At 40.2% G+C, this 72,089-nt stretch overlaps 1 protein-coding gene across 1 annotated transcript; it reads right to left on the bottom strand.

Moving 5' to 3' along the window:
* Window positions 1-16,249: 16,249 nt before the first annotated feature.
* Window positions 16,250-55,856, bottom strand: LOC120035737 (low affinity immunoglobulin gamma Fc region receptor II-a-like; the record flags this gene model as incomplete). The annotated part of the gene is made up of 4 exons (XM_038982298.1): window positions 55,618-55,856; window positions 27,043-27,242; window positions 21,074-21,316; window positions 16,250-16,366 (listed from the first exon to the last, which is right to left on the bottom strand). Coding segments are annotated over exons 1-4 (799 nt in total), but the record flags the coding sequence as incomplete, so codon positions are not given.
* Between the last annotated feature and the right edge of the window lie 16,233 nt (window positions 55,857-72,089).

The following is a 72,089-nucleotide window of genomic DNA, read 5'->3' as shown; positions in this document are numbered from 1 at the left end:
AAGATCTATATAATAATATATATATATATAATATCTCTGATATTGAATTATTCCTGAATCATTTGATCAGTATCATGCAGCAACATAAAAGTAGTAGAGGGAACCTGGAATGGAGTATTTAGAAGATACTCAAGGCCCTGGGGGCTGTAGGGGAAACCTGGAATGGAGTATTTAGAAGATACTCAAGGCCCTGGGGGCTGTAGGGGAAACCTGGAATGGAGTATTTAGAAGATACTCAAGAGGGGGAACCTGGAATTGAGTAATTAGAAGATACTCAAGGCCCTGGGGGCTGTAGGTGAAACCTGGAATGGAGTATTTAGAAGATACTCAAGAGGGGGAACCTGGAATGGAGTAATTAGAAGATACTCAAGGCCCTGGGGGCTGTAGGTGAAACCTGGAATGGAGTTTTTAGAAGATACTCAAGGCCCTGGGGGCTGTAGGGGGAACCTGGAATGGAGCATTTAGAAGATACTCAAGGCCCTGGGGGCTGTAGGGGAAACCTGGAATGGAGTATTTAGAAGATACTCAAGGCCCTGGGGGCTGTAGGGGAAACCTGAAATGGAGTATTTAGAAGATACTCAAGGCCCTAGGGGCTGTAGGGGAAACCTGGAATGGAGTATTTAGAAGATACTCAAGGCCCTGGGGGCTGTAGGGGGAACCTGGAATGGAGTATTTAGAAGATACTCAAGGCCCTGGGGGCTGTAGGGGAAACCTGGAATGGAACATTTAGAAGATACTCAAGGCCCTGGGGGCTGTAGGGGAAACCTGGAATGGATCATTTAGAAGATACTCATGGCCCTGGGGGCTGTAGGGGGAACCTGGAATGGAGTATTTAGAAGATACTCAAGGCCCTGGGGGCTGTAGGGGGAACCTGGAATGGAGTATTTAGAAGATACTCAAGGCCCTGGGGGCTGTAGGGGAAACCTGGAATAGAGCATTTAGAAGATACTCAAGGCCCTGGGGGCTGTAGGGGAAACCTGGAATGGAGTATTTAGAATGCCCTGGGGGCTGTAGGGGGAACCTGGAATGGAGTATTTAGAATGCCCTGGGGGCTGTAGGGGGATTACAAACAGAGTGGTTTTGATGTCATTCAGAACTGATTAAAAAACAGGCTACATGCTTGAGGAAAATCATTTATTTCATTCTATATGCTACAAAGACAAGAGCAATATCTTACCAGGATGATTAATTGAAAAATAATGGTTTTGCACAAAACAAACACAATAAAACAATAGGACTACATTAGTTTAATGTTTAAATAAAATCATGATGAACTACTATAGAGACCAAAATGGGAAAATAAAGTAGATAATTACAATAATTGAATTCTCCTCTCCTGTTAGTTTTCTATCTCTGTAACATGTAACGGTATAACATTATACTGAACCTGTAACAATAATGCCTGAACCTCAACACCTATCAGTTGATCTGTATAGACATGAAAAGTGAAGGCATTTACAATGTATCAACCATAATGCTATACAGTATATGACCAGTATATGACTGATGTTAAAGCTGCTGAATGAATAATACAACACCCATTATATTAAAACACATTCCAATCAGAATAATACATGTATCAGTTAATAGATCACATTTGATCAAATGCCACTATTGTTCCAGCAGGTGGAGCTACAATGTAACAACATACAGCATTGTGACTCACAGTTCTATATTAGAATTCCATGTGTTCCATTCTGATGGTTGTTATGGTGATCAGGTGATCTCAGCCTCACTCTCTTCAACACGATCACCTGTTCAACACAGAAGTAGTTCATCAGTGTGGCCATGTATTTACTTATCCAATACTTATCCAAAATGTAAATCATATCAGATGATTTACTCGTCAGTACTGTGCTACTTAGAATCATATCAAATTACTTCCAATGAGGCTCCTGCTTATGTGCAGTTCTCCCTTATCAATACCAGGGCAATTTACTAATTATCAATACCAGGGCTATTTATCATTTATGAATACCAGGGCTACTAACTATTTAGCAATACCAGGGCAATTGACTATTTTTCAATACCTGGGCTAATTACTCCTTATCAATACCAGGGCAATTTACCATTTTTCAATACCTGGGCTAATTACTCCTTATCAATACCAGGGCAATTGACCATTTATCAATACCAGGGCCATTTACTATTTACCAATACCAGGACCATTTACTATTTATCAATACCAGGGCTATTAACTATTTATCAATACCAGGGCTATTTACTATTTATCAATACCAGGGCTATTAACTATTTATCAATACAAAGGAGTAGAGTTATCAACACTTTACAACATGGTTCAATCAGAGCTACAGTTATCAGCACTTTAAAACAAACAAAGTTATCAACACTTTAAAACATGGATCCCTGCACAGGGTTCAATCAGAGCTACAGTTATCAACACTTTAAAACATGTGTGGCGTACAGCCGGTCAGCAACCAGGGGGAGACTCGTCGAGGCCTGGTAACCGATGGAGTATACATCACGAGGCGGTGGCTCCGTCTGCTGGACGTGCCAGGTCTCGACGGGTTCTCCGGACAGGACTAATTGGGGCTGATTGGGAGCTGGTGAGTAATCAAGGGCGGATTGCTCACCAGCTGTGCGAGGCCCATAAAGCTGCCAGAAGGGCAGCACACAGGGAGAGGACTGGGGGAAGTGAGGTGACTTCCATGTAGTTGGAGATGGTTACCAGAGCTAAGACGAGGGAGTTGAGTTTGTGTGCCCGAGAGGATACAGGAAGACCCTGTGCCCAGAAGACGGTCTCCCGGAGAGGGTGTCAGGTTTTGGCCAGGACTATTCAGGTTTTGGTCACTAGATGCTCCCATTGTGCCTTTTTGAACCTTTTGTTTTTCCCTTGTTCTAGTTATTGTTTGCACCTGTGCCTCATTTTCTTGTAGGTATTTAAACCCTGAGTGTTCCTCAGTTCTTTGCTCTGTGTTTGTATGTTAGCACCCAGCCCCAGCCATGCTGTGAACATATATTTCTCTAGTTGGATTTTTCAGAGGTACTCTGGTTTTGTTCTTGTTTATTTTTGATTATTCTTTTGAGGTTTGTTTTTCCCTGCTGTTCTTACCACTTTGTGGATTTTCATTGTATTTTGGAGGTTATCCATTTTTTCTCTTGGCTTTACTTTTGACGTTGTGGATTTATATTTTTTGCCTGAAGATCTTTTACCTTGATTAACTTTTACTGCCTCAGAAACCCGGATCCGGGAGCACCCCCCACCCCCCACACACTGATTAGCATAGCTAGCATAGCTTCAGAAGTAGATAGTAGCATCTAAATATCATTAAATCACAAGTCCAAGACACCAGATGAAAGATACAGATCTTGTGAATAAAGCCACCATTTCAGATTTTTAAAATGTTTTACAGGGAAGACAAAATATGTAAATCTATTAGCTAAACACGTTAGCAAAATACACCACTATTCTAACTCCATCAGTTTCTTACTCCTTCAGGTGCTATCACCAATTCGGCTCAACTAAGATATTGATAGCCAATAACCTATAAAAAAAACCATCAGATGACAGTCTGATAACATATTCATGGTATAGGATAGTTTTTGTTAGAAAAAAGTGCATATTTCAGGTAGAAATCACAGTTTACAATTGCACCGACCATCACAAATCCACTAGAATTACTAGATAGAGCAACGTGTATGACCAATTTACTCATCATAAAACATTTCATAAAAATAGACAAAGCATAGCAATGGAAAGACCCAGTTCTTGTGATTTCAGACCATATTTCAGATTTTCTAAGCGTTTTTCAGCGAAAACACAATAAATCGATAAGTTAGCATACTACATGTTCCAACGTTACCAGAGCATCGATTCCAGCCAAAGAGCGCTATAACGTAACCACCGCCAAAAGATATTAATTTTTTCACTAACCTTCTCAGAATTCTTCCGATGACACTCCTGTAACATCATTTTACAACATACATATACAGTTTGTTCGAAAAGGTGCATATTTAGCCATACAAAACCGTGGTTACACAATGAAAATACTAGGAAATCAAGCCTCAATATGTCTGACGTCATCTATCAGAGTGATCTAGTTTAATTAAAAGCTAATCATATACTTGACTAAAAAATACAGGGTTGACAAGAATCGAAAGACAAATTAGTTCTTAATGCAACCGCTGATTTACATTTTTAAAATTATCCTTACTTTTCAATACAGGGTTGGCCAAGTGAAGCTATACCAAACAAAATGGCGATATATACGTTTAAAATATTTCGACAGAAACACGGTTTATCATATTAAATATTGCTTACTTTGAGCTGATCTTCCATCATATTCTTGGGCAATGTATCCTTTCTATGTTATAAACGTCTTTTGGTCGATAGATGTCCTCTGTCCTTCGAAATGTCCACCACCAACGACCGACACGACCTAAAACGTGTCCAAACTTTCAGAGTGCACGACAAATAAATTCCTCAAAATCGCACTAAACGGATATAAATTGATATAAAACGGTTAAAATTCACTACATTATGATGTTTTTAACAACTATAACGACTGAAAACATGACCGGAGAAATACTGCTGGTTAGAAAACGATTTGGAACGAGGCAGGTCCGATGTCCTTTACGCTTCAGGCGCACGTTGAGAAAGGGTGGTCTCTGTACATTTTCGTCTTTTATAATGGCTGTGAACGTCCCATCGATTCCATTGAAAACGTGATGACGTACAGACACCCAGAGGAAGACGTAGGCAGTGTCGGTTTCTTCATAGCATTCACTGTCGCCTTAAAAACAGACCCCAGATCAGAGGTAAAAATTTCTGAAATCTGAACCCTGTCATGAAAAGTGCTGTAGAAATTGTTCTGTACCACTCAGAGACAAAATTTCAACTCCTATAGAAACTATAGACTGTTTTCTATCCAATAATAACAATAATATGCATATTGTACGATCAAGAATTGAGTACGAGGCAGTTTAATTTGGAAATGTAAAAAAAAAAATAATGCTAACAGCTCCCCCTATTGACAAAAGGTTAAACCACCGTCTCTAGTACTGCTGAGTCTGCCTCATCTTCTGGGTTCTGCCGACTATTAGTGACTGTTTCTCACACCGGGTCCTGACAGAGGGTGGGTGAGAGGGTTTCCTTTTTGTTTGTTATTTAAATAAACACCCTTGAAACCGAGCTAAACCTACTCTGTCCGTGTCGGATCTGTGTAACCGTTTTGACCAAACCCCCTGGTCTGCCACACATGGTTCAATCAGAGCTACAGTTATCAACAATTAAAATCGTGGTTAACTTAGAGCTAGTTATCAACACTTTAAGACATGACTTGGTCAAATCAAATCAAATTTTATTAGTCACATACACATGGTTAGCAGATGTTAATGCGAGTGTAGCGAAATGCTTGTGCTTCTAGTTCCGACAATGCAGTAATAACAAACAACTAATCTAACCTAACAATTCCACAACTACTACCTTATACACACAAGTGTAAAGGGATAAAGAATATGTACATAAAGATGAATGAGTGATGGTACAGAATGGCATAGGCAAGATGCAGTAGATGGTATAGTGTACAGTCTATACATATGAGATGAGTAATGTAGGGTATGTAAACATTATATTAAGTGGCATTGTTTAAAGTGGCTAGTGAATACATTTTTACATAATTTCCATCAATTCCCATTATTAAAGTGGCTGGAGTTGAGTCAGTATGTTATCAGCGGCCACTAAATGTTAGTGGTGGCTTTTTAACAGTCTGATGGCCTTGAGATAGAAGCTGTTTTTCAGTCTCTCGGTCCCTGCTTTGATGCACCTGTACTGACCTCGCCTTCAGGATGATAGCGGGGTGAACAGGCAGTGGCTCGGGTGGTTGTTGTCCTTGATGATCTTTATGGCCTTCCTGTGACATCGGGTGGTGTAGGTGTCCTGGAGGGCAGGTAGTTTGCCCTCGGTGATGCGTTGTGCAGACCTCACTACCCTCTGGAGAGCCTTACGGTTGTGGGGGGAGCAGTTGCCGTACCAGGTGGTGATACAGCCTGACAGGATGCTCTCGATTGTGCATCTGTAGAAGTTTGTGAGTGCTTTTCATGACAAGCCGAATTTCTTCAGCCTCTTGAGTTTGAAGAGGCGCTGCAGCGCCTTCTTCACAACGCTGTCTGTGTGGGTGGACCAATTCAGTTTGTTGTTTCCACCTTCTCCACTACTGTCCCGTCGATGTGGATAGGGGGGTGCTCCCTCTGCTGTTTCCTGAAGTCCACAATCATCTCCTTTGTTTTGTTGACGTTGAGTGTGAGGTTATTTTCCTGACACCACACTCCGAGGGCCCTCACCTCCTCCCTGTAGGCCGTCTCGTCGTTGTTGGTAATCAAGCATACTACTGTAGTGTCGTCCGCAAACTTGATGATTGAGTTGGAGGCGTGCATGGCCACGCAGTCGTGGGTGAACAGGGAGTTCAGGAGAGGGCTCAGAACGCACCCTTGTGGGGCCCCAGTGTTGAGGATCAGCGGGGTGGAGATGTTGTTACCTACCCTCACCACCTGGGGGCGGCCCGTCAGAGCTAGTCAGAGCTAGTTATCAACACTTTAAGACATGACTCGGTCAGAGTTAGTTATCAACACTTTAAAACTTCTTCAGGCTGCAGCCCGAGGCCGCCCACAATATGACAACAGCCAGCTCAAGTGCAGGGCGCGAAATTCAAAATACAGTGGGGAGAACAAGTATTTGATACACTGCCGATTTTGCAGGTTTTCCTACTTACAAAGCATGTAGAGGTCTGTCATTTTTATCATAGGTACACTTCAACTGTGAGAGACGGAATCTAAAACAAAAATCCAGAAAATCACATTGTATGATTTTTAAGTAATTAATTTGCATTTTATTGCATGACATAAGTATTTGATCACCTACCAACCAGTAAGAATTCCGGCTCTCACAGACCTGTTAGTTTTTCTTTAAGAAGCCCTCCTGTTCTCCACTCATTACCTGTATTAACTGCACCTGTTTGAACTCGTTACCTGTATAAAAGACACCTGTCCACACACTCAATCAAACAGACTCCAACCTCTCCACAATGGCCAAGACCAGAGAGCTGTGTAAGGACATCAGGGATAAATTGTAGACCTGTACAAGGCTGGGATGGGCTACAGGACAATAGCCAAGCAGCTTGGTGAGAAGGCAACAACTGTTGGCACAATTATTAGAAAATGGAAGAAGTTCAAGATGACGGTCAATCACCCTCGGTCTGGGGCTCCATGCAAGATCTCACCTCGTGGGGCATCAATGATCATGAGGAATGTGAGGGATCAGCCCAGAACTACACGGCAGGACCTGGTCAATGACCTGAAGAGAGCTGGGACCACAGTCTCAAAGAAAACCATTAGTAACACACTACGCCGTCATGGATTAAAATCCTGCAGCGCACGCAAGGTCCCCCTGCTCAAGCCAGCGCATGTCCAGGCCCGTCTGAAGTTTGCCAATGACCATCTGGATGATCCAGAGGAGGAATGGGAGAAGGTCATGTGGTCTGATGAGACAAAAATAGAGCTTTTTGCTCTAAACTCCACTCGCCGTGTTTGGAGGAATAGAAGGATGAGTACAACCCCAAGAACACCATCCCAACCGTGAAGCATGGAGGTGGAAACATCATTCTTTGGGGATGCTTTTCTGCAAAGGGGACAGGACGACTGCACCGTATTGAGGGGAGGATGGATGGGGCCATGTATCGCGAGATCTTGACCAACAACCTCCTTCCCTCAGTAAGAGCATTGAAGATGGGTCGTGGCTGGGTCTTCCAGCATGACAACGACCCGAAACACACAGCCAGGGCAACTAAGGAGTGGCTCCGTAAGAAGCATCTCAAGGTCCTGGAGTGGCCTAGCCAGATTTTTAATTCAGACCTGAACCCAATAGAAAATCTTTGGAGGGAGCCGAAAGTCCGTATTGCCCAGCGACAGCCCCGAAACCTGAAGGATCTGGAGAAGGTCTGTATGGAGGAGTGGGCCAAAATCCCTGCTGCAGTGTGTGCAAACCTGGTCAAGAACTACAGGAAACGTATGATCTCTGTAATTGCAAACTAAGGTTTCTGTACCAAATATTCAGTTCTGCTTTTCTGATGTATCAAATACTTATGTCATGCAATAAAATGCAAATTAATTACTTAAAAATCATACAATGTGATTTTCTGGATTTTTGTTTTAGATTCCTTCTCTCACAGTTGAAGTGTACCTATGATAAAAATTACAGACCTCTACATGCTTTGTAAGTAGGAAAACCTGCAAAATTGTCAGTGTATCAAATACTTGTTCTCCCCACTGTATATTCTTTTAAAATATTTAACTTTCACACATTAACAAGTCCAATACAGCAAATGAAAGGTACACATCTTGTGAATCCAGCCAACATGTCCGATTTTTTAAATATTTTACAGCGAAAACAGCACGTATATTTATGTTAGCTCACCACCAAATACAAAAAAGGACAGACATTTTTCACAGCACAGGTAGCATGCACAAAACCAACCTAACTAACCAAGAACCAACCAAACTAACCAAGAAACAACTTCATCAGATGACAGTCTTACAACATGTTATACAATAAATCTATGTTTTGTTCGGAAAATGTGCATATTTCAGGTATAAATCATAGTTTACATTGCAGCTACAATCAGAAATTGCACCGAAAGCAGCCATAATAATTACAGACACCAACGTCAAATACTTAATTACTCATCATAAAACATTTCTGAAAAATACATGGTGTACAGCAAATGAAAGACAGGCATCTTGTGATTCCAGCCAATATTTCCGATTTATTAAGTGTTTTACAGCGAAAACACAATATAGCGTTATATTAGCTTACCACAATAGCCAGAAACACATGCCATTTCCCAGTAGCAAAAGGTTAGCGATCGTAACAAACCAGTAAAAGATATATAATTTTTGACTAACCTTGATTTTCTTCATCAGATGACAGTCCTATAACATCAGGTTATACATACACTTATGTTTTGTTCGAAAATGTGCATATTTAGAGCTGAAATCAGTGGTTACACACTGTGCTAACGTAGAATCTTTTTCCCAGAACGTCCGGATATTTTTCGGACACTTTTTCTGACACACATATTCTGACCAAATAGCTATTCATAAACATAACTAAAAAATACATGTTGTATAGGAAATTATAGATCCATTAGTTCTTAATGAAATCGCAGTGTTAGAATTCTAAAAAATAACTTCATTACGACATCCAGCTTCGGTATAGCTAGAGTACCCAAAAGTTGGGCGCCCACGACTAGTTCACATGTACGACAGATATATGAAATAGCATCATAAAATGTTTCTTACTTTTGCTGATCTTTCATCAGAATGTTGGACAAGGGGTCCTTTGTCAAGAACAATCGCTGTTTGGATTTAGAAGGCCACTTTCCCTCTCGATTTAGCAAGCACACTAGCCAAGTGGCACGAATCTCTCCATCAAAGTCAGAGAACGGAACACGGCAAAACTCCCGAAAAAATTTCAATAATCTGATTAAACTATATTGAAAAAACATACTTTACGATGATATGGTCAAATGTATCAAATAAAATCAAAGCCGGAGATAGTAGTCGCCTATAACGGCAGCTAAACAGAAGGCAAATCCAAGTCCCTCTTCGCGCTCTCCAGAAAACCGGAAGTGGGGGACACGTCATACAAAGAGCTTGTATTCCACTTCAGAGCAAGATAATCCACTCATTTCTTCTCTCACTTCCGCTTGACATCCAGGGGAAGGTGTATGACGTGTATGTATATCAACACGTGTCATGCCCATTTATAGGCAGGAAGTAGAACAGAGCCTCGATTTCAGACTTTCCACTTCCTGGTCAGGAAGTTTGTGCCAAATGAGTTCTGTTTGACTCACAGATATAATTCAAACGGTTTTAGAAACTAGAGAGTGTTTTCTATCCAATAGTAATAATAGTATGCATATTGTACGAGCAAGAATTAAGTACGAGGCCGCTTGAAATGTGCACCTTTATCCAGGTTACTCAATACTGCCCCTGCAGCCAGAAGAAGTTAAGACATGACTCGGTCAGAACTAGTTATCAACACTTTAAAACATGACTCGGTCAGAGCTACTGCAGTATTGCCAGTCCTTGTAATATATTTCAGATTTTTAACCCCTCTTTTTAACCCCTCCACCACCCCTCTTCAACTATATATATATAATATAATATAGCATTCTGTTGGTGGCTCGAATTTTATATAATAATTTAAATTGAAAAACTCTAACTGTTGAATCAAGTGTAGTTTTTATGTACTAGTTGATAAACCATGTGCCATGGAATTGGTACATTGAACATTTGTTTGCAACATGTATGGTGTAGCTGTCTACATGTGTGTCCTCAGATGAAACTGGTATATTTTTCTATTTATGCAGTTCTTTTCTGCCAATTTGTATCTTTAATATATGGCAGGCAAACAAGTTCCCTACCTTCTCCCTTTTCCTCCTGCCTCCTCCAGTTTTGTGATGGTGCTGCAATCAGTTGGTTGTGAGTTTGGATTGAGCAGATATTCCCATATATTTTCAATAACTGCATATGTGACATAACTCATAATATCATTAATAAATATAATATACACTGCTCAAAAAAATAAAGGGAACACTTAAACAACACAATGTAACTCCAAGTCAATCACACTTCTGTGAAATCAAACTGTCCACTTAGGAAGCAACACTGATTGACAATACATTTCACATGCTGTTGTGCAAATGGAATAGACAAAAGGTGGAAATTATAGGCAATTAGCAAGACACCCCCAATAAAGGAGTGGTTCTGCAGGTGGTGACCACAGACCACTTCTCAGTTCCTATGCTTTCTGGCTGATGTTTTGGTCACTTTTGAATGCTGGCGGTGCTTTCACTCTAGTGGTAGCATGAGACGGAGTCTACAACCCACACAAGTGGCTCAGGTAGTGCAGCTCATCCAGGATGGCACATCAATGCGAGCTGTGGCAAGAAGGTTTGCTGTGTCTGTCAGCGTAGTGTCCAGAGCATGGAGGCGCTACCAGGAGACAGGCCAGTACATCAGGAGACGTGGAGGAGGCCGTAGGAGGGCAACAACCCAGCAGCAGGACCGCTACCTCTGCCTTTGTGCAAGGAGGAGCACTGCGAGAGCCCTGCAAAATGACCTCGCACCTGCAGAACCACTCCTTTATTGGGGGTGTCTTGCTAATTGCCTATAATTTCCACCTTTTGTCTATTCCATTTGCACAACAGCATGTGAAATTTATTGTCAATCAGTGTTCCTTCCTAAGTGGACAGTTTGATTTCACAGAAGTGTGATTGACTTGGAGTTACATTGTGTTGTTTAAGTGTTCCCTTTATTTTTTTGAGCAGTGTATTTTTCTTCATTTTTTCCATAAAGAATGGTTTTTATTCATCAATATATTTGAGTTTAACCATAACATTTGTTGTAATATTTGTTCTCTCTTTTCTGGAGGATAAAACTGAAATTGTAACCAGCTTTGTATGGCTTGTTTAGGGAGGGAGATTCTTTAAGCAATTAATATTAAATTAGTCGGAAATGAGAGGTTGTAATCTGTATAAACTCATATTTATTATATAAATAGGCACATTTAATTTTGTCTGGCTTAGCATTCCAAAAAAAAAGAAATCTTTTTTTTTCATATGATTTAAAAAACGAGTCATCTGGAGTAGGCAGTGCCATTAGTAAGTAAGTCAACTGTGATAGGACCATTAGTCAGTTAACTGTGATAGGACCATTAGTAAGTCAGTCAACTGTGATAGGACCATTAGTAAGTCAACTGTGATAGGACCATTAGTAAGTCAGTCAACTGTGATAGGACCATTAGTCAGTTAACTTCTTGGAACTATAGGGGGTGCTGTTCCGCATTAGCATATTTGTGTCTCCAAATTAAACTGCCTCGTGCTAAATTCTTGATCGTACAAAATGCATATTATTGTTATTATTTGATAGAAAACACTTTCTAGTTTCTATAGCCGTTGGAATTTTGTCTCTGAGTGGTACAGAACAATATCTACAGCACTTTTCATGACAGGGGTCAGATTTCAGAAATTTTTACCCCTGATCTGGAGTCTGTTTTTAAGGCGACAGTCAATGCTATGAAGAAACCGACACTGCCTACGTCTTCCTCTGGGTGTCTGTACGTCATCACGTTTTGAATGGAGTCGATTGCACAATCCCAGCCACTATAACACCACAAAACGTGGGAGGACCTCTCTCTCTTCTCCGCGCGTCACAAGCAGGATGGACATCGGACCTGCCTCATTCCAAATCGTTGTTTAACTAGTTATATTTGTCTGGTCATGTTTTTACTCGTTATAGTTGTTAAAAACATCATAATGTAGTTAATTTGAACCGTTTTATAGCAATTTATATCCGTTTAGTGCGATTCTGAGGAATTCTTTGTCGTGCACTTTTTAGCTTTGGGAACGTTTCGGGGTCTCGGTCGTTGGTGGTGGACATTTCGAAGGACAGAGGACATCTATCGACCAAAAGACGTTTATAACATAGAAAGGATACATTGCCCAAGAATCTGATGGAAGAACAGCTCAAAGTAAGCAATATTTAATATGATAAATCGTTGTTCTGTCAAAATATTTTAAACGCATATTTCGCCATTTTGTTTGGTATAGCTTCACTTGGCGAACCCTGTATTGAAAAGTAAGGATAATTTAAAAAATGTAAATCAGCGGTTGCATTAAGAACTAATTTGTCTTTCGATTCCTGTCAACCCTGTATTTTTTAGTCAAGTATATGATTAGCTTTCGATTAAACTAGATCACTCTGAAAGCTGACGTTCCTCATTTTGAGGCTTGAGTTGTGACTATTTCCATTGTATAACCACGGTTTTGTATGGCTATATATGCACATTTTCGAACAAACTGTATATGTATGTTGTAAAATGATGTTACAGGAGTGTCATCGGAAGAATTCTGAGAAGGTTAGTGAAAAAATTAATATATTTTGGCGATGATAACGTTATAGCTCCCTTTGCCTTGAATTCATGCTCTACTAACGTTTGCACATGTGGTATGCTAACTTATCGATTTATTGTGTTTTCGCTGAAAAACGCTTAGAAAATCTGAAATATGGTCTGAAATCACAAGAACTGTGTCTTTCCATTGCTATGCTTTGTCTATTTTTATGAAATGTTTTATGATGAGTAAATGGGTCATACACGTTGCTCTATCTAGTAATTCTAGTCATTTGTGATGGTCGGTGCAATTGTAAACTGTGATTTCTACCTGAAATATGCACTTTTTTCTAACAACACCTATCCTATACCATAAATATGTTATCAGACTGTCATCTGATGAGTTTTTTTCTTGGTTTGTGGCTATCAATATCTTAGTTTAGCCGAATTGGTGATAGCTAGTGGTGGAGAGAGAACATGGTGGACAAACAAAGATGGTGTATTTTGATAACGTGGTTAGCTAATAGATTTACATATTGTGTCTTCCCTGTAAAACATTTTAAAAAACAGAAATGATGGGTTTATTCACAAGATCTGTATCTTTCATCTGGTGTCTTGGACTTGTGATTTAATGATATTTAGATGCTACTATCTACTTGTGAAGCTATGCTAGCTATGCTAATCAGTGTGGGGGGGGGGGGGGGGGTGATCCCGGACCCGGGGTAGAGGGCCGTTAGAGGTTAACTGTGATTGGACCATTAGTCAGTCAACTGTGATAGGACCATTAGTAAGTCAGTCAACTGTGATAGGACCAAATAGTTAATCAATGTGGTTTTTCCATAAATAGTAATATTATTTAAGTAGTAAGTATTTACCTCTACATTTCGATACGATTCTGGTTGCAGAATCTTACCTATTTTCGCTAACTATCGATTGAAATGAATTGTGGTAAGTTAATTTATATTTTTTGAGATGTGAATACCAAGTATGTCTGCTTCACCATCTGCCCATTTTATTGGTAAACTACAAGGTAGCCTAAACACTGTATTTTTTTGGGATCCAATACATAATACTTGTCATAATTAGGTTTTAGTCCAGAGAGGCTAGAAAAGTGACCAAGATCTTCAATGTGCAACTAGAGTCATCAACATACATTGACACTGTGCAGGGATCCAGACTAGAGTCATCAACATACATTGACACTGTGCAGGGATCCAGACTAGAGTCATCAACATACATTGAGACTGTGCAGGGATCCAGACTAGAGTCATCAACATACATTGAGACTGTGCAGGGATACAGACTAGAGTCATCAACATACATTGAGACTGTGCAGGGATCCAGACTAGAGTCATTAACATACATTGAGACTGTGCAGGGATCCAGACTAGAGTCATCAACATACATTGAGACTGTGCAGGGATCCAGACTAGAGTCATCAACAGACATTGAGACTGTGCAGGGATCCAGACTAGAGTCATCAACATACATTGAGACTGTGCAGGGATCCAGACTAGAGTCATTAACATACATTGAGACTGTGCAGGGATCCAGACTAGAGTCATCAACATACATTGAGACTGTGCAGGGATCCAGACTAGAGTCATTAACATACATTGAGACTGGGCAGGGATCCAGACTAGAGTCATTAACATACATTGAGACTGTGCAGGGATACAGACTAGAGTCATCAACATACATTGAGACTGTGCAGGGATCCAGACTAGAGTCATCAACATACAATGAGACTGTGCAGGGATCCAGACTAGAGTCATTAACATACATTGAGACTGTGCAGGGATCCAGACTAGAGTCATCAACATACATTGAGACTGTGCAGGGATCCAGACTAGAGTCATCAACATACATTGAGACTGTGCAGGGATCCAGACTAGAGTCATTAACATACATTGAGACTGTGCAGGGATCCAGACTAGAGTCATCAACATACAATGAGACTGTGCAGGGATACAGACTAGAGTCATTAACATACATTGAGACTGTGCAGGGATCCAGACTAGAGTCATCAACATACATTGAGACCGTGCAGGGATACAGACTAGAGTCATTAACATACATTGAGACTGTGCAGGGATCCAGACTAGAGTCATCAACATACATTGAGACTGTGCAGGGATCCAGACTAGAGTCATTAACATACATTGAGACTGTGCAGGGATCCAGACTAGAGTCATCAACATACATTGAGACTGTGCAGGGATCCAGACTAGAGTCATCAACAGACATTGAGACTGTTCAGGGATCCAGACTAGAGTCATCAACATACAATGAGACTGTGCAGGGATCCAGACTAGAGTCATTAACATACATTGAGACTGTGCAGGGATCCAGACTAGAGTCATTAACATACATTGAGACTGTGCAGGGATCCAGACTAGAGTCTTCAACATACATTGAGACTGTGCAGGGATCCAGACTAGAGTCATTAACATACATTGAGACTGTGCAGGGATCCAGACTAGAGTCATCAACATACATTGAGACTGTGCAGGGATCCAGACTAGAGTCATTAACATACATTGAGACTGTGCAGGGATCCAGACTAGAGTCATTAACATACATTGAGACTGTGCAGGGATCCAGACTAGAGTCATTAACATACATTGAGACTGTGCAGGGATCCAGACTAGAGTCATTAACATACATTGAGACTGTGCAGGGATCCAGATTAGAGTCATCAACATTGAGACTGTGCAGGGATCCAGATTAGAGTCATCAACATTGAGACTGTGCAGGGATCCAGATTAGAAACTAGAGTCATTAACATACATTGAGACTGTGCAGGGATCCAGACTAGAGTCATCAACATACATTGAGACTGTGCAGGGATCCAGACTAGAGTCATTAACATACATTGAGACTGTGCAGGGATCCAGACTAGAGTCATCAACATACAATGAGACTGTACAGGGATCCAGACTAGAGTCATTAACATACATTGAGACTGTGCAGGGATCCAGACTAGAGTCATCAACATACATTGAGACTGTGCAGGGATACAGACTAGAGTCATTAACATACATTGAGACTGTGCAGGGATCCAGACTAGAGTCATCAACATACATTGAGACTGTGCAGGGATCCAGACTAGAGTCATCAACATTGAGACTGTGCAGGGATCCAGATTAGAGTCATCAACATTGAGACTGTGCAGGGATCCAGACTAGAGTCATCAACATTGAGACTTTTGTTTTTGTCCTCTGGATTTCTGAACTCCTTGATGTTCTTGTTGGATCTCATTTTAACAGCATTTCAATGGCCATAATAATATAATTCTGATTACAAATGAGGTGATCCTGTATAAACTCAGGTTCTCACCTTGAGCCTTGCTCCGGCAGCATTTCACCAGCAGTATGATGGTCACCAGCAGGTAGGGAGACCCCACCAGTAGACTACACAGCAGCCTGGGTAGAGACATGGACAACACTGGGACTGCTGGATATGGAATGGGAGTTGGAACTACAGTTGAAGGAAGAATGACACCTGGAGAGAGGCATGGAAATGACAAGAAAATATACACACACACACACACACACACACACACACACACACACACACACACACACACACACACACACACACACACACACACACACACACACACACACACACACACACACACACACACACAGATTTAGAATTCTGTTCATAATGTAAATGTTCAGTATATATTCATGGTTAATAATATCCTGTTTGAGATAGGGGGCAGCATTTTCACTTTTGGATGAGTTGGTGACCATAGTGAACGGCCTCCTACTCTGTCTCAGATGCTAATATATGCATATTATTATTACTATTGGATAGAAAACACTGAGTTTCTAAAACTGTTTGAAATATATCTGTGAGTATAACAGAACTCATATGGCAGCAAACTTCCATATAGGAAGTGAAAAATCTGAAAACGAGGCTCTGTGTCAGGGCCTGCCTATTCAACTGGCTTATATTTATCGATATGCATGCACTTCATACGCCTTCCACTAGATGTCAACAGGCAGTGGAAGGTTGAATGGGGTGTCTAGCTTGATGTGAGGCCGAATAAGAGCTTTTGGAGTGGCAGGTCCGGTCTTTTGTCCGGACCATGGTATGTTGTGGTAAAGTTATTTTAAAAAATCTAACACAGCGGTTGCATTAAGAACCAGTGTATCTTTCATTTGCCATACAACAAGTATTTTTATGTAAAGTTTATGATGAGTTCTTTGGTCAGATTAGGTGAGTGTCCAAAATATCTCCGGACATTCTGGCGAATTGTTGCTACGTATTCACAATGTATAACCACGATTTGCAGCTCTAAATATGCACATTTTCGAACAAAACATAAATGTATTGTATAACATGATGTTATAAGACTGTCATCTCCCAGCTCCCAGCTGCCCACTGCACTGAGGCTAGGTAACACGGTCACCACCGATAAATCCGTGATAATCGAAGACTTCAACAAGCATTTCTCAATGGCTGGCCATGCCTTCCTCCTGGCGACTCCAACCTCGGCCAACAGCCCCGCCCCCCCGCTGCTACTCGCCCAAGCCTCCCCAGCTTCTCCTTTACCCAAATCCAGATAGCAGATGTTCTGAAAGAGCTGGAAAACCTGGACCCATACAAATCAGCTGGGCTTGACAATCTGGACCCCCTATTTCTGAAACTGTCCGCCGCCATTGTTGCACCCCCTATTACCAGCCTGTTCAACCTCTCCTTCGTATCATCTGAGATCCCAAAGGATTGGAAAGCTGCCGCGGTCATCCCCCTCTTCAAAGGGGGAGACACCCTGGACCCAAACTGTTACAGACCTATATCCATCCTGCCCTGCCTATCTAAGGTCTTCGAAAGCCAAGTCAACAAACAGATCACTGACCATCTCGAATCCCACCGTACCTTCTCCGCTGTGCAATCTGGTTTCCGAGCCGGTCACGGGTGCACCTCAGCCACGCTCAAGGTACTAAACGACATCATAACCGCCATCGATAAAAGACATTACTGTGCAGCCGTCTTCATCGACCTGGCCAAGGCTTTCGACTCTGTCAATCACCATATTCTTATCGGCAGACTCAGTAGCCTCGGTTTTTCTAATGACTGCCTTGCCTGGTTCACCAACTACTTTGCAGACAGAGTTCAGTGTGTCAAATCGGAGGGCATGTTGTCCGGTCCACTGGCAGTCTCTATGGGGGTACCACAGGGTTCAATTCTCGGGCCGACTCTTTTCTCTGTATACATCAATGATGTTGCTCTTGCTGCGGGCGATTCCCTGATCCACCTCTACGCAGACGACACCATTCTATATACTTCCGGCCCTTCCTTGGACACTGTGCTATCTAACCTCCAAACGAGCTTCAATGCCATACAACACTCCTTCCGTGGCCTCCAACTGCTCTTAAACGCTAGTAAAACCAAATGCATGCTTTTCAACCGTTCGCTGCCTGCACCCGCACGCCCGACTAGCATCACCACCCTGGACGGCTCCGACCTAGAATATGTGGACATCTATAAGTACCTAGGTATCTGGCTAGACTGCAAACTCTCCTTCCAGACTCATATCAAACATCTCCAATCCAAAATCAAATCAAGAATCGGCTTTCTATTCCGCAACAAAGCCTCCTTCACTCACGCCGCCAAACTTACCCTAGTAAAACTGACTATCCTACCGATCCTCGACTTCGGCGATGTCATCTACAAAATAGCTTCCAACACTCTACTCAGCAAACTGGATGCAGTTTATCACAGTGCCATTCGTTTTGTTACTAAAGCACCTTATACGACCCACCACTGCGACCTGTATGCCCTAGTCGGCTGGCCCTCGCTACATGTTCGTCGTCAGACCCACTGGCTCCAGGTCATCTACAAGGTTATGCTAGGTAAAGTGCCGCCTTATCTCAGTTCACTGGTCACGATGGCTACACCCACCCGCAGCACGCGCTCCAGCAGGTGTATCTCACTGATCATCCCTAAAGCTAAAACCTCATTTGGACGCCTTTCCTTCCAGTTCTCTGCTGCCTGCGACTGGAACGAATTGCAAAAATCTCTGAAGTTGGAGACTTTTATCTCCCTCAACAACTTTAAAAATCTGCTATCCGAGCAGCTAACCGATCGCTGCAGCTGTACATAGTCCATCTGTAAACTACCCACCCAATTTACCTACCTCACCCCCCATACTGCTTTTATTTATTTACTTTTCTGCTCTTTTGCACACCAGTATCTCTTCTTGCACATGATCATCTGATGATTTATCACTCCAGTGTTAATCTGCTAAATTGTAATTATTCGATTTATTGCCTACCTCATGCCTTTTGCACACATTGTATATAGATTCTCCTTTTTTCTACCATGTTATTGACTTGTTTATTGTTTACTCCATGTGTAACTCTGTGTTGTCTGTTCACACTGCTATGCTTTATCTTGGCCAGGTCGCAGTTGCAAATAAGAACTTGTTCTCAACTAGCCTACCTGGTTAAATAAAGGTGAAATAAAAATAAAAATCTGATGAAGTTGTCCAAAGGTTAGTGAATCATTTTATATCTTTTGCTGGTTTTTGCGAAAGCTATGTTGGCGGTGAATAAATGTTTTTGTGTGTTTGGCTATTGTGGTAAGCTAATATAATTCTATATTGTGTTTTAGCTGTAAAACTCTTTAAAAAATCGGAAATATTGGCTAGATTCACAAGATGTTTATCTTTCATTTGCTGTACACCATGTATTTTTCATAAATGTTTTATGATGAGTATTTATATATTTCACGTTGCTCTCTGTAATTATTCTGGCTGCTTTGGTGATATTTGTGATGGTGGCTGCAATGTAAAACTATGATTTATACCTCAAATAAGCGTCATTTTCGTACAAAACATAAATGTATTGTATAACATGATGTTATAAGACTGTCATCTGATGAAGTTGTTCAAGGTTAGTTATTAATTTTATCTCTATTTGTGGGTTTTGTGAAGGCTACCTATGCGGTGGAAACATGGTGAAAATATGCCGTTGTGTGTTTGGCTATTGTGGTTAGCTAATAGAAATACATATTGTGTTTTCGCTGTAAAACATTTTAAAAAGCGGAAATGTTGGCTGGATTCACAAGATGTTTGTCTTTCATATGCTGTATTGGACTTGTGATTTCATGAAATTATATTATATGATATCCCTGTGGCGCTAGGCTAGGCTATGCTAGTCATCTTTTTTGGTGAGGAGGATCCCGGATCCGGGAGGGAGAAGCGGTAGAGGTTAAAAACTAAAGTCTATCAGTCAGTATCACTACTGAAAATAAAACAAATCCACAGAGGAAACAATAACAAAATGGAAACATTAACAAAATCCTGACCTCCAAGCGTTTATTCAAGTTGTAATCTTTGGATGCCGACAGCAGTCGCACCATTGGAAGACAAAGCTTGGAATGTAGCCAACAAAAGCCTATTCCTGCTATTTTCCCGTGATCCATCAAACACATTTGGTGTGTCATCATAATGGTCTCTGACATCATAATGGTCTCTGTCATCATAGTGGTCTCTGACCTCATAATGGTCTCTGTCATCATAGTGGTCTCTGACATCATAGTGGTCTCTGTCAACATAATGGTCTCTGACATCATAGTGGTCTCTGTCATCATAATGGTCTCTGACATCATAATGGTCTCTGACATCATAGTGGTCTCTGACATCATAGTGGTCTCTGTCAACATAATGGTCTCTGACATCATAGTGGTCTCTGACATCATAATGGTCTCTGACATCATAATGGTCTCTGACATCATAGTGGTCTCTGACATCATTGTGGTCTCTGTCATCATAATGGTCTCTGACATCATAGTGGTCTCTGACATCATAGTGGTCTCTGTCATCATAATGGTCTCTGACATCATAGTGGTCTCTGACATCATAGTGGTCTCTGTCATCATAATGGGCTCTGACATCATAATGGTCTCTGACTTGTGGTGAGTCTTGTGCCTTTTTTCAAAGCTGATTTGAATGTCATTGAGAAAACAGAGAAATATTTTTTTTAAATCCACAAACATTTTTTCTGAATTTAAAAGTAATACTCGTAGTAATCATCTAGTTTTTCAGTACTATCTGCAATTTGATTAAAATATTTTTGTTGGGAACGAAAGGGATTTCAGTTACCGTTATATCTTACATGTAACGGACTACCTTCATTCTCTCCTCACCTGTCACTGTCATCCAGCTCTCTGGTGATTCTCCTTCAGAGTTGGTACACTTGTAGAGTCCTTCATCTGACTTGGATACTGCAGGGATGGTCATCTCTCCTGTAGTCTCAGTCCTGATGAGGGATCCATCTTTGTAGAAATCAGCTGTGAGGTCAGAGGGAGTTCCCTTGTATCTGCAGCGCAGAGTCACAGAATCTCCCTCAGTCACAGGAAGGGCAGGGCTCACCAGGATCAGAGCTCCATCTGTATATAATATATAAAAATCATATATAAACAGGTCTCTCCAGGATCACAGCTCCAGCTGTATATAATATATAAACAGGTCTCACCAGGATCACAGCTCCAGCAGTATATAATATATAAACATCATATATAAACAGGTCTCTCCAGGATCACAGCTCCAGCTGTATATAATATATAAACAGGTCTCTCCAGGATCACAGCTCCATCTGTATATAATATATAAACATCATATATAAACAGGTCTCTCCAGGATCACAGCTCCAGCTGTATATAATATATAAACATCATATATAAACAGGTCTCTCCAGGATCACTGCTCCAGCTGTATATAATATATAAACAGGTCTCACCAGGATCACAGCTCCAGCTGTATATAATATATAAACAGGTCTCACCAGGATCACAGCTCCAGCTGTATATAATATATAAACAGGTCTCTCCAGGATCACAGCTCCAGCTGTATATAATATATAAACATCATATATAAACAGGTCTCTCCAGGATCACAGCTCCATCTGTATATAATATATAAACATCATATATAAACAGGTCTCTCCAGGATCACAGCTCCAGCTGTATATAATATATAAACATCATATATAAACAGGTCTCTCCAGGATCACAGCTCCAGCTGTATATAATATATAAACAGGTCTCTCCAGGATCACAGCTCCAGCTGTATATAATATATAAACAGGTCTCTCCAGGATCACAGCTCCATCTGTATATAATATATAAACATCATATATAAACAGGTCTCTTCAGGATCACAGCTCCAGCTGTATATAATATATAAACAGGTCTCTCCAGGATCACAGCTCCATCTGTATATAATATATAAACATCATATATAAACAGGTCTCTTCAGGATCACAGCTCCAGCTGTATATAATATATAAACAGGTCTCTCCAGGATCACAGCTCCATCTGTATATAATATATAAACATCATATATAAACAGGTCTCTTCAGGATCACAGCTCCATCTGTATATAATATATAAACATCATATATAAACAGGTCTCTCCAGGATCACAGCTCCAGCTGTATATAATATATAAACATCATATATAAACAGGTCTCTCCAGGATCACAGCTCCATCTGTATATAATATATAACTTCTTGAGAATACAGGGGGTGCTATTTTCCCATTAGCATAATTTGCTCAACAGATTAAACTGCCTCTTATTCAATTATTGCTCTTACTACATGCATATAAATAATACCATTGGAAAGAAAACAATCTCTAGTTTCTAAAACCGTTTCAATTTTGTCTCTGAGTGATACAGAAGTCATTTCACAGCACTTTCCATGACCAAGAACATAAAATCAAGATGTGTTATGCTGGCTTCAAAGCTCTGCCTATATATGGTCGTGCCCCCTATGACCCGAAACACACCTCATTCGCCTTCCTCTGGGTGTCAAGAAGACGTCAGAGGAGAAATTCTTTGTTTATCTGGTACTGACGTGAAATAAGACCTATTTCTTTGGCGTGACCGACAACTTCCGGTTTGCTGATTCGCACGAGTTGGAGCTGCGATTGTGTACTGTTTTGCTGGCGTTATGGATGAAAACTATCTCCGTGTCGAATTTTGTTTGATACATGTGACCATATCATCGTAATGTATGTTTTTTCAATATAGTTTAATCAGATTATTTGAATTTTTTTGGGAGTTTTGCGGTGTTCCGTTGTCACAATTTATTTACATTTGAGAGATCTGTGCCACTCGACCGGTACCTGTGCTAAATGGAGTGGGAAAGGAAGATTTCTGAACGGAACCAACGACTCATCTTGACAAAGGACACTTTGATCAACATTCTGATGAAAGATCAGCCATAGTAAGACCCAATTTACGATGTTATATCATATCTGTTGTGCATGTGAACTGACCGTGGGCGCCTAGCCGAATCTGCCTTGTATAGCTATGCTAATTTAGCGCTACATTTTGTTTTCGTTATAAAACATTTAATAAATCTGAAATATTGTTTGGATTCACCAGATGTTGGGCTTTCAATATCTGTACGCTGTGTATTTTTCTGAAATGTTTTAAGATGAGTAATTCGTTATATGACGTTGGTCTCTGTAATTGTTCTGGCTGGGTCAGCACTATTTCAGATTGCAGCTGCAATGTAGAACTGTGATTTATACCTGAAAAATGCACATTTTTCCCCAAAAAAACTATGCTATACCATAAATATGTTATCAGACTGTCATATTATGAAGTTGTTTCTTGGTTAGTGGCTATATATATTTTTATCTAGTCGAATTAGTGATAGCTACTGACGCAGGAAAAAGCTGTTGGGAGTAAAAAAATCGTGTCCTTTGCTAACGTGGTTAGCTAATAGATTTACATATTGTGTCTTCCCTGTAAAACATTTTAAAAATCTGAAATGGTGGCTTTATTCACAAGATCTGTATCTTTCATTAGGTGGCTTGGACTTGTGATTTAATGATATTTAGATGCTACTATTTAATTGTGACGCTATGCTAGCGATGCTAATCAGTGTGGGGGGGGTGGGGGGTGATCCCGGATCCGGGGTTGAGGCTCGTTAGAGGATAAACATCATATATAAACAGGTCTCTCCAGGATCACAGCTCCAGCTGTATATAATATATAAACAGGTCTCTCCAGGATCACAGCTCCAGCTGTATATAATATATAAACAGGTCTCTCCAGGATCACAGCTCCATCTGTATATAATATATAAACATCATATATAAACAGGTCTCTTCAGGATCACAGCTCCAGCTGTATATAATATATAAACAGGTCTCTCCAGGATCACAGCTCCAGCTGTATATAATATATAAACATCATATATAAACAGGGTTCTCCAGGATCACAGCACCATCTGTATATAATATATAAACATCATATATAAACAGGGTTCTCCAGGATCACAGCACCATCTGTATATAATATATAAACATCATATATAAACAGGTCTCTCCAGGATCACAGCTCCAGCTGTATATAATATATAAACATCATATATAAACAGGGTTCTCCAGGATCACAGCACCATCTGTATATAATATATAAACATCATATATAAACAGGTCTCTCCAGGATCACAGCTCCAGCTGTATATAATACATAAACATCATATATAAACAGGTCTCTCCAGGATCACAGCTCCAGCTGTATATAATATATAAACATCATATATCAACACTTCTCTCCAGGATCACAGCACCATCTGTATATAATACATAAACATCATATATAAACAGGTCTCTCCAGGATCACAGCTCCAGCTGTATATAATACATAAACATCATATATAAACAGGTCTCTCAAGGATCACAGCTCCAGCTGTATATAATATATAAACATCATACACTGCTCAAAAAAATCAAGGGAACACTTAAACAACACAATGTAACTCCAAGTCAATCACACTTCTGTGAAATCAAACTGTCCACTTAGGAAGCAACACTGATTGACAATAAATTTCACATGCTGTTGTGCAAATGGAATAGACAAAAGGTGGAAATTATAGGCAATTAGCAAGACACCCCCAATAAAGGAGTGGTTCTGCAGGTGGTGACCACAGACCACTTCTCAGTTCCTATGCTTCCTGGCTGATGTTTTGGTCACTTTTGAATGCTGGCGGTGCTTTCACTCTAGTGGTAGCATGAGACGGAGTCTACAACCCACACAAGTGGCTCAGGTAGTGCAGCTCATCCAGGATGGCACATCAATGCGAGCTGTGGCAAAAAGGTTTGCTGTGTCTGTCAGCGTAGTGTCCAGAGCATGGAGGCGCTACCAGGAGACAGGCCAGTACATCAGGAGACGTGGAGGAGGCCGTAGGAGGGCAACAACCCAGCAGCAGGACCGCTACCTCCGCCTTTGTGCAAGGAGGAGCAGGTGGAGCACTGCCAGAGCCCTGCAAAATGACCTCCAGCAGGCCACAAATGTGCATGTGTCTGCTCAAACGGTCAGAAACAGACTCCATGAGGGTGGTATGAGGGCCCGACGTCCACATTTGGGGGTTGTGCTTACAGCCCAACACCGTGCAGGACGTTTGGCATTTGCCAGAGAACACCAAGATTGGCAAATTCGCCATTGGCGCCCTGTGCTCTTCACAGATGAAAGCAGGTTCACACTGAGCACGTGACAGACGTGACAGAGTCTGGAGACGCCGTGGAGAACGTTCTGCTGCATGCAACATCCTCCAGCATGACCGGTTTGGCGGTGGGTCAGTCATGGTGTGGGGTGGCATTTCTTTGGGGGCCGCACAGCCCTCCATGTGCTCGCCAGAGGTAGCCTGACTGCCATTAGGTACCGAGATGAGATCCTCAGACCCCTTGTGAGACCATATGCTGGTGCGGTTGGCCCTGGGTTCCTCCTAATGCAAGACAATGCTAGACCTCATGTGGCTGGAGTGTGTCAGCAGTTCCTGCAAGAGGAAGGCATTGATGCTATGGACTGGCCCGCCCGTTCCCCAGACCTGAATCCAATTGAGCACATCTGGGACATCATGTCTCGCTCCATCCACCAACGCCACGTTGCACCATAGACTGTCCAGGAGTTGGCGGATACTTTAGTCCAGGTCTGGGAGGAGATCCCTCAGGAGACCATCCGCCACCTCATCAGGAGCATGCCCAGGCGTTGTAGGGAGGATCATACAGGCACGTGGAGGCCACACACACTACTGAGCCTCATTTTGACTTGTTTTCAGGACATTACATCAAAGTTGGATCAGCCTGTAGCGTGGTTTTCCACTTTAATTTTGAGTGTGACTCCAAATCCAGACCTCCATGGGTTGATAAATTTGATTTCCATGGATCATTTTTGTGTGATTTTGTTGTCAGCACATTCAACTATGTAAAGAAAAAAGTATTTAATAAGAATATTTCATTCATTCAGATCTAGGATGTGTTATTTTAGTGTTCCCTTTTTTAGCAGTGTATATAAACATATGTAAATAATATATAAACAGGGCTCTCCAGGATCACAGCTCCAGCTGTATATAATATATAAACATCATATATAAACAGGTCTCTCCAGGATCACAGCTCCAGCTGTATATAATATATAAACATCATATATAAACAGGTCTCTCCAGGATCACAGCTCCAGCTGTATATAATATATAAACATCATATATAAACAGGTCTCTCCAGGATCACAGCTCCAGCTGTATATAATATATAAACATCATATATAAACAGGTCTCTCCAGGATCACAGCTCCAGCTGTATATAATATATAAACATCATATATAAACAGGTCTCTCCAGGATCACAGCTCCAGCTGTATATAATATATAAACAGGGCTCTCCAGGATCACAGCTCCAGCTGTATATAATATATAAACAGGTCTCTCCAGGATCACAGCACCAGCTGTATATAATATATAAACATCATATATAAACAGGTCTCTCCAGGATCACAGCTCCAGCTGTATATAATATATAAACATCATATATAAACAGGTCTCTCCAGGATCACAGCTCCAGCTGTATATAATATATAAACAGGTCTCTCCAGGATCACAGCTCCATCTGTATATAATATATAAACATCATATATAAACAGGGCTCTCCAGGATCACAGCTCCAGCTGTATATAATATATAAACAGGTCTCTCCAGGATCACAGCTCCAGCTGTATATAATATATAAACATAAACATCATATATAAACATAACATCAGCTATCTGAAACCAGATGAACCACTAAACACTATAATGTTAGTAGATGGTGTTTGTGGACATACCAGGTACTGTGATGTTGACAGCATTGCTGTGTTCTCCAGACCCAGACTCACACCAGTACGCTCCACTGTGTGATGGTATTAGCGACACGATGCATGAAGACCCTTCTGGTTTTCCCCATTTTCTTCCACAATCTGAACGCTCCCCAGAGACTGTGGACCTCTTCAGTCTCCATCCAGCAGAGTTCCCCTGAACCTCACAGCTCAGAGAGACAGACTCATATTTAAAGAACTGAGATCTGTCAGGACTGACACTCAGAGTGGCTGAAAGAGACAGATTTGACATATAGAAGGTGAGAGAGAGAGAGAGAGAGAAAGGGAGAGAGATAGAAACATTGAGAAATGGTTTGATGAAGTGGTTTGATGAAGAATACAAAAACATAAGAAAGAAATTGAGAAACCTATCACACTAAAAACACAGAACCAGAAAAACAGAGCCTTCACCACGGTGAATCAATAAAACAATACAGAAATACACATCGGAAAAACAACACATCAGAGAATGTAATTGAAGAATCCGTAGAATCTAACCACTTCTGGGAAAATTGGAAAAAACAAAAAAAGAGATGTTTGGATAAACCACTTCTCCAATTTTGGCTAATAATGAATAATGAAGATCAAACAGCAAAAACATACAGATGAACAAATACAAATCTTAGAATCCAGAACCTGGATTATCCAAATACCAAAAAGACACACACACACACACACACACACACACACACACACACACACACACACACACACACACACACACACACACACACACACACACACACACACACACACACACACACACACACACACACACACACACACAGTCTTGTACAGCTAACCTTGTGGGAACATACAATTCAGTGCCATTCAAAATCTTATTTTCCCTAACCCCTAACCCTAACCCTAACTCTAACCCTAACCCTAACCCTAAACCTTAACCCTAACCCTAACCCTAACCCTAACCCTAACTCTAACCCTAACCCTAACCCTAAACCTTAACCCTAACCCTAACCCTAACCCAAAAACCTAAACTTTATCCTAACCCTAAACCTAAACCTAACCCTAGCTCCTAACCCTAAAACTAACCCTAGCTCCTAACCTTAATATTTAACTTAATTCTAACCCTGACACTAATTCTAACCTTAACCCTAAACCCCCTAGAAATAGCATTTGACCTTGTGGGGACTAACAAAATGTCCCCAGCTGGTCAATTTTTACTTTGTTTACTATTCTTGTAGGGACTTCTGGTCCCCACAAGAATAGTTAAACACGTCCACACACACACACAGTTGCCCAGGACTTCGCCTCAACATTCTACATGTTCATCACACCAGCCATCGGAAAAATCGTCCTGGAGATGACAAATTTGGAGGGATTCTGTAAATATGGAGACTGATTGACCTGCGTGCCTAGATAGGTCTGCTAATCTTAGCGGGTGTGTATAGGTCCCGAGGCGAGGCTACATGTAGTCTCTGGGATGCAGAGTAGGGTGATTTTCCGTGCCACGATGCCACTGAAAGTCTTTCACACTTTCTCAAGAATGCTACGATTTGATAACAGTGAGTCAATAATCAATAATAATAATGATAATAATAAACCTCTACTTTAGAAAAGGAAACATTTATGACAGGTGTGTTGTAATTAAAATGAGTGTTGTCCACTGACTAAATGCAGTCTTTCTGCATTGTGAAGAGGGAAAACCCAGATATTCACAAAGTTTGTGATGAATGACAGGTTGTTTCTTCATACAAAATAGATTTGGGGTTTAAAATTCAATTAAGCTGCTTTATTTTAGGTGTTTATTGAAGGCGGGTCATTTTTTACCCTTAGGACAAGGGGAGTATACAGAATGTTAAGACTACACAAGGGTTAAACTCTTTAACATCCTCAGCTCTGGCATCTTCCCCAATATTTGGAATCAAGGACTGATCACCCCAATCCACAAAAGTGGAGACTAATTTGACCCCAATAACTACCGTGGGATATGCGTCAACAGCAACCATGGGACAATCCTTTGCATTATCATTAACAGCAGACTCGTACATTTCCTCAGTGAAAACAATGTACTGAGCAAATGTCAAATTGGCTTTTTACCAAATTACCGTATGACAGACCACGTATTCACCCTGCACACCCTAATTGACAAACAAACAAACCATGAATTGGCGAGGGCACTAGAACAGTCTGCAGCACCTGGCCTCACCTTGCTAGAGTCTGAAGTAAAATGTCTTCTGTTTGCTGATGATCTGGTGCTTCTGTTCCCTACCAAGGAAGGCCTACTGCAGCACCGAGACATTCTGCACAGATTTTGTCAGACCGGGGCCCTGACAGTAAAGCTCATTTAGACAAAAATAATGGTGTTCCAAAAACGGTCCAAAAATTCAATCTAGACATTGTTTTCTAAACTATTCATTCCTCTGTCTAAAAAAAGCTGTGAAATATCTGGGGTCTGCTCACCAACCAAGAATTCACAAAATGGGACAAACACCAAATGTAGACTCTATTGCAAAAATATTCTCTGTGTACAACATAAAACACCAAATAATGCATGCAGCACAGAATTAACCGCTAATAATCATAATCCAAGTCCAGGAAATTCCAACTACCTAAAAGGAAGCTGTTGCATCCTAAGGTTTTTTACTGAAGACTCCGAAATAATAAACGGAACAGATTCATTTAAGGTTCTCCTTAACACATTCCATCTCCCCATCATTGAACTTTAACCGCCCTTTCATCTTGTAATCTACTCTTTGATTTGTTCTACCAGAATACACCAGATTCAATATGAGACACTGTGTTCAAGCCCAGGTCTCCTGCACAGAAAAAGCTGAGCTAAAGCCAATGTGTAGCCAAATCAATCAATAAATGAAAACAGTCAATTAATCAGTCAATCAATCAGGAAGAGGTTGACTAGACCTCAGGAAGGTGACATCACAGAGAACCAACTACCTGGTGTGTGTGAAACCCTCCTGCTGTGTTCCGGTCTAATTTTTTATTTTTTTTATTTTGGTGATTCCCTGATAAAATGGTTAAAAGTAATGTATAGCTATATTATATAGCGGCTACTTCTCAGAGAGTTTTGAATTGTCAAGAGGAGTTGTCCAAGGGTGTCCGCATTCACCATATCTATTTGTTATTGTCATCGAAATGCTAGCTATTAAATAGTGTCTTGAGAAACAACTAGCTTGTGTCTGTTACATGGTGTCTAGAGAAACAACTAGCTCTGAAGGACACACACACAACATATTTTTGATGAATATAGAGAAATGTTACTATTATAGAACAGGTGATGAATATAGAGAAATGTTACTATTATAGAACAGGTGATGAATATAGATAAATGTTACTATTATAGAACAGGTGATGAATATAGAGAAATGTTACTATTATAGAACAGGTGATGAATATAGAGAAATGTTACTATTATAGAACAGGTGATGAATATAGAGACATGTTACTATTATAGAACAGGTGATGAATATAGAGAAATGTTACTATTATAGAACAGGTGATGAATATAGAGAAATGTTACTATTATAGAACAGGTGATGAATATAGAGAAATGTTACTATTATAGAACAGGTGATGAATATAGAGAAATGTTACTATTATAGAACAGGTGATGAATATAGAGAAATGTTACTATTATAGAACAGGTGATGAATATAGAGAAATGTTACTATTATAGAACAGGTGATGAATATAGAAAAATGTTACTATTATAGAACAGGTGATGAATATAGAGAAATGTTACTGTTATAGAACAGGTGATGAATATAGATAAATGTTACTATTATAGAACAGGTGATGAATATAGAGAAATGTTACTATTATAGAACAGGTGATGAATATAGAGAAATGTTACTATTATAGAACAGGTGAGGAATATAGAGAAATGTACTCACCTCCACCTTGTCCGAGGCTACAGTATACCAGTGTACTCAACATCACTGAAACACACAGAGAGAACTATCACTATGGTACATGATGTAAACACTGAAACACACAGAGAGTACTATCACTATGGTACATGATGTAAACACTGAAACACACAGAGAGAACTATCACTATGGTACATGATGTAAACACTGAAACACACAGAGAGAACTATCACTATGGTACATGATGTAAACACTGAAACACACAGAGAGAACTATCACTATGGTACATGATGGAAACACTGAAACACAGAGAGAGAACTATCACTATGGTACATGATGTAAACACTGAAACACACAGAGAGAACTATCACTATGGTACATGATGCAAACACTGAAACACACAGAGAGAACTATCACTATGGTACATGATGCAAACACTGAAACACACAGAGAGAACTATCACTATGGTACATGATGTAAACACTGAAACACACAGAGAGAACTATCACTATGGTACATGATGTAAACACTGAAACACACAGAGAGAACTATCACTATGGTACATGATGTAAACACTGAAACACACAGAGAGAACTATCACTATGGTACATGATGTAAACACTGAAACACACAGAGAGAACTATCACTATGGTACATGATGTAAACACTGAAACACACAGAGAGAACTATCACTATGGTACATGATGTAAATACTGAAACACACAGAGAGAACTATCACTATGTTACATAGTGTAAACACTGAAACACACAGAGAGAACTATCACTATGGTACATGATGTAAACACTGAAACACACAGAGAGAACTATCACTATGTTACATAGTGTAAACACTGAAACACACAGAGAGAACTATCCCTATGGTACATGATGTAAACACAGGGCTGTACCACAGATATTCATTTCCTTAATAGTTTATTGATGCATTTCTGTGCCAATCTAATTAGCATAATACAAACATCCCATCAAAGTCCTTCAGTTTAAGAGATATCCACCTCTGTTGGATTTCCATCTGCAGTGGAAAGTGCATTTTGCTCTACGACCCCCAAAGTGTCAAGGGATTCGTCTGAAGTCAGTCAGCTGTCTGTTCCGCCAGAACTGTTTGGGCTACAAACTAATATGACCCCACTATGGAAAGAGGAGACTCTCAGATAAAAAACTAATATGACCCCACTATGGAAAGAGGAGACTCAGATACAAACTAATATGACCCCACTATGGAAAGGGGAGACTCAGCTACAAACTAATATGACCCCACTATGGAAAGAGGAGACTCAGCTACAAACTAATATGACCCCACTATGGAAAGAGGAGACTCTCAGATACAAACTAATATGACCCCACTATGGAAAGAGGAGACTCTCAGATACAAACTAATATGACCCCACTATGGAAAGAGGAGACTCTCAGATACAAACTAATATGACCCCACTATGGAAAGGGGAGACTCAGCTACAAACTAATATGACCCCACTATGGAAAGAGGAGACTCAGATACAAACTAATATGACCCCACTATGGAAAGAGGAGACTCAGCTACAAACTAATATGACCCCACTATGGAAAGGGGAGACTCTCAGCTACAAACTAATATGACCCACTATGGAAAGGGGAGACTCTCAGATACAAACTAATATGACCCCACTATGGAAAGGGGAGACTCTCAGCTACAAACTAATATGACCCCACTATGGAAAGAGGAGACTCAGCTACAAACTAATATGACCCCACTACGGAAAGAGGAGACTCAGCTACAAACTAATATGACCCCACTATGGAAAGAGGAGACTCTCAGCTACAAACTAATATGACCCCACTATGGAAAGAGGAGACTCTCAGCTACAAACTAATATGACCCCACTATGGAAAGAGGAGACTCTCAGATACAAACTAATATGACCCCACTATGGAAAGAGGAGACTCAGCTACAAACTAATATGACCCCAGTATGGAAAGAGGAGTCTCTCAGCTACAAACTAATATGACCCCACTATGGAAAGGTGAGACTCTACGACCCCCACAAGTATCAAGGGACTCGTCTGAAGGTAACCCATACAAATGAGTGGAATTAAAAAATATATTTCCTTAGCTTTCCTTTTATCTCGTAGATATAGGAGAGATTCTCCAAAACCTTATTCCATATGATAAATTTTTTACAGATACAGAGATGTAGACACTTCAAAACTGTATTACTATATATTAATTAATATATATATTATATATAATATTATATTATAATATTGTATTAATACTGTATTACTTATATATATATATTTTTTTTTTTGCTATTTATGAATGTGTTATTCTATTTATGTTATTCAAAGCAAATATTATATGGAGTATGGTAGCAATGTCTTCATATTGCACAGATACTAAACATTGCAGATATTAAACCATATAGATATAAAACTATATAGATAGATAGATATTAAACGATATATATATTAAACTATATAGATATTAAACCACACAGATATTAAACCATATAGATATTAAACGATATATATATTAAACTATATAGATATTAAACTATATAGATATTAAACGATATATATATTAAACTATATAGATATTAAACCATATAGATAATAAACCACAAAGATAAAACCATATAGATAGTAAACCATATAGATATTAAACCATATAGATATAAAACTATATAGATAGATAGATATTAAACTATATATATATTAAACAATATAGATATTAAACCACACAGATATTAAACAATATAGATATTAAACCACACAGATATTAAACTATATACGTAGATATTAAACTATATAGATATTAAACCATATAGATATTAAACTATATAGATATTAAACTATATAGATATTAAAGCATATAGATATTAAATTAATATATATTAAACCATATAGATATTAACCCATATGGATATTAAACTATATAGATATTAAACCATATAGATAGTAAACTATATAGATATTAAACTATATATATATATTAAACCATATAGATACTAAACTATATAGATATTAAACCATATAGATATTAAACCATACAGATATTAAACCACACAGATATTAAACCATACAGATATTAAACTATATAGATATTAAACCACACAGATATTAAACTATATAGATATTAAACAGTATATATATTAAACTATATAGATATTAAACCACACAGATATTAAACCATATAGATATTAAACTATATATATATTAAACTATATAGATATTAAACCACACAGATATTAAACTATATACGTAGATATTAAACTATATAGATATTAAACCATATAGATATTAAACCATATAGATATTAAACTATATAGATATTAAACCATATAGATATTAAACTATATAGATATTAAACTATATATATATATATATTAAACCATATAGATACTAAACTATATAGATATTAAACCATATAGATATTAAACCATACAGATATTAAACCACACAGATATTAAACCATACAGATATTAAACTATATATATATTAAACCATACAGATATTAAACCATATAGATACAGTTGAAGTCGGATGTTTACATACATCTTAGACAAATACATTTAACTCAGTTTTTCACAATTCCTGACATTTAATCCTAGTAAAAACTCCCTGTCGTAGCTGGGATCACTACTTAATTTTAAGAATTTGAAATGTCAGAATAATAGTAGAGAGAATGATTTTTTTCAGCTTTTATTTCTTTCATCACATTCCCAGTGGGTCAGAAGTTTACATACACTCAATTAGTATTTGGTAGCATTGCCTTTCAATTGTTTAACTTGGGTCAAAAGTTTTGGGTAGCCTTCCACAAGCTTCCCACAATAAGTTGGGTGAATTTTGCCGACAAATTCTCTATAGAATTGAGGTCAGGGCTCCAATACCTTGACTTTGTTGTTCTTAAGCCATTTTGCCACAACATTGGAAGTATGCTTGTCCATTTGGAAGACCCAATCTTTAACTTCCTGACTGATGTCTTGAGATGTTGCTTCAATAAATCCACATAATTTTCCTGCCTCATGATGCCATCTATTTTGTGAAGTGTACAAGTCCCCCCTGCAGCAAAGCAACCACACAATATGATGCTGCCACCCCCGTGCTTCACGGTTGGGATAGGGTTCTTTGGCTTGCAAGCCTCCCCCTTTTTCCTCCAAACATAACAATGGTCATTATTGCCAAACAGTTCTATTTTTGTTTCATCAGACCAGTGAACATTTCTCCAAAAAGTACGATCTTTGTCCCCATGTGCAGTTGCACACCTTTCAGGTTATGTCGATATAGGACTCGTTTTACTGTGGATATATATACTTTTGTACTTGTTTCCTCCAGCATCTTCACAAGGTCCTTTGCTGTCCGTTCATCTCAAGGACACAGAACGCGTCTCCTTCCTGAGCGGTATGATGGCTGCGTGGTGCCATGGTGTTTATACTTGCGTACTATATTTTGTACAGATGAACATGGTACCTTCAGACGTTTGGATATTGCTCCCAAGGACGAACCAGACTTGTGGAGGTCTACATTATTTTGCTGAGTTCTTGGCTGATTTCTTTTGATTTTCCCATGACGTCAAGCAAAAGAGGCACTGAATTTGAAGGTAGGCCTTGAAATACATCCACGGGTACATCTCCAATTCACTCAAAATATGTAAATTACCCTAACAGAAGCTTCTAAAGCCATGACATAATTTTCTGGAATTTTCCAAGCTGTTTAAAGTCACAGTCAACTTAGTTTATGTTATCTTCTGACCCACTGGAATTGTGATGCAGTGAATTATAAGTGAAATAGTCTGTCTGTAAGCAATTGTTGAAAAATTACTTGTGTCACAAAGTAGATATCGTAACCGACTTGCCAAAACTAGCGTATGTAATCTTCCGACTTCAACTGTATTTATAGATATTAAACCACGTAGATACAAAACAAATATAGATGTTAGCTATTTAGATATTAAACTATATAGATATTTAACCATAACGATTTTAAACCATATAGATATTAAACTATATAGATATTAAACTATATAGATATTAAACCATATAAATATAAAACTATACAAACATTAAACTACATAGATATTAAACCATAAAGATATTCAACATATAGATATTAAACCATATAGATATTAAACCATATAGATATTAAACTATATAGATATTAAACTATATAGATATTAAACTATATAGATATTAAACCATATAAATATAAAACTATACAAACATTAAACTACATAGATATTAAACCATAAAGATATTAAACCATATAAATATTAAACCATATATATATTAAACTATATAGATATTAAACCATATAGATTTTAAACCATGTAGATATTAAACAATATAGATAATAAAAAATATAGATTTTAAACCATATAGATATTAAACTATATGGATTTTAAACCATATAGATATTAAACCATATAGATATTAAACCATATAGATATTAAGTATATAGATATTAAACCATATAGGTATTAAACTATATAGATATTAAACTAAATAGATATTAAACTATATAGATATTAAACTATATGGATAATACAAATATAGATTTTAAAACATACAGATATTAAACTATGCAGATATTAAAGCATATAGATATTAAACTATATATATATTAAACCGTATAGATATTACATTGTATAGATATTAAACTATATAGATATTAAACTATATAGATATTAAAAATATAGATTTTAAACTATACAGATATTAAACTATGCAGATTTTAAACCATATAGATATTAAACTATATAGATATTAAACCATATAGATATTAAAATGTATATATATTAAACCATATAGATATTAAACCACATATATATTAAACCATATAGATAATAAACTATAAAGATTTTAAACCATACAGATATTAAACCATATAGATATTAAACCATATAGATATTAAACCATATCGATATTAAACTATATAGATATTAAACCATATAGATTTTAAATCATGTAGATATTAAACTATATAGATAATAAAAATATAGATTTTAAACCATACAGATATTAAACTATATGGATTTTAAACCATATAGATATTAAACCATATAGATATTAAAACATATAGATATTAAGTATATAGATATTAAACCATATAGATATTAAACCATATAGATATACAAATATATAGATATTAAACTATATAGATTTTAAACCATACAGATATTAAACCATATAGATATTAAACCATATAGATATTAAACCATATAGATATTAAACTATATAGATATTAAACTATATATTTTAAACCCTACCGATAGTAAACCATACATATATTAAACTGTATAGATATTAAACCAAACCGATTTTAACATATTGATATTTAACTATACAGATATTAAACTATATAGATATTAAAACATATAGATATTTTTCAACTCACAGAGAATTAGACAGGTCCGTTCCATCTCAACGTGTCGATCACAAACTCTCTCTAAACTCGTGACTTCTAGACTGTCCATCCCCCCACCCCACCTCGTGTCTCCTCTCCTCTCTACCCACCTCTACTTCCTGTCTGCTGAGAAGGACTGAGAGGTGTGAAAGATGTGTGTGACAGATGGAGTGGGCCTAGAGAGAAGAGATACACAGAGAGTCAGAGAAAGAGAGATTGAGAGTAACAGTGAGAGAGAGAGATGGAGAGAGAGAGACAGGGAGAGAGACAGCGATAAGGAGAGATAGAGGTAAAGAGAGACACAATTACAAAAAAGAGACAGAGAAAGACAGGGAGAAGAGAGACAGACAGACAGGGAGACACACAGAGAGAGAGACAGACAGAGAGCGAGTGCGAGGTCTGGGGTCCGCTCACCAACCAAGAATTCACAAAATGGGACAAACATCAAATTGAGAGCAGAATTAGGCCGATTCACGCACATTTGTCAAAATCCAGAAAAGAGACGTTAAATTCTACAACCACCTTAAAAGGAAGCGATTCTCAAACGTTCCCTAACAAAGCCATCACCTTCAGAGAGATGAACCTAGAGAAGAGTCCCCTAAGCAAGCTGTTCCTGGGGCTTTGTTCATGAACACAAACAAACCCCACAGATCTACTATGTTTATTTATTTTCACTAACCATTTGCATATAAAATGACATTTGAAATGTCTTTATTATTTTTTAACTCCTGTGAGTGTCATGTTTACTGTACATTTTTTATTGTTTATTTCACTTTTGTTTGTCTATTTCACTTGCTTTGGCAATGTAAACATATGTTTCAACAACGCCCCTTTAATTACATTGAATTGAATTGATGAGTTCCTGAATTTTTCAAAATGTTTTTACTGTAAAATAGATTTAGAAATAGATTTAGAGTTCGATAAACTTGCTCTGACAAACCAATGACCAGCAAAAGAAGCACAACAGAAACCTGAAAACACCATCCAACCTGAACCTGGAACTGATTGAGTAATGTTTAGTCTGAAGTTACTTTTAAATTCCAAGAAGAATACTACATTACAATGATACATTTTACTTTATAAGGACTGAATACTAAGTTAAGGCTACCAAGCTTGCTAGGACAGAACAGATCTGGTTGCATCTTCAATTAGCACTGAGGTGTGAAGTGAGAGGTGTCAAAGTCCTTGAGCCCCAGTGTTATATGGGGGGAGTGTCAAAGTGTCCTTGAGCAGGAGAGTTTCACAGCCACCCAGTGCTCTATGGGGGGAGTGTCAAAGTGTCCTTGAGCAGGAGAGTTTCACAGCCCCTGTTTCAAGTACCCTCAACCCCTCCCATCTATGTCTGAAGAGTTTTCTATTTGTCATATACACTGCTCAAAAAAATAAAGGGAACACTTAAGCAATGGCTTTTTTTCTGGCCACTCTTCTGTAAAGCCCAGCTCTGTGGAGTGTACGGCTTAAAGTGGTGCTATGGACAGATACTCCAATCTCCCCTGTGGAGCTTTGCAGTTCCTTCAGGGTTATCTTTGGTCTCTTTGTTGCTTCTCTGATTAATGCCCTCGTTGCCTGGTCCGTTTTGGTGGGGGGATCCTCTCTTAGCAGGTTTGTTGTGGTGCCGTATTCTTTCCATTTTTTAATAACAAATTTAATGGTGCTCCCTGGGATGTTCAACGTTTCAGATATTTTTTTTATAACCCTCATCTGTACTTGTCCACAACTGTTTGGAGAGGTCCTTGATCTACTGAGATCATGTGACAGTTCATGTGACACTTCGATTTCCCACAGGTGGACTTTATTTCACTAATTATGTGGCTTCGGAAGGTAATTGGTTGGACTAGATCTTATATAGGGGCTTCATAGCAAAGGGGGTGAATACATACGGATGCACCACTTTTCCGTTTTTAATAAAGTTATGTTTTTCATTTCACTTCACCATTTTGGACTATTTTGTTTATGTCCATTACATGAAATCCAAATAAAAACCTATGTTAATGATAGGTTGTAATGCAACAAAGTAGGCAAAATACCAAGGGGGATGAATACTTTTGCAAGGCACTGTATGTGTCTCTTCATATATTTGGCAGAAGGATGTGCAGTTTCCACCTTATTTTGTGGACGCTGGGCACATACCCTGTCATCTCTCGAGAGCCAGGTCTGCCTTCTGGAAACAGAAGATACTCTACAAGAATGACGGAGTCCATACAAATCATCTTGGCTCCTGGACTCTGTCCACGTATTTCAAGGCTGCATTGAAACAATGTCTTATCAATGACCCAAGACCAACTCAGTTAATCCCTACCATTGTGACAACAAGTTGTCATAATGCTGCATCAAAATGTACATTATCCTAGGGGCATTGGCAGACACAATGTAAGTAACTTAATTTATGTCCCCCTAATTGCCCTGAATACCTCTGTTGATCCTACAGCTTTGGATGCAGTATTCATGTGCCTATGAACCAGAGTTACACTATTAGCACTGAGGTGGTGTGTCCTAGTAGGAAGACCACTGTTAGCACTGAGGCGTTGTGCCCTAGTAGGAAGACCACTGTTAACACTGAGGCGGTGTGCCCTAGTAGGAAGACCACTGTTAGCACTGAGGTGGTGTGTCCTAGTAGGAAGACCACTGTTAGCACTGAGGCGGTGTGCCCTAGTAGGAAGACCACTGTTAACACTGAGGCGTTGTGCCCTAGTTGGAAGACCACTTTATGCAGCTCACCCTGCACTATCAGCTCCAATGTAAATAACATGAGTAAGTCTACTTCTGATAAGCTTCCCAGTAAAGCATTTAAAACAATCAAGCAATCCAGAAAAGTGCTAAAAATAGCCCATATTAACATATGCAGCCTGAGAAACAAGGTCCATGAAGTCAATAACTTGCTAGTAACAGAGGACATTCATATTCTGACTATCTCTGAAACTCACTCACTTAGATAATACCTTTGATGATACAGTGGTAGCAATATATGGTTATAACATTTACAGAAAAGACAGAAATACCAAAGGTGGAGGTGTTGCTGTTTATATTCAGAACCACATTCCTGTAAAGATTAGAGAGGATCTCATGTTAAATACTGTTGAAGTAATATGGCTACAGGTTCATCTGCCTCACCTAAAGCCCATTCTGGTGGGACACTTCTATAGACCACCAAGTGCTAACAGTCAGTATCTGGATAATGTGTGTGAAATGCTTGATAATGTATGTGATATTAACAGAGAGGTCTATTTTCTGGGTGATGTAAATATTGACTGGCTCTCATCAAGCTGCCCACTCAAGAAAAACTTCAAACTGTAACCAGTGGCTGCAACCTGGTTCAGGTTGTCAGTCAATTTACCAGGGTTGTTACAAACAGCACAAGAATGAAATCATCGATATGTATTGATCACATCTTTACTAATGCTGCAGAAATGTACTTTAAAGCAGTATCCAAATCCATTGGATGTAGTGATAACAATATAATAGCCATATCTAGGAAAACCAAAGTTCCAAAGGCTGGGCCTGATATAAGAGATTATACAATACGATTTGCAGCGATTCACATGTTGATGACGTAAAGAATATTTGGACATCGAGGGAGGTCCGGCGTACTCGGTCCGTGAAGTCCTGGATTCGAGGCGTCGGGCGGGGCGTCCCCAGTACCTCATCGACTGAGAGGGGTACGGCCCAAAGGAGCGGTGCAGGGTTCCTTGCGGAGGACATCCTGGACGCTTCGCTGACCAGGGATTTTTACCTTCGGCGCCCTTGACCGACCCGCACCACATCCCTGTGGTCGTCGCCGAGGCCGGTGCCATCATACTGTTAGGGGGGGGGGGGGGTACTGTCACAGATCCCCCCAGTACTGCTCATTCCGTTCACCAGCTCGGGAGATCTACGTCACCGGTCACTGAACTGGATTCATTATCACCAACCCCAGACTGTCTTGTCTCATTACACACACCTGGTTCCTATTCCCCCTGATTAGTGTGTTAAATATGTGCCCTCTGTTCCCCATTGTCCTTGTTGATTATTGTCCCATGTCCGTTGATCCTGTGCTTTGTTGTTTTGGCATTCGTTCTACGTGTTATTGTGCACTTGTTATTACGGGTCTCGTCCCGTGTATTTAGAGGTTTACACCTCGTTCTTTTATTTAGGTCACATTCCTGTGTTAAATATATACGTGTTTGTTTTGGACTTCGTCCCCGTCGTTTTCATGACATACTTTATTTTGTGTGGAGAAATAAAACCCCTATTACGTATTCCTGCACCTGTCTCCTATCATTATACAGCGTGACAGGGTCAGTCATGGCCAGATCGTAATATCAGACATCAGGATAAGACCCAGATGCAGACAGTTCGAATCACAGATGTTTATTGATAAAAAAGGGGCAGGCAAATGACAGGTCAAGGGCAGGCAGCGGTCAGTAATCCAGGCCAGAGTCAGAAAGGTACAGAACGGGCTCAGGGCAGGCAGAACGGTCAAAACCGGAAGAACTAGAAAACAGTGACTGGAGAGAACAGGAGAACAGGAAAAAACACGCTGGTATGCTTGACGAGACAAGACGAACTGGCAACAGACAAACAGAAAACACAGGGATAAATGCACAGGGGATAATGGGGAAAATGGGTGACACCTGGAGGGGGGTGGAGACAAGCACAGGACAGGTGAAACAGATCAGGGTGGGTCACTGAGTCTGTGCATAGTCAAGGATTTTCTTAATTTAGAATCAATCACAGTGGTCAGGTATTCTGCCACCGTGCTTTGTTTTTTGGTTGATTCTTTCCAGTGTGTCAAATAGTTCTCTTTTTGCTTTCTTGTAATTTGGTTGGGTCAAAATGTGTTTCTGTCCTGGGGCTCTGTGTTTGTGTTTGTGAACAGAGCCCAAGAACCAGTTGGCTGATTCTCTAGGTTCATCTCTCTGTAGGTGATGGCTTTGTTATTAAGTAATGTATGGGCATTGCTTCCTTTTAGATGGTTGTAGAAATTAACAGCTCTTTTCTGGATTTTGATAATTGGTGGATACAGTCCTAATTCTGCTCTGCGTGCATTGTTTGGGGAATTGGGTATATATTTTTTCATGAGTCTCAATTGGGTGTTTGTCCTTTTTGACAAACGGTTTGACCGTAGATTGCTTTGTATGTTTCTATTTTTAGTTTGGTCAGGGTGTGATGTGGGTGGGTATTCTATGTCTTGTGTTCTATGTTGTCCTTGTTTTGTATTTCTATGTGTTCGTTGTCTCTGATTGAGAATCATACTTAGGTAGCCTGTTTCCAACTGTGTTTGTGGGTGGTTCTTTTCTGTTTTGTGTGTTCACCTTACAGGACTGTTCGCTTATCGTTTTTGTTGTTTTGTCAAGTGTTTCATATTTTAATTAAAATAACGCTGCACCTTGGTCCTCCTCTTCTCCTCTATACAACGATCGTGACAGGACCACAGACCTCACAACCAGAGGGCAATGGGTTTGATAATGGAGCATCGCGAGTAGCTCTTAGACACTTTTTAGTATTTCATTTTTTTACAATTTTTTACATTAGGAAATGTTTTGTGTCATTACATACAGCCGGGAAGAACTGTTGGATATTAGAATGGTGGTAACTCAACAGAACTACCAGCATTACGACCAGGAATACGACTTCCCTGGAGCAGATCCTTTGTTTACTCTCCCCAGAGCAATTTAACTTATTCCAGAGACCAACCCAAAACATCACCGGCGGAGGAGAGACACTCAAGGCGGCCTACTGGTTCGACTCAGGAGGTGCGCACACCACCAACTGCTTCCAAGAATATTACTCGCTAATAGTCTTTGGACAACAAAGTTGATGATCTTAGAGCAAGGATTTCTTTCCAGAGAGACATCAGGGCAACATACTTTGTTTCACGGAAACATGGCTCTCTCGGGATGCTCTGTCGGAGTCGGTAAAGCCAGCAGGATTCTCAGTACATCAAACAGTGTAGTTATTCCCTCCATAAGGCAAACAAACAAGCAAAGCGTCAGTATAGTGTCACGCCCTGACCTTAGAGATCCTGGTAATTCTCTATTTGGTTAGGTCATGGTGTGACTAGGGTGTAAAATCTATGTTTTCTATTTCTTTGTTGGCCGGGTATGGTTCCCAATCAGAGGCAGCTGTCTATCGTTGTCTCTGATTGGGGATCATACTTAGGCAGCCTTTTTTCCACCTTAGTTTGTGAGATCTTGTTATTGTACTACCTACAGAACTGACCAACTGCACCGCCCGCAACTGCAAGGCTCTCCAGAGGGTGGTGCGGTCTGCCCAACGCATCACTGGGGAAAACTACCTTCCCTCCAGGACACCTACAGCACCCAATGTCACAGAAAGGCCAAAAAGATCATCAAGGACATCAACCACCCGAGCCACTGCCTGTTCACCTCGCTATCATCCAGAAGGTGAGGTCAGTACAGGTGCATCAAAGCTGGGACCGAGAGACTGAAAAACAGATTATTGGTAAGAAGCCAATTTGACATCTGCTCAGGACATTGTTTTCACTGAGGAAATGTTGGACTCTCTCTCTATCCCTATCTCTCTCTCTCCCTGTCTCCTCTCTGTCTTTCTATGTCTCTCTCTCCATGTCTCTAGCTATCTATTTCTGTCTTCCTGTCTCTCTTTCTCTCTTTCTCTCCCTGTTTCTCTCGATCTCTCTTCTCTCTGTGTATCTCTTCTCTCTAGGCCCCCTCCTTCTGTCACACACATATTTCACACCTCTCAGTCTTTCTCAGCAGAGAGGAAGTATAGATGGGTAGAAAGGAGAGGAGACAAGAGGTGGGGTTGGGGGATGGACAGTCTAGAAGTCACTAGAGTTTAGAGAGTTAGTGATCGACACGTTGAGATGGAACGCACCTGTCTTCTACTCTGTGAGTTTAATAATATCTATATGGTTTAATATCTATACAGTTTAATATCAATATAGTTTAATATCTATATAGTTTAATATCAATATGGTATAATATCTATATAGTTTAATATCAATATGGTTCAATATCTATATAGTTTAATATCTATATGGTTTAAGATCTATACAGTTTAATATCTATATAGTTTAATATCTATATGGTTTAATATCAATATGGTTTAATATCTGTATAGTTTAATATCTATATAGTTTAATATATATATGGTTTAATATCTATATGTTTTTATATCTATATAGTTTAATATCAATATGGTTTAATATCTTTATGGTTCAATATCAATATGGTTTAACAGCTTTCCCCCCAAAAGGCTAAAAGAGAATATTCCATATGGCCAATTCCAAAGAGTATTTGCGATCAGGAAACAGACTACAGTGTCAAATCTGCTGAATTGGAGAATCGCTTCTTGAATCGGGGCTACTGCGTTCAGGTCCTGAAAGATGCCGGTATAAGGTCTGGATTACTTGACAGAGAGAACTTCTTGTGAAGGGGAGTGCCTCGTGATACATCAGAGAGAGTGTATTTTGTTACAAAATACAGCACTGAAGCAGAGAACATTAAAATAATCATAAAAAATAATTGGGGAATCATCCAAAGTGATACGCTTCTACACCAAGTCTTTCCTGAGCCACCAGCTTTAAGAGATGTCCTACCCTAAATGACAAATTAGTCCACAGTTATCTTCCGGGTGACCCTCAAAACACTTGGCTTGACCACAAACCCAAGGGCTCTTTTAAATGTAACCATTGCAACCATTGCAGAAATATTGGACAGAAAAAGTATTTTGTTGACACAGCTTCCAAAATGGAGTATTACGTCAAGCATTTCATTAACTGCAAAACGACTCATGTCATCTATAGATTGGAATGTCCACAGTGCAAGGTGTTCTACATTGGACGGACAAAGAGACGCCTTCAAGACCGCTTAGCGGAACACAAGTACGCCGTACGGGTAGGCAATGAAGACTACAAGGCAAGGCACTAGAACTCCTTACACCATGGCAACCCTGCCTCCCTACAAGCTATGGGTATTGATCATATTCCGGCCTCAATTAGAAAAGGGGAACATCTTAAACAGTTAAACCAAACTGAACTTTTTTCGATTTACAAACTACAGGCCACTAAATACCCTGGTTTAAATGAAGATATGGATTTACAAACTACAGGCCACTAAATACCCTGGTTTAAATGGAGATATGGATTTACAAACTACAGGCCACTAACTACCCTGGTTTAAATGAAGATATGGATTTACAAACTACAGGCCACTAAATACCCTGGTTTAAATGAAGATATGGATTTACAAACTACAGGCCACTAAATACCCTGGTTTAAATGAAGATATGGATTTACAAACTACAGGCCACTAAATACCCTGGTTTAAATGAAGATATGGATTTACAAACTACAGGCCACTAAATACCCTGGTTTAAATGAAGATATGGATTTACAAACTACAGGCCACTAAATACCCTGGTTTAAATGAAGATATGGATTTACAAACTACAGGCCACTAAATTCCCTGGTTTATATGAAGATATGGATTTAACAACTACAGGCCACTAAATACCCTGGTTTATATGAAGATATGGATTCCTCACCCTTCCTGTAGGGTTGTGATAGGTTCATTTGCTGTCATCTAGTGGACATTTTGCTCAATTGCCCTCAGCTATGTTTAGACTGTTGTTCATGTTTTGCTGTGTTCTAGTGTACTATGGAATATATTGCTTTCTTATTCTAGACCCTTCTCCCAGTCATATTTAAGGTTAGAACTACCTTTCTAAGTGTCCTGATACTTCTAGCTTGGAGTTGTATTGTTATGATGACATAGCTACAGTATTTCACCTTTTAATGTGTATATTATTGCTTACAAGGTGTGTCCAATCAATTTTGTAACCACCCTCTTCAAATTAGGGCTAATTGGAAAAGCTGTTCAAAAGAGGACATTGTGTTATATCTTTGTACTCCCTGACAAAGGCCATGTGGACGAAACGCGTCGGATTTTTAGGACTTTGTTTCTATTGAACACGCCATGCAAATAAAGGATTTTTAATTAATTATATGAAGAGTGCCTTGGTCCTCCTTTCTTTTTGATGACCAATTCACCCCTTTTACCAAAGGTTTAATATCTATATGGTTTAATATCTATATAGTTTAATATCTGTATGGTTTAATATCTATATGGTTTAATATCTATATGGTTTAATATCTATATAGTTTATTATATGTATGGTTTTATATCTATATGGTTAAATATCTATATAGTTTAATATCTATATAGTTTAATATCGATATAGTTTAATATATATATATGGTTTAATATCTATATTATTTAATATCTATATAGTTTAATATTTACACGGTTTAATATCAATATAGTTTAATATCTGTATGGTTTAATATCTGTATAGTTTAATATCTAAGTAGTTTAATATCTATATGGTTTAATATCTATATGGTTTAATATCTGTATAGTTTAATATCTATATAGTTTAATATCTATTTATTTGTATATCTACATGGTTTTATATCTACAGTGGGGAGAACAAGTATTTGATACACTGCCGATTTTGCCGGTTTTCCTACTTACAAATCATGTAGAGGTCTGTCATTTTTATCATAGGTACACTTCAACTGTGAGAGACGGAATCTAAAACAAAAATCCAGAAAATCCCATTGTATGATTTTTAAGTAATTAATTAGCATTTTATTGCATGACATAAGTATTTGATACATCAGAGAAGCAGAACTTAATATTTGGTACAGAAACCTTTGTTTGCAATTACAGAGATCATACGTTTCCTGTAGTTCTTGACCAGGTTTGCACACACTGCAGCAGGGATTTTGGCCCACTCCTCCATACAGACCTTCTCCAGATCCTTCAGGTTTCGGGGCTGTCGCTGGGCAATACGGACTTTCAGCTCCCTCCAAAGATTTTCTATTGGGTTCAGGTCTGGAGACTGGCTAGGCCACTACAGGACCTTGAGATGCTTCTTACGGAGCCACTCCTTAGTTGCCCTGGCTGTGTGTTTCGGGTCGTTGTCATGCTGGAAGGCCCAGCCACGACCCATCTTCAATGCTCTTACTGAGGGAAGGAGGTTGTTGGCCAAGATCTTGCGATACATGGCCCCATCCATCCTCCCCTCAATACGGTGCAGTCGTCCTGTCCCCTTTGCAGAAAAGCATCCCCAAAGAATGATGTTTCCACCTCCATGCTTCACGGTTGGGATGAAGTTCTTGGGGTTGTACTCATCCTTCTTCTTCCTCCAAACACGGCGAGTGGAGTTTAGACCAAAAAGCTCTATTTTTGTCTCATCAGACCACATGACCTTCTCCCATTCCTCCTCTGGATCATCCAGATGGTCATTGGCAAACTTCAGACGGGCCTGGACATGCGCTGGCTTGAGCAGGGGGACCTTGCGTGCACTGCAGGATTTTAATCCATGACGGCGTAGTGTGTTACTAATGGTTTTCTTTGAGACTGTGGTCCCAGCTCTCTTCAGGTCATTGACCAGGTCCTGTCGTGTAGTTCTGGGCTGATCCCTCACCTTCCTCATGATCATTGATGCCCCACGAGGTGAGATCTTGCATAGAGCCCCAGACCGAGGGTGATTGACCGTCATCTTGAACTTTTTTCCATTTTCTAATAATTGCGCCAACAGTTGTTGCCTTCTCACCAAGCTGCTTGCCTATTGTCCTGTAGCCCAACCCAGCCTTGTGCAGGTCTACAATTTTAGCCCTGATGTCCTTACACAGCTCTCTGGTCTTGGCCATTGTGGAGAGGTTGGAGTCTGTTTGATTGAGTGTGTGGACAGGTGTCATTTATACAGGTAACGAGTTCAAACAGGTGCAGTTAATACAGCTAATGAGTGGAGAACAGAAGGGCTTCTTAAAGAAAAACTAACAGGTCTGTGAGAGCCGGAATTCTTACTGGTTGGTAGGTGATCAAATACTTATGTCATGCAATAAAATGCAAAGGAATTACTTAAAAATCATACAATGTCATTTTCTGGATTTTTGTTTTAGATTCCGTCTCTCACAGTTGAAGTGTACCTATGATAAAAATTACAGACCTCTACATGCTTTGTAAGTAGGAAAACCTGCAAAATCGGCAGTGTATCAAATACTTGTTCTCCCCACTGTATATAGGTTAATATCTAAGTAGTTTAATAGCTGTATGGTTTAATATCTATATAGTTTAATATCTATATATTTGTATATCTACATGGTTTATATCTATATAGTTTAATATCTATATGGTTATATATCTATATAGTTTAATATCTATATAGTTTAATATCTATATGGTTAAATATCTATATGGTTTAATATCTGTATAGTTTAATATCTATATAGTTTAATATCTATTTATTTGTATATCTACATGGTTTTATATCTATATAGGTTAATATCTAAGTAGTTTAATAGCTGTATGGTTTAATATCTATATAGTTTAATATCTATATATTTGTATATCTACATGGTTTATATCTATATAGTTTAATATCTATATGGTTAAATATCTATATGATATGCACCACCATCCTGGGATGGGCTGCAAACCACTCTGTGACACACTTTCCACAGCAGAGGAGGATATAATATATTTATAAAATAATAATCTGTTTTGGATTGAGACGATCTTTACCAAAAAAAAACAGATAAAAACTGACACATTTTGTTGGGGATTTTGTTATTATGTTAAATAGATTGAAGCATTACTGTGTCAATAGACTCTTAAGGAAATTAATATCTGTGGTACAGCTCAGTGTTTACATCATGTAGAAATAGTGGTAGTTCTCTCTGTGTGTTTCAGTGTTTACATCATGTACCATAGTGATAGTTCTCTCTGTGTGTTTCAGTGTTTACATCATGTACCATAGTGATAGTTCTCTCTGTGTGTTTCAGTGTTTACATCATGTACCATAGTGATAGTTCTCTCTGTGTGTTTCAGTGTTTACATCATGTACCATAGTGATAGTTCTCTCTGTGTGTTTCAGTGTTTACATCATGTACCATAGTGATAGTTCTCTCTGTGTGTTTCAGTGTTTACATCATGTACCATAGTGATAGTTCTCTCTGTGTGTTTCAGTGTTTACATCATGTACCATAGTGATAGTTCTCTCTGTGTGTTTCAGTGTTTACATCATGTACCATAGTGATAGTTCTCTCTGTGTGTTTCAGTGTTTACATCATGTACCATAGTGATAGTTATCTCTGTGTGTTTCAGTGTTTACATCATGTACCATAGTGATAGTTCTCTCTGTGTGTTTCAGTGTTTACATCATGTACCATAGTGATAGTTCTCTCTGTGTGTTTCAGTGTTTACATCATGTACCATAGTGATAGTTCTCTCTGTGTGTTTCAGTGTTTACATCATGTACCATAGTGATAGTTCTCTCTGTGTGTTTCAGTGATGTTGAGTACACTGGTATACTGTACCCTCGGACAAGGTGGAGGTGAGTACATTTCTCTATATTCATCACCTGTTCTATAATAGTAACATTTCTCTATATTCATCACCTGTTCTATAATAGTAACATTTCTCTATATTCATCACCTGTTCTATAATAGTAACATTTCTCTATATTCATCACCTGTTCTATAATAGTAACATTTATCTATATTCATCACCTGTTCTATAATAGTAACATTTCTCTATATTCATCACCTGTTCTATAATAGTACATTTCTCTATATTCATCACCTGTTCTATAATAGTAACATTTCTCTATATTCATCACCTGTTCTATAATAGTAACATTTATCTATATTCATCACCTGTTCTATAATAGTAACATTTATCTATATTCATCACCTGTTCTATAATAGTAACATTTCTGTATATTCATCACCTGTTCTATAATAGTAACATTTCTCTATATTCATCACCTGTTCTATAATAGTAACATTTCTCTATATACATCACCTGTTCTATAATAGTAACATTTCTCTATATTCATCACCTGTTCTATAATAGTAACATTTCTCTATATTCATCACCTGTTCTATATTAGTAACATTTCTCTATATTCATCACCTGTTCTATAATAGTAACATTTCTCTATATTCATCACCTGTTCTATAATAGTAACATTTCTCTATATTCATCACCTGTTCTATAATAGTAACATTTCACTATATTCATCACCTGTTCTATAATAGTAACATTTCTCTTTATTCATCACCTGTTCTATAATAGTAACATTTCTCTATATTCATCACCTGTTCTATAATAGTAACATTTCTCTTTATTCATCACCTGTTCTATAATAGTAACATTTCTCTGTATTCATCACCTGTTCTATAATAGTAACATTTCTCTATATTCATCACCTGTTCTATAATAGTAACATTTCTCTTTATTCATCACCTGTTCTATAATAGTAACATTTCTCTATATTCATCACCTGTTCTATAATAGTAACATTTCTCTATATTCATCTCCTGTTCTATAATAGTAACATTTCTCTATATTTCTCACCTGTTCTATAATAGTAACATTTCTCTATATTCATCACCTGTTCTGTAAGAATAACATTTAACATCACCCTCTCCTCATCTTCTCCTCCTCCTCTTCTCCTCCTCTCCTCCTCCTCCTCCTCCTCCTTCTCCTCCTCTTCTCCTCCTCTCCTCCTCCTCTTCTCTCTCTCTTTTCTCATATTATTGCCTCCATCTTTCTCCTCTCATAGTACATTTTAATTACGTTGTGTTTGATCATATTAGTACAGCCTGTATGTGTCAAACATCTCAGAGTGCTGATCTGGGATCAGGTCCCCCTGTCTGTCCATGTATGTTATTCATAGTACAGGCCCTGTATCTCAGAGTGCTGATCTGGGATCAGGTCCCCCTGTCTGTCCATGTATGTTATTCATAGTACAGGCCCTGTGTAGGTTATGCTTTGTGAACTAAAAGTCCAAACTGGTCCTAAGTCAGAAAACTTCATAAGGCCCCAGGTGTTGTGATCTTTTCGTGGTGTGTGTGATGCATCTCTATCTTTTTATGAATTCATCAGTTATATTACTGTATTCGTCAGTTATATTACTGTATTTGTCAGTTATATTACTGTATTCATCAGTTATATTACTGTATTCATCAGTTATATTACTGTATTCATCAGTTATATTACTGTATTCATCATTACTGTTCTATTTTCACCCAGTGACATCAGTTATATTACTTTATTCATCAGTTATATTACTGTATTCATCAGTTATGTTACTGTATTCATCAGTTATATTACTGTATTCATCAGTTATATTACTGTATTCATCATTACTGTTCTATTTTCACCCAGTGACATCAGTTATATTACTGTATTCGTCAGTTATATTACTGTATTCATCAGTTATTTTACATTATTCATCAGTTATATTACTGTATTCATCAGTTATATTACTGTATTCATCAGTTATATTACTGTATTCATCAGTTATATTACTGTATTCATCAGTTATATTACTGTATTCATCAGTTAAATTACTGTATTCATCAGTTATATTACTGTATCCATCAGTGATATTACTGTATTCATCACTACTGTTCTATTTTCACCCAGTGGCATCATCAGTTATATTACTGTTTTCATCAGTTATATTACTGTTTTCATCAGTTATATTACTGTATTCATCAGTTATGTTACTGTATTCATCAGTTATGTTACTGTATTCATCTTTACTGTTCTAGTTTCACCCAGTGGCATCATCAGTTATATTACTGTTTTCATCAGTTATATTACTGTATTCATCAGTTATATTACTGTATTCATCAGTTATGTTACTGTATTCATCAGTTATGTTACTGTATTCATCTCTACTGTTCTATTTTCACCCAGTGGTATCATCAGTTAAATTACTGTATTTTCAGCTCCCTCTTCTTCTCCTTCTGTTGGGATATTTTCTGTTTGTGCGTGGTGTTGTTTCTGTGTGTTTGGTGTGGTGTCCAGACACAACCCACTGGAACAGTCCTGTAGACACCATGTAACAGGCACAACCCACTGGGCCTGTCCTGTATACACCATGTAACAGACACAATCCACTGGGCCTGTCCTCCAGACACCATGTAACAGACACAACCCACTGGGCCTGTCCTGTAGACACCATGTAACAGACACAACCCACTGGGTCTGTCCTGTAGACACCATGTAACAGGCACAACCCACTGGGCCTGTCCTGTAGACACCATGTAACAGGCACAACCCACTGGGCCTGTCCTGTATACACTATGTAACAAGCACAACCCACTGGGCCTGTCCTGTAGACACTATGTAACAGGCACAACCCACTGGGCCTGTCCTGTAGACACCATGTAACAGACACAACCCACTGGGCCTGTCTTGTAGACACCATGTAAGAGACACAACCCACTGGGCCTGTCCTGTAGACACCATGTAACAGACACAACCCACTGGGCCTGTCCTGTAGACACCATGTAACAGACACAACCCACTGGGCCTGTCCTGTAGACACCATGTAACAGACACAACCCACTGGGCCTGTCCTACAGACACCATGTAACAGACACAACCCACTGGGCCTGTCCTGTAGACACCATGTAACAGGCACAACCCACTGGGCCTGTCCTGTAGACACCATGTAACAGACACAACCCACTGGGCCTGTCCTGTAGACACCATGTAACAGACACAACCCACTGGGCCTGTCCTCCAGACACCATGTAACAGACACAACCCACTGGGCCTGTCCTGTAGACACCATGTAACAGACACAACCCACTGGGCCTGTCCTGTAGACACCATGTAACAGACACAACCCACTGGGCCTGTCCTGTAGACACCATGTAACAGACACAACCCACTGGGCCTGTCCTGTAGACACCATGTAACAGACACAACCCACTGGGCCTGTCCTCCAGACACCATGTAACAGACACAACCCACGGGGCCTGTCCTGTAGACACCACGTAACAGGCACAACCCACTGGGCCTGTCCTGTAGACACCATGTAACAGACACAACCCATTGGGCCTGTCCTGTAGACACCATGTAACAGACACAACCCACTGGGCCTGTCCTGTGGACACCATGTAACAGACACAACCCACTGGGCCTGTCCTGTTGACACCATGTAACAGACACAACCCACTGGGCCTGTCCTGTAGACACCATGAAACAGACACAACCCATTGGGCCTGTCCTGTAGACACCATGTAACAGACACAACCCACTGGGCCTGTCCTGTAGACACTATGTAACAGACACAATCCACTGGACCTGTCCTGTAGACACCATGTAACAGACACAACCCACTGGGCCTGTCCTGTAGACACCATGTAACAGACACAACCCACTGGGCCTGTCCTACAGACACCATGTAACAGACACAACCCACTGGGCCTGTCCTGTAGACACCATGTAACAGACACAACCCACTGGGCCTGTCCTACAGACACCATGTAACAGACACAACCCACTGGGCCTGTCCTGTAGACACCATGTAACAGACACAACCCACTGGGCCTGTCCTGTAGACACCATGTAACAGACACAACCCACTGGGCCTGTCCTGTAGACACCATGTAACAGACACAAGCTAGTTGTTTCTCTCTAGACACCTTCTTTTTAGGGCCAGATAGCATTCTAGTTTGCTCAGGTAAATTCTTTCCGATGTGTCAAGTATTTATATTTTTGTTTTCTCATGATTTGGTTGGGTCTAATTGTGTTGCTGTCCTGGGACTCTGTGGGGTCTGTTTGTGAACAGATACTAATTCTGGGACTCTGTGGGGTCTGTATGTGAACAGACACTAATTTCGGGACTCTGTGGGGTCTGTATGTGAACAGATACTAATTTCGGGACTCTGTGGGGTCTGTATGTGAACAGATACTAATTCTGGGACTCTGTGGGGTCTGTTTGTGAACAGATACTAATCCTGGGAGTCTGTGGGGTCTGTTTGTGAACAGATACTAATCCTGGGACTCTGTGGGGTCTGTTTGTGAACAGATACTTATTCTGGGACTCTGTGGGGTCTGTTTGTGAACAGATACTAATCCTGGGACTCTGTGGGGTCTGTTTGTGAACAGATACTTATTCTGGGACTCTGTGGGGTTGTTTGTTACTAATTCTGCTCTGCTAGCAAAGTTGGGGTTTTGCGTTTAACAAAAAGCATATTTTGAGACTCTGCATTCAGAGTCTCAATTGGGTGTTACCATAATGGGCAAAGGGTTCTTTAAACAATTGAAGCATTTGTAGCCAGATCCTGATTGGGATGTCAAGTTTTATTGTTTTTGTTGCTATAGAAGGCCCTTCTTGCCTTGTCTGTTAGATCGTTCACAGCCTTGTGGAAGTTACCTTTGGTGTTGATGTTTAGGCCGAGGTAGATATAATTATTTGTATGTTCTAGGGCAACGGTATCTAGATAGAATTTGTATTTGTTATCTTGGCTACTGGACCTTACATGGAAGATGATTTTTTTTGTCTTACTGAGGTTTACTGTCAGGGCTCAAATCTTGACAGAATCTGTGCAGAAGATCTAGGTGCTGCTATATGCCCTCCTTGGTTGAGGACAGAAGAACCAGATCATCTGCAACCATAGACATTTGATTTCTGAGTCAAGTAGGGTGAGGCTCGGTGCTGCAGACTGGTCTAGTGCCCTCGCCAAATCATTGATATGTGTTTGTTGAAGAGGGTGGGGCTCAAGCTGCATCCCTCTCACCACACGGCCCAGTGGAAAGAAATGTGTGTTTATTTTGCAGAATTTAACTGCACACTTGTTTGTGTACAGTGTATTCGGAAAGTATTTGACTTTTTCCACATTTTGTTCAAATTGATTAAATTGTTTTTTTCTTCCCTGTTTCACACCTGTGCGCAGGACTGTTGTAGTTTGGTGGATGGGACTACCAGCTCTCTGTAACCTAGAGGGCGACCAGTTGCTCCATCTCCTCTATACCACCCACCTGGTAGTGTGGTGGATGGGACTACCAGCTCTCTGTAACCTAGAGGGCAACCAGTTGCTCCATCTCCTCTATACCACCCACCTGGTAGTGTGGTGGATGGGACTACCAGCTCTCTGTAACCTAGAGGGCAACCAGTTGCTCCATCTCCTCTATACCACCCACCTGGTAGTGTGGTGGATGGGACTACCAGCTTTCTGTAACCTAGAGGACAACCAGTGGGTCCATCTCCTCTATACCACCCACTTGGTAGTGTGGTGGATGGGACTACCAGCTCTCTGTAACCTAGAGGGCAACCAGTGGGTCCGTTCTGATTTCTTTGGTGAAGTCCAGGTTCCTGCTCTTCAGGCCAAAGGCAGATGACCTCAGGCCTTGGATATTCCAGGATGAGATAGTGAAGGTTTTGTGCTCCATAAAGTGTCCAATGTTGTTGGTTGTGTGGTTTGGCCTCCGACCTGTGGATGTGAGCAGAGCCTGCTGAGCATCTGGTACCTGCCATTGGTTTGGGCTAGTGTAAGAGTGGGGGTTGGGCCTGTTTGCCTGCTCAAGGCCTTGGCGTACGTGTGACTGTTATGTTGAGGCCCTCTTTGCTGAGTGGGGGTATGGGGTGGGCAGGAGGGGCAACTGGTTGGGGGAGGGGATGTGGCTGTTGGTGCTGTGGTCTGGGTGTAGGTCCTTTTGGTGTGGATCCTCTTTGTGCAGGTCCTCTGGAAGAAGTTCTCACAGTTCATGGAGTTTGTCTCGCTGGTCTGGGTGTCCGTTGTTATGTTGCTCCTGTGTGATATATAGGCTGTTCAAGTCCAGGATGGGGACTGTTGTCTTGTAGAGATGGACCTGGTTATAAAGGCTGGTCAAGTCTAGGATGGGGACTGTTGTCCTGTAGAGATGGACCTGGTTATAAAGGCTGTTCAAGTCCAGGATGGGGACTGCTGTCTTGTAGAGATGGACCTGGTTATAAAGGCTGGTCAAGTCTAGGATGGGGACTGTTGTCTTGTAGAGATGGACCTGGTTATAGAGGCTGTTCAAGTCCAGGATGGGGACTGGTGTCTTGTAGAGATGGACCTGGTTATAAAGGCTGTTCAAGTCTAGGATGGGGACTGTTGTCTTGTAGAGGTGGACCTCGTTATAGAGGCTGTTCAAGTCTAGGATGGAGTGGTGTCCTGTAGAGATGGACCTGGTTATATAGGCTGTTCAAGTCTAGGGTGGGGACTGTTGTCTTGTAGAGGTGGACCTGGTTATATAGGCTGTTCAAGTCTAGGATGGAGTGGTGTCCTGTAGAGATGGACCTGGTTATATAGGCTGTTCAAGTCTAGGGTGGGGACTGTTGTCTTGTAGAGGTGGACCTGGTTATATAGGCTGTTCAAGTCTAGGATGGAGTGGTGTCCTGTAGAGATGGACCTGGTTATATAGGCTGTTCAAGTCTAGGGTGGGGACTGTTGTCTTGTAGAGGTGGACCTGGTTATAAAGGCTGGTCAAGTCCAGGATGGGGACTGTTGTCTAGTAGAGATGGACCTGGTTATAAAGGCTGTACAAGTCCAGGATGAGGACTGTTGTCTTGTAGAGGTGGACCTCGTTATAGAGGCTGTACAAGTCTAGGATGGGGACTGTTGTCTTGTAGAGGTGGACCTGGTTATAAAGGCTGTACAAGTCTAGGATGGGGACTGTTGTCTTGTAGAGGTGGACTTGGTTATAAAGGTTGTTCAAGTCTAGGATGGGGACTGTTGTCTTGAAGAGGTGGACCTGGTTATAAAGAATGTACAAGTCTAGGATGGGGACTGTTGTCTTGTAGAGGTGGACCTCGTTATAGAGGCTGTTCAAGTCTAGGATGGGGACTGTTGTCTTGTAGAGGTGGACCTGGTTATAAAGGTTGTTCAAGTCTAGGATGGGGACTGTTGTCTTGTAGAGGTGGACCTCGTTATAGAGGCTGTACAAGTCTAGGATGGGGACTGTTGTCTTGTAGAGGTGGACCTGGTTATAGAGGCTGTTCAAGTCCAGGATGGGGACTGGTGTCTTGTAGAGATGGACCTGGTTATAAAGGCTGTACAAGTCCAGGATGGGGACTGTTGTCTTGTAGAGATGGACCTGGTTATAAAGGCTGGTCAAGTCTAGGATGGGGACTGTTGTCTTGTAGAGATGGACCTGGTTATAGAGGCTGTTCAAGTCCAGGATGGGGACTGTTGTCTTGTAGAGATGGACCTGGTTATAAAGGCTGGTCAAGTCCAGGATGGGGACTGTTGTCTTGTAGAGATGGACCTGGTTATAAAGGCTGGTCAAGTCCAGGATGGGGACTGTTGTCTTGTAGAGATGGACCTGGTTATAAAGGCTGTTCAAGTCTAGGATGGGGACTGTTGTCTTGTAGAGATGGACCTGGTTATAAAGGCTGGTCAAGTTCAGGATGGGGACTGTTGTCTTGTAGAGATGGACCTGGTTATAAAGGCTGTTCAAGTCTAGGATGGGGACTGTTGTCTTGTAGAGATGGACCTGGTTATAAAGGCTGTACAAGTCTAGGATGGGGACTGTTGTCCTGTAGAGATGGACCTGGTTATAAAGGCTGTTCAAGTCTAGGATGGGGACTGTTGTCCTGTAGAGATGGACCTGGTTATAGAGGCTGTTCAAGTCCAGGATGGGGACTGTTGTCTTGTAGAGGTGGACCTGGTTATAAAGGCTGTTCAAGTCTAGGATGGGGACTGTTGTCCTGTAGAGATGGACCTGGTTATAGAGGCTGTTCAAGTCCAGGATGGGGACTGTTGTCTTGTAGAGGTGGACCTGGTTATAAAGGCTGTTCAAGTCCAGGATGGGGACTGTTGTCCTGTAGAGATGGACCTGGTTATAAAGGCTGTTCAAGTCCAGGATGGGGACTGTTGTCTTGTAGAGATGGACCTGGTTATAAAGGTTGTTCAAGTCTAGGATGGAGTGGTGTCTTGTAGAGATGGACCTGGTTATATAGGCTGTACAAGTCTAGGATGGGGACTGTTGTCTAGTAGAGGTGGACCTCGTTATAGAGGCTGTACAAGTCTAGGATGGGGACTGTTGTCTTGTAGAGATGGAACTGGTTATAAAGGTTGTTCAAGTCTAGGATGGAGTGGTGTCTTGTAGAGATGGACCTCGTTATAGAGGCTGTTCAAGTCTAGGATGGAGTGGTGTCTTGTAGAGATGGACCTCGTTATAGAGGCTGTACAAGTCCAGGATGGAGTGGTGGGCCAAGTAAACATTTGGTTTTGAGACACAGTCACGGGAAGTGCTTGCATTCACTTGCTGTATGGTACCAGTGTAAGGTATTTTCTTTGTAGAAGGGTAGATATGACCACTCTTGAGTTAGTGAAAGAGGGCACGCCATGTGTTTGGCCACCAGAGTTTATCCACTGTGTGTTTGGGGATAGTTTATTTTCTTGTATGTAGTCCGCCTGTGTTAATGTAACCAAGATGGAGTGTCACGTTATTTAACTACCACAGCTAGGTTTACCTATTTCTAGCTAGTATCTAGCTAGTCCGGCTGGGTTAATGTATCCAAGTTGTAGTCTCACGTTAGCTAACTAGCTAGCTACCACAGCTAGGTTGACCTTTTTCTAGCTAGTATCCTGCTAGTCTGCCTGGGTTAATGTAACCAAGTTGGAGGCTCACGTTAGCTATGCAAGAGAAAGCTACTGTACTCTACTCATTGCTTTCTCTCTTTCTCTCTCTCTCTCTGTTTCTCAGATCTTTCTCCTCCAGCCTCTCTGAGCATCAGTCCTGACAAATCTCAGTTTTCTAAATATGAGTCTGTCTCTCTGAGCTGTGAGGTTCAGGGGAACTCTACTGGATGGAGAGTGGTGAGGAACACATCGAGAGGAAACCTTTCAGAGTGTAATACTGACTGGGGAAAACAACAAGGGTCTTCATGCATCGTGTCACTAATACCATCACACAGTGGAGTGTATTGGTGTGAGTCTGGGTCTGGAGAACACAGCAATGCTGTCAACATCACAGTACATGGTATGTCCACAAACACCATCTACTAACATTATAGTGTTTAGTGGTTCATCTGGTTTTAGATAGCTGATGTTATGTTTATATATGATGTTTATGTTTATATATTATATACAGCTGGAGCTGTGATCCTGGAGAGACCTGTTTATATATGATGTTTATATATTATATACAGCTGGAGCTGTGATCCTGGAGAGACCTGTTTATATATTATATACAGCTGGAGCTGTGATCCTGGAGAGACCTGTTTATATATTATATACAGCTGGAGCTGTGATCCTGGAGAGACCTGTTTATATATGATGTTTATATATTATATACAGCTGGAGCTGTGATCCTGGAGAGACCTGTTTATATATGATGTTTATATATTATATACAGCTGGAGCTGTGATCCTGGAGACACCTGTTTATATATGATGTTTATATATTATATACAGCTGGAGCTGTGATCCTGGAGAGACCTGTTTATATATGATGTTTATATATTATATACAGATGGAGCTGTGATCCTGGAGAGACCTGTTTATATATGATGTTTATATATTATATACAGATGGAGCTGTGATCCTGGAGAGACCTGTTTATATATTATATACAGCTGGAGCTGTGATCCTGGAGAGACCTGTTTATATATGATGTTTATATATTATATACAGCTGGAGCTGTGATCCTGGAGAGACCTGTTTATATATGATGTATATATATTATATACAGATGGAGCAGTGATCCTGGAGAGACCTGTTTATATATGATGTTTATATATTATATACAGCTGGAGCTGTGATCCTGGAGAGACCTGTTTATATATGATGTTTATATATTATATACAGCTGGAGCTGTGATCCTGGAGAGACCTGTTTATATATGATGTTTATATATTATATACAGATGGAGCTGTGATCCTGGAGAGACCTGTTTATATATGATGTTTATATATTATATACAGATGGAGCTGTGATCCTGGAGAGACCTGTTTATATATTATATACAGCTGGAGCTGTGATCCTGGAGAGACCTGTTTATATATGATGTTTATATATTATATACAGATGGAGCTGTGATCCTGGAGAGACCTGTTTATATATGATGTTTATATATTATATACAGATGGAGCTGTGATCCTGGAGAGACCTGTTTATATATTATATACAGCTGGAGCTGTGATCCTGGAGAGACCTGTTTATATATGATGTTTATATATTATATACAGATGGAGCTGTGATCCTGGAGAGCCCTGCCCTTCCTGTGACTGAGGGAGATTCTGTGACTCTGCGCTGCAGATACAAGGGAACTCCCTCTAACCTCACAGCTGATTTCTACAAAGATGGATCCCTCATCAGGAATGAGACTACAGGAGAAATGACCATCCCTTCAGTATCCAAGTCAGATGAAGGACTCTACAAGTGTACCAACTCTGAAGAAGAATCACCAGAGAGCTGGATGACTGTGACAGGTGAGAATATGGATGGATACAAGATGGCGCCGATAGAGATGGCAGCTTTGCTTCTAGTCCTTAGGAAACTGTGCAGTATTTCGTTTTTTTATGTATTATTTCTTACATTGTTGTTAGCCCAGAAAACCTTAAGTTTTATTACATACAACTGGGAAGATATCAGAGAGACGTCAACTTAGCAGCACAACCAGCACTACGACCAGGAATACGACTTTCCTGAAGTGGAGCATTTGAACTGATTCCAGAAGCCGACCCAAAACAGCACCGCCGGAAGAGAGGGTGCCGGAGTGGTCTAGTGAGGCTTCAGATGCACGCACACCACCGCTTCCGAGTGTATTACTCGCTAATGTCCCGTCCCTAGTTAACAAAGTAGACGAAATCAGGGCAAGAGTTGCTTTCCAAAGAGATATCCGGGATTGTAACATACTCTGTTTCACAGAAACATGGCTAGCTGGGGACATGCTGTCGGAGACATGCTGTCTCTCCGGTAAGAAGATGGGTGGGGGTGTATGTTTCATGATTAACGACTCATGGTGTAATTGTAACAACATACAAGAACTCAAGTCCTTTGTTCACCTGACCTAGAATTCCTCACAATCAAATGCTGACCGTATTATCGCCCAAGAGAACACTCCTCGGTTATTGTCACAGCCGTGTATATCCACCTGCAAGCGGATATCAAGACGGCCATCAAGGAACTTCACTGGACTTTATGCAAACTGGAAACCAGATATCCTGAGGCTGCATTTATTGTAGCTGGGGATTTTAGCAAAGATAATTTGTGAACAAGGCTACCTAAATTCTATCAGGAAATCGATTGCACGCTCGACCATTGCTACTCTATCTCCCGTGATGCCTCGCCCTCCTTTTGGCAAATCTGACCATGATTCCATCTTGTTGCTCCCCTCCTATGCAGAAACAAAAACAGGACGCGCCCATTCTTGAGTCTATCCAATGCCTTTGCCTTCCTAACTGACTGTGTATATTGGTTCCTGACTTCCCTGAAAAGTTGTATATCGCGGGGCCTATTCGAAGCTAGTGCAGTGCGCCACAGGATGTTTTTGTTGTGGTCAAGGGCAGTCAAGTCTGGAGTGGACCAAGAGCTATATCTGTTCTTAGTTCTGAATTTTTTGAAAGAGGCATGCTTATTTAAGATTGTGAGGAAATTACTTTTGAAGAACAACCAGGCATCCTCTACTGACAGGATGAGGTCAGTATCCTTCCAGGATACCCGGGCCAGGTTGATTAGGTTGATCTAGCTTAGATTGTAGGATGGCCGGGGTGTTAACCTCTCTGGGGCAGGTGGGACGCAAACGTCCCACCGGCCAATATCCAGGGAAAATACAGCGCGGCATATTCAAATAACATGATATAAAAATCAAACTTTCATTAAATCACACATGTAAGATACCAAATTAAAGCTACACTCGTTGTGAATCCAGCCAACATGTCAGATTTCAAAAGGGCTTTTCGGCGAAAGCATAAGATGCTATTATCTGATGACAGCACAATGTCAACAAAGAGAGAGTAGCATAATTCAACACTGCAAGCACGACACAAAGCGCAGAAATAAAATATAAATTATGCCTTACCTTTGACCAAAATCTTTTGTTGGCACTCCAATATGTCCTATAAACATCAGAAATGGTCCTTTTGTTCAATTGATTCCGTCGATATATATCCAAAATGTCAATTTATTTGGACCGTTTCATCCAGAAAAACACATGTTCCAACTATCGCCACTTCACTACAAAATATATCAAAAGTTACATGTAAACTTGACCAAAACATTTCAAACTAATTTTGTAATACAACGTTAGGTATTTTTAAACGTTAATAATCGATCAATTTGAAGACAGGATGATCTGTGTCCAATACAAAAGAAAACAAACTGACGCAACTTTTTTCGTAACGTGGCTCTCTCAAAAAATTTACTTCATGTGACCCTCATTTACGATAGCCCTACTTCTTCAGTACACAAAGGAATAACCTCAACCAATTTCCAAGGACTGGTGACATCCAGTGGAAGCGGTAGGAACTGCAAGCAAGTCAATTAGAAATCTGGTGGCTCTGGCGATGAATGGGCAGAGAGGGTAAGATAGCTACACACAGGGCCTGGGTTCGAGGCTGGGGTCAACAGATAAACAAAATGAGGTACCGTGTTACTGAACAGTCCAGTAGGCATCAGCTGTGTAGCCGAGTGATCATAGGGTCCAATAAGCAGCAATGGACGAAACAGGGAGCCGCTCGGCAGTCGTCACTACGCTAGGCGAGCAGGAGATACAGCGCTCAGAGAGCTAGCAGGCCGGGGCTAGTAGCTAGGTCCTCACCGACATCAACGACACAGAGGCCGGTTGAGGGCACATCGGCCGAAATACGTCAGCAGACCAGTCGTGATTGATCGGCGGGGTTCCGTGTCGACAAAGTGTCCAGGCCAATTGGCAAGAGAGGTACTGTAGTTAGTGTACTTCATTTGCTAGCCGGGGGAATGGGCCTAGCTCGAGGCTAACTGGTGCTTGCTTCTGGACAAGGGCGATAGCCATTCGGTAGCAGCTAGCTAGCTGCGATGAACTGGTGTAATGGTCCAGAGCTTGCGGCAGGAATCCGGGTTATGTCTTGGGGGGAAAAAAGCAGTCCGATATGCGGGCTATATCACCGACAAACTGAAATGGTCCACGCACACAGACAGTGGTGAAGAAGGCGAAGAAGGTGCAACAGCGCCTCTTCAACCTCAGGAGGCAACTGCACCGCCCACAACCGCAAGGCTCTCCAGAGGGTGGTGCCGTCTGCACAACACATTACCGGGGGCAAACTACCTGCCCTCCAGGACACCTACAACACATGATGTCACAGGAAGGCAAAAAGATCATCAAGGACAATGACCACCTGAGCCACTGCCTGTTCACCCCGCGTCCATCCAGAATGCGAGGTCAGTACAGGTGCATCAAAGCTGGGACAGAGAGATTGAAAAACAGCTTCTATCTCAAGGCCATCAGATAGTTAAGTGGCTGCTGCCTACATACAGACTTGAAATCATCCGCCACTTTAATAAATGGAACACCTGTCACTTAAATAATGTTTACATATCTAACATTACTCATCTCATATGTACTTACTGTATCCTTCACTATCTATTCTTTACTATCTATTGCATCTTAGCCGCTCTGTCACTGCTCATCCATATATTCATATTTATATATTCTTATTCCATTCCTTTACTAGATTGTGTGTATTAGGTTTTGTTGTGGAATTCTTAGATATTACCTGATAGATACTGCTGCACTGTTGGAACTAGAAGCATAAGCATTTCACTACACAATAACATCTGCTAACCATGTGTATGTGACCAATAACATCTGCTAACCATGTGTATGTGACCAATAAAATTTGATTTGATATTGATTTGATATTGATTTGATATGAGAAACCTTGACATTCAGATTATTTGGTCCTTCTTTACACCGTTAATTGGTGCTAAAACCTGCATTACGAACTGGGTGGCTCCAGTCCTGAATGCTAACTGGCTGACTCCAGCCCTGAATGCTAACTGGCTGACAGCTGTGGTATATCAAACCGTATTCCACGGGTATTCCACCAGTTTATAATAGCAATAAGGCACCTCGGGGGTGTTATGGTATGTGACCAATATACAACGGCTTTCTTGCTTCTAGGTCACCAGGCGTTATGGCTCAAACCTGTAACCATTGTTACATCAGCGCATTATGACACTCACCTGGACTCCATCACCTCCTTGATTATCTTCCCTATATATGTCACTCACCTGGACTCCATCACCTCCTTGATGATCTTCCCTATATATGTCACTCACCTGGACTCCGTCACCTCCTTGATGATCTTCCCTATATATGTCACTCACCTGGACTCCATCACCTCCTTGATGATCTTCCCTATATATGTCACTCACCTGGACTCCATCACATCCTTGATGATCTTCCCTATATATGACACTCACCTGGACTCCATCACCTCCTTGATGATCTTCCATATATATGACACTCACCTGGACTCCATCACCTCCTTGATTATCTTCCCTATATATGACACTCACCTGGACTCCATCACCTCCTTGATTATCTTCCCTATATATGTCACTAACCTGGACTCCATCACCTCCTTGATTATCTTCCCTATATATGACACTCACCTGGACTCCATCACCTCCTTGATTATCTTCCCTATATATGTCACTCACCTGGACTCCATCACCTCCTTGATTATCTTCCCTATATATGACACTCACCTGGACTCCATCACCTCCTTGATTATATTCCCTATATGTGTCCCTCACCTGGACTACATCACCTCCTTGATTATCTTCCCTATATATGTCACTCACCTGGACTCCATCACCTCCTTGATGATCTTCCCTATATATGTCACTCACCTGGACTCCATCACCTCCTTGATGATCTTCCCTATATATGTCACTCACCTGGACTCCATCACCTCCTTGATTATCTTCCCTATATATGACACTCACCTGGACTCCATCACCTCCTTGATTATCTTCCCTATATATGTCACTAACCTGGACTCCATCACCTCCTTGATTATCTTCCCTATATATGTCACTCACCTGGACTCCATCACCTCCTTGATTATCCTCCCTATATATGACACTCACCTGGACTCCATCACCTCCTTGATTATCTTCCCTATATATGTCACTCACCTGGACTCCATCACCTCCTTGATTATCTTCCCTATATATGACACTCACCTGGACTCCATCACCTCCTTGATTATCTTCCCTATATATGTCACTCACCTGGACTCCATCACCTCCTTGATTATCTTCCCTATATATGTCACTCACCTGGACTCCATCACCTCCTTGATTATCTTCCCTATATATGTCACTCACCTGGACTCCATCACCTCCTTGATTATCTTCCCTATATATGTCACTCACCTGGACTCCATCACCTCCTTGATTATCTTCCCTATATATGTCACTCACCTGGACTCCATCACCTCCTTGATTATCTTCCTATATATGACACTCACCTGGACTCCATCACCTCCTTGATTATCTTCCCTATATATGTCACTTACCTGGACTCCATCACCTCCTTGATTATCTTCCCTATATATGACACTCACCTGGACTCCATCACCTCCTTGATTATCTTCCCTATATATGTCACTCACCTGGACTCCATCACCTCCTTGATTATCTTCCCTATATATGTCACTCACCTGGACTCCATCACCTCCTTGATTATCTTCCCTATATATGTCACTCACCTGGACTCCATCACCTCCTTGATTATCTTCCTATATATGACACTCACCTGGACTCCATCACCTCCTTGATTATCTTCCCTATATATGTCACTTACCTGGACTCCATCACCTCCTTGATTATCTTCCCTATATATGACACTCACCTGGACTCCATCACCTCCTTGATTATCTTCCCTATATATGTCACTCACCTGGACTCCATCACCTCCTTGATTATCTTCCCTATATATGTCACTCACCTGGACTCCATCACCTCCTTGATTATCTTCCCTATATATGACACTCACCTGGACTCCATCACCTCCTTGATTATCTTCCCTATATATGTCACTAACCTGGACTCCATCACCTCCTTGATTATCTTCCCTATATATGTCACTCACCTGGACTCCATCACCTCCTTGATTATCCTCCCTATATATGACACTCACCTGGACTCCATCACCTCCTTGATTATCTTCCCTATATATGTCACTCACCTGGACTCCATCACCTCCTTGATTATCTTCCCTATATATGACACTCACCTGGACTCCATCACCTCCTTGATTATCTTCCCTATATATGTCACTCACCTGGACTCCATCACCTCCTTGATTATCTTCCCTATATATGTCACTCACCTGGACTCCATCACCTCCTTGATTATCTTCCCTATATATGTCACTCACCTGGACTCCATCACCTCCTTGATTATCTTCCCTATATATGTCACTCACCTGGACTCCATCACCTCCTTGATTATCTTCCCTATATATGTCACTCACCTGGACTCCATCACCTCCTTGATTATTTTCCTATATATGACACTCACCTGGACTCCATCACCTCCTTGATTATCTTCCCTATATATGTCACTTACCTGGACTCCATCACCTCCTTGATTATCTTCCCTATATATGACACTCACCTGGACTCCATCACCTCCTTGATTATCTTCCCTATATATGTCACTCACCTGGACTCCATCACCTCCTTGATTATCTTCCCTATATATGTCACTCACCTGGACTCCATCACCTCCTTGATTATCTTCCCTATATATGTCACTCACCTGGACTCCATCACCTCCTTGATTATCTTCCTATATATGACACTCACCTGGACTCCATCACCTCCTTGATTATCTTCCCTATATATGTCACTTACCTGGACTCCATCACCTCCTTGATTATCTTCCCTATATATGACACTCACCTGGACTCCATCACCTCCTTGATTATCTTCCCTATATATGTCACTCACCTGGACTCCATCACCTCCTTGATTATCTTCCCTATATATGTCACTCACCTGGACTCCATCACCTCCTTGATTATCTTCCCTATATATGTCACTCACCTGGACTCCATCACCTCCTTGATTATCTTCCCTATATATGACACTCACCTGGACTCCATCACCTCCTTGATTATCTTCCCTATATATGTCACTCACCTGGACTCCATCACCTCCTTGATTATCTTCCCTATATATGTCACTAACCTGGACTCCATCACCTCCTTGATTATCTTCCCTATATATGTCACTCACCTGGACTCCATCACCTCCTTGATTATCTTCCCTATATATGTCACTCACCTGGACTCCATCACCTCCTTGATTATCTTCCCTATATATGTCACTAACCTGGACTCCATCACCTCCTTGATTATCTTTAACCATGAAAATATACTGAACATTTACATTATGAACAGAATAACATGAAAATATACTGAACATTTTACATTCATAAACAGAATACTAAATCTCTGTTCATGTACAGTACAGTATATATACAGTTGAGGTCGGAAGTTTACATACACTTAGGTTGGAGTCATTGAAACTAGTTTTTCAACCACTCCACAAATTTCTTGTTAACAAACTATAGTTTTGGCAAGTCGGTTAGGACATCTATTTTGTGGATGACACAAGTAATTTTTCCAACAATTGTTTACAGACAGATTATAGTGTAATTTCTTGCCATATCCATGTTTCTCTCCAGTGTTTTACATTTTCTTTCTCTGCTGCAGTTCCAACTCCAGCAGTCCCAGTGTTGTCCATGTCTCTTCCCAGGCTGCTGTGTAGTCTACTGGTGGGGTCTCCCTACCTGCTGGTGACCATCATACTGTTGGTGAAATGCTGCAGGAGCAGGGCTCAAGGTGAGAACCTGAGTTTATACAGGATCACCTCATTCCAGCAGAATACCTTTTGTAAATCAGAATTATATCACACGGACTGACAATACTGCAGCAGCTCTGACTGAGTTATGTTGTAAAGTGTTGATAACTGTAGCTCTGATTGAACCATGTTGTAAACTCTTGATAACTGTATCTCTGATTGAACCATGTTTAAAGTGTTGATAACTGTATCTCTGATTGAACCATGTTGTAAAGTGTTGATAACTGTATCTCTGATTGAACCATGTTGTAAAGTGTTGATAACTGTATCTCTGATTGAACCATGTTGTAAAGTGTTGATAACTGTATCTCTGATTGAACCATGTTGTAAAGTGTTGATAACTGTATCTCTGATTGAACCATGTTGTAAAGTGTTGATAACTGTATCTCTGATTGAACCATGTTGTAAAGTGTTGATAACTGTAGCTCTGATTGAACCATGTTGTAAAGTGTTGATAACTGTATCTCTGATTGAACCATGTTGTAAAGTGTTGATAACTGTATCTCTGATTGAACCATGTTTAAAGTGTTGATAACTGTCTGTTTAGGTGAAACCAGGGTACCCAGGAAGACCCAACAAGACCAATTAGGTGAGTTTCTACCTTACAACACAACAGCTGCAGGGGCAAAATATGGTATTCTGAACACAGTGTGTACTATATTATATTACCTCTTAGTAGAATTAGAAAATAGGAAGGATTAGAGTCAACTACCAAAATATGTCACTGATATGTTTTTCATGATCAGTAAACATACATATTTTTTTAACCTTTTATTTAAGTTAAATAAGTTAAAAACAAATTCTTATTTTCAATGACAGCCTACGAACAGTGGGTTATCTGCCTTGTTCAGGGGCAGAACAACAGATTTTTACTTTGTCAGCTCAGGGACTCAATCTTGCAACCATGCGGTACTAGTCCAACACTCTAAACACTAGGCTACCTGCATTTTGAAGTAAATAGCCTTGGTTTTGACAAGGTGTAAATATCCTAGGTATTGATAAGGAGTAAATAGCTCAGGTGTTGATAAGGAGTAAATAGCCTGGGTATTGATAAGGAGTAAATAGCCCGGGTATTGATAATGAGTAAATAGCCCTGGTATTGATAATGAGTAAATAGCCCTGGTATTGATAATGAGTAAATAGCCCAGGTATTGATATGGAGTAAAAAGTCCAGGTATTGATAAGGAGTAAATAGCCATGGTATTGATAAGGAGTAAATAGCCATGGTATTGATAAGGAGTAAATAGCGCAGGTGTTGATAAGGAGTAAATAGCCCAGGTATTGATAAGGAGTAAATAGCCTGGGTATTGATAATGAGTTAATAGTCCTGGTATTGATAAGGGAGAGCTGGACACAAGGAGTTAAAAGCCCTGGTATTGATAAGGAGTAAATAGCCCAGGTATTGATAAGGAGTAAAAAGCCCAGGTATTGATAAGGAGTAAATAGCTCAGATGTTGATAAGGAGTAAATAGCCCAGGTATTGATATGGAGTAAATAGCCCTGGTATTGATTTTTTATTTATTTATTTATTTTACCGTTATTTTACCAGGTAAGTTGACTGAGAACACGTTCTCATTTGCAGCAACGACCTGGGGAATAGTTACAGGGGAGAGGAGGGGGATGAATGAGCCAATTGTAAACTGGGGATTATTAGGTGACCGTGATGGTTGAGGGCCAGATTGGGAATTTAGCCAGGACACCGGGGTTAACACCCCTACTCTTACGGTAAGTGCCATGGGATCTTTAATGACCTCAGAGAGTCAGGACACCCGTTTAACGTCCCATCCGAAAGACGGCACCCTACACAGAGCAGTGTCCCCAATCACTGCCCTGGGGCATTGGGATCTTTGTTTAGACCAGAGGAAAGAGTGCCTCCTACTGGCCCTCCAACACCACTTCCAGCAGCACCTGGTCTCCCATCCAGGGACTGACCAGGACCAACCCTGCTTAGCTTCAGAAGCAAGCCAGCAGTGGTATGCAGGGTGGTATTGATAAGGAGTAAATAGCCCTGGTATTGATATGGAGTAAATAGCCCGGGTATTGATATGGAGTAAATAGCCCTGGTACTGATATGGAGTAAATAGCCCTGGTATTGATGAGGACTAAATAGCCCAGGTATTGATAAGGAGTAAATAGCCCTGGTATTGATATGGAGTAAATAGCCCGGGTATTGATATGGAGTAAATAGCCCTGGTACTGATATGGAGTAAATAGCCCTGGTATTGATGAGGACTAAATAGCCCAGGTATTGATAAGGAGTAATTATCCCATGTATATATAAGGAGTAATTATCCCATGTATTTTTAAGGAGTAATTATCCTTGCTATTGATAATGAGTTAATAGCCCTGGTATTGATAAGGGAGAGCTGGACATAAGGAGTTAATAGCCCTGGTTTTGATAAATGGTAAATAGCCCTGGTAATGATAATTAGGAAATTGCCCTGGTATTGATAAGGGAGAACTGGACATAAGCACAAGCCCCATTGGAAGTAATTTGATATGATTCTAAGTAGCACAGTATTGACTAGTAAATCATCTGATTTGATTTCAATTTCTAAGTGGTTCTGTACTGGATAAGTAAATACATGGCCACACTGATGAACTACTTCTGTGTTGAACAGGTGATCATGTTGAAGAAGAGTGAGGCTGAGATCACCTGATCACCATAACAACAATCAGAATGGAACACATGGAATTCTAATATAGAACTGTGAGTCACAATGCTGTATGTTGTTACATTGTAGCTCCACCTGCTGGAACAATAGTGGCATTTGATCAAATGTGATCTATTAACTGATACATGTATTATTCTGATTGGAATGTGTTTTAATATAATGGGTGTTGTATTATTCATTCAGCAGCTGTCCTTTAACATCAGTCATATACTGGTCATATACTGTATAGCATTATGGTTGATACATTGTAAATGCCTTAACTTTTCATGTCTATACAGATCAACTGATAGGTGTTGAGGTTCAGGCATTATTGTTACAGGTTTAGTATAATGTTATACCGTTACATGTTACAGAGATAGAAAACATACAGGAGAGGAGAATTATATTATAATTATTTACTTTATTTTCCCATTTTGGTCTCTATAGTAGTTCATCATTATTTTATTTAAACATTAAACTAATGTAGTCCTATTGTTTTATTGTGTTTGTTTTGTGCAAAACCATTATTTTTCATTTAATCATCTAGCTAAGATATTGCTTTTGTCTTTGTATCATATAGAATTACATTTTCCTCAACCATGTAGCCTGTTTTTTAATCTGTTCTGAATGACATCAAAACAACTCAGTTTTTAATCCCCCTACATCCCCCAGGGCCTTGAGTATCTTCTAAATACTCCATTCCAGGTTTACCCTACAGCCCCCAGGGCCTTGAGTATCTTCTAAATACTCCATTCCAGGTTCCCCCTACAGCCCCCAGGGCCTTGAGTATCTTATAAATACTCCATTCCAGGTTTCCCCTACAGCCCCCAGGGCCTTGAGTATCTTATAAATACTCCATTCCAGGTTTCCCCTACAGCCCCCAGGGCCTTGAGTATCTTCTAAATGCTCCATTCCAGGTATCCCCTACAGCGCCCAGGGCCTTGAGTATCTTCTAAATACTCCATTCCAGGTTTCCCCTACATCCCCCATGGCCTTGAGTATCTTCTAAATGCTCCATTCCAGGTTCCACCTACAGCCCCCAGGGCCTTGAGTATCTTATAAATACTCCATTCCAGGTTCCCCCTTCAGCCCCCAGGGCCTTGAGTATCTTCTAAATACTCCATTCCATGTTCCCCCTACAGCCCCCAGTCATTTCTGCCATACTGCTCACAACTATCTAGTCAACAACTGACAGTGAAAGTCACATTTATTTTATATGATCAATGTTCTTGGCACATCCCAAGCTGTTGTAAAATGAAATATTTACTACAACCTAGTTGTTGTCCAGTGGTGATTTTAGCAGTAAATCTTGGTGAGGCAAGGACATTTTTTTTTCGATTCATGCCAACAAAGCCACGACACAACACAACACTAAACAATACATTAATTGCACAATAACATTGACAAACTTGCACACAAACTGTTAGGGCCTACATAACGCTGTCCCAACAGCAGAGCCTT

Source organism: Salvelinus namaycush, unplaced genomic scaffold (genome assembly GCF_016432855.1).
Source record: "Salvelinus namaycush isolate Seneca unplaced genomic scaffold, SaNama_1.0 Scaffold110, whole genome shotgun sequence".
Taxonomy (NCBI): domain Eukaryota; kingdom Metazoa; phylum Chordata; class Actinopteri; order Salmoniformes; family Salmonidae; genus Salvelinus; species Salvelinus namaycush.
Note: the sequence above shows the minus strand (reverse complement) of the source record. Positions and strands in the feature narration are given on the sequence as shown.